The sequence below is a fragment of the Triturus cristatus genome, chromosome 5_2 (genome assembly GCF_964204655.1).
Source record: "Triturus cristatus chromosome 5_2, aTriCri1.1, whole genome shotgun sequence".
In the NCBI taxonomy this organism is placed as follows: Eukaryota; Metazoa; Chordata; class Amphibia; order Caudata; family Salamandridae; genus Triturus; species Triturus cristatus.
The window spans coordinates 249,804,168-249,876,256 of record NC_140588.1 but is presented as its reverse complement, the minus strand read 5'-3'; positions in this window follow the sequence as shown (position 1 = coordinate 249,876,256).

The window sequence follows — 72,089 nt, the reverse complement described above, 5'->3', positions numbered from 1 at the left end:
AGGTGGGCCCCCATAGAGCATCGATACCACTCAGAGGATTCTGGAAGGAGGAGCCTGACAGTCCAGAACGTGCACTTTTGTTGAAATTGTGTAAATTCGTTCAATAGTTTTTGAGAAATATAAAATTTTACAGATATCGATATTTGAGAATTCTGACATCTGATTGGCTGAGGGGATACGAGCACAAGCTTGCTGCTCATTGACTGTGAATGGTTGAAACTAGGAAGTGGTGGCAGGCATTTTGTAACTTAGTCTGTCAGCTCATATCTCTCAGTGTAGAAGCCATTGGGTCTGTAGTTTTACCTCTGCGAGGCAACACTGGCATCTGTGTCTGTGTGAGATACCCCTTTCACGCTACCTCTACCTACATCACCAGGTCGCGGCTATGCCTTTTGAAGCCAGTCCATCGGCTCGGAGCTCTGTGAGTCAGTCTGTTGGCATGACCCCCTACACTACCCAAACACCACTGCACTATCCTAAAACACTACTTCAAGCACGACCTCCTACACTACCCAAACACCGCTGCACTGCCGTAAACTCTAAAACACTACCCCAGGACGATCTCCTACACTACACAAACACCACTGCACTGCCCTAAACTGTAAAACGCTATCCCCAGCACGACCCCGTACACTACCCAAACACCACTGCACCATCCTAATCCCTAAAACAGTAACCACAGGACGATCCCCTACACTACAGAAACACCACTGCACTGCTGTAAACCCTAAATCTACCCACAGCTCGCCCCCTACACTACCCGAACACCACTGCACTACCCTAAACCATAAAACACTAGCAGTCCGTCGGCTCACAGCTCTGCATTTGGGAGCCGATGGCCCGTAGCTCTCTGTGTGCGAGCCGAGTCCACAGGCCGCAGGTGTCCCTCTTCGAGGCTACTTGACAGCCCGCAGGTCTCCCTGTTGTAGCCGGATCGCAGCAGTCACTCTGCGAAGCAATATTGGGAATATAAGGCGGCTCTAAAAAGAGCCTTTGTGTTTATTAGTTGGAGCTACATATAAGTGTGGATGCACAGCTTCAGGTTAGTCAGAAAAACTCGATTTCCATGATCTGTGAAGTCTACTTCATCACTTCTGTAGATATCAGCGATATGAAAACGCAGATCGATCCCATTCTATGGTCTCTGAGGTATGCAGAGACAGCTTTGTTGACATCTTCCTAGATTTTTCAATCTGAGGGCAAAATTGGTTTGACCAATTCCACTTCTGTCTTTGGCATATATTGGAATATACAAAAGACAGTTTGAGGCAAAAGCAACATCAATTGTCTAAAGGTGTCCTTCATTAGCATTTCCAAACCTACCCCAGTCAATGTGTCTAGGTCGTTACCACCACAGTGCACAATCATGAGGTCATGGTGTTGGAGATGCAAACAGGTTTTAACCAAAGGGAGCAATTGCTGCCACTTTAATCCTCTTTGTCCAAACCATGTAATGTCCACATTTTGTAAACCTAGGTCTAAGTCAATACGTGTCTGTTCTACATTAGGCCTGGGCTAAATTTCCGTCCCGCTCGCGGAAATTGCGATAATTTGACATTTTTGCGTTCCGCGGAGAGCGTGAAAATGTCAAAATTTCCGCATTCCGCAGCTTAGCGATAATTTGGTTCTTGCTCATGCTGTAAAATAATACATTCTCGCGCGTGTGTGATCGCCTTACCTGAATCCTCGCGTTCGCCGACAAGTTTTCCCGATCCGGTCGCGTTCTCCACAAGATGTTGGATTGTTGGTAGCCATTTGCGCTGTCTCGCGACAGTTCGCGCCCGCAGTAACGTCATGCGTCGCGCGATCACGTCTTTCTTCTCGCGATCATGCACCGCGAGAAGAGTGAAAACAAGATGGTCGCGCCCGCAAGCAACCGCATGGGTAAGTTGGCGAGCCGCGACCATGCAGAAAATACTGCGAACAGGCGGGAAATAAACTTCCGCATCTTCGCGATATTTCCGCGTGTTTGCGGAAATTTGTAACATTTTCGCGATAATTTGCGAAAGTCACTTTCGCAAATTCCGCCTACCCCTATTCTACATACCTCTTGCACCAGAAAACATAGCTATGTCCTAAGATCCACATTAGCATTTTGAAGGTATAGCTGGAAGATATGGATAGATATCTGTAGCTCATGCAGTCCGTTCGTAGAATAAGAGATATGTTTAAAGATGCGGAACTAGTTTTTAGTCTCATACAAAAGGATAACTGATTGGGTGATGAAAAGCATTGTTTACTAAAAAGTAGGGTGCATATTAGTTTGTCAAAAAGCATCTTTGTCATTGGTTAATAAAAAGCAGTTCCAACGTGGAGCACATATGCTAGGATAAAATTTGCTCAGTTCAACGACACCTGCTACTTGCATTTGGAAGGCACTGTTCGAACTTAAAACAATGGTGAACTTTTAACCTGCAGGTGTGTTCGAGAAAATGTTGCAAAAAAATATCGGTAAGTTTGAAAAAATGATGAACTTTTAACCTGCAGGTGTTGTAGAATGTTCTATAAAGTGTGTTGATAGAATACGTTCAACGTCTCATCTGTATGTGTTCTTTAATTCTTTTTAAAACTGTTTATATGGAAAGTTGAAAAATAACCATGGAACTAATCTGATTTGTTCTTTACATGTATTTATGTGTGGAGCAACAGGAAAATGGTGCCATTACTGGTTCCATTCTTGATGAGAGCGGTGCATTACATGTACTGTTTGACAAAGAAAGAATTACATGCGTTTGTGACATTTGGAATCTGCATACCAACTACGAACGTAAGTTAAACTATGCTTAGTGTGGAAATAATGGGAAAGGGGAAAGAGTAGAAAATTCATGTGTTATTAACTTAACAGAGTTGGAACAAAAACCAGAAATGTTATGTGGAAAATTTGTGGTCTCATTTTCTATACTGAGAGCTAGATTTCAATATCAGTGAAGACTGGTGTGTTACTGGGAGGCTTTGGATTTTGGTGTTGATATCAAATGGAATTTGTTGGGGAACGTTTCTTCAGAAGACTTTTTTTGTAAATATGTGAGATATAAAAAAGTAAATGAAAATGTTCTGTGTATATTTTCTGTACGATTTTGTTCAGAGTGCTAAAGTAAATGTGATTATTAGTGAAGGTCAGAGTGTGTTTGTTTGCTTATTATACGCAGGCCTTTAGGTGGTCCGGGTCTTGTCGCTACTGCGCTCCGCCACCGATTCAAGACAGTTGCCAAATTTCTCTTTCCACTTAAAGCTGTTAATATACGTTTGCGAATTACACCTTTATTTTTTCTGTCCAGCTCCCACCACCATTTTGTGCCCCCAGCGGTACTGTTTATAAAAATAATCTAATACAGTTCTTCGTATTATTCTAAGTTTATTGCCATATTGGTAGGGTTTGTACTATATAGAGAATGTTGCAATCAGTTTTAATGGTATAAAACTGCACTGTGTTATGTTGGAAACATTACATATGTATAGGTTGTGATGTTATATTTTATACTGTGAGGTACATTTGAATATAAGTGAAGACAGGTGTTATACTGCGAACCTGTTCAGAATGTGCACAGATTACATGGAGAGTAAATGGACAAAGTAAACATGCACGTTGTTTTCTGTATGTATGCATGGTTAGAATCATTTGATGATACTTTGAGATATAATCTAAACAGTGTTTGTGGTTTATAATTGGGTACACTGCACCGTGTTAGTAGTTAGTGACTAGATGCTGCTAAAGGGATTATTTAATGCTTGTTCTTACGAAATCAAGGTGGAGAGGGGTGTTTCTTTCAAGAGATATTTTATAAATGTGTGAGAGATAAGAAAGAAAAAAAATGATCTTAGTAATTTTTCTGTACGATTTTTTCACACTAGTAAACTAACTGTGATTATAAGTGATTAAAATTGTTAGGTTGTGTCTCTATGCTGAATATTTGCAGGCCTTTAAGTGGACGGGGTCTTACCGGTGCTGAACACTGCTACCCCTTTCAGACACCCGCCATTTTTTTTCATCCCACTTAAAGCCATGAATATACGTATATTAAAGGAATGGTACAATAAAAGTTTAGGAATTACACTTCCGTTTACTCTCCTTATCTTCCTCGCCCATTTTGTGCACCCAACAGTATTGTTTGTAAAAATTAAGTGATAGAGCTTTATCTAGTATGAAAATTGTAGTTATACTTTTATTGGCAGGTTCGTGGGATGTGTAGCGTAGAGAATGTCGTAATCAGTTTCAATGGTACAAAAGTGACGTGACATATGTTTGAAAGATTACATGGTTTTAGGAATAAGCTCTCACTCTGCGTGTCCTCGGGCCCGCAGCTTTACCTCTGGAAGCAAATACTGGGAATATACCGCATCTCTCTCTCTAAGATACACCCTCTATGCTCCCTCTCCCCACATCACTGTCCCGCACCTATCTCTTTACAACTGGACGGTCCACAACTCTCCCTATACTAGAAGGCCTGCAGCTGTTCGTCTGTGAGGCGGCCTGCAGCTCTCCCTCTTCGAGCCGACAGGCCGTAGCTCTCCCTCTATGAGCCAGCCAGGTGGCTCATAGCTCTTTCTCCACGACCTAGTCCAACGGCTAGCAAGTCTCCCTCTGTGAATCACTGGTCGGCTCCCTTCTCTTCGTCTGCGTGCCATGGGGCCCGCAGTTGTACCTTTACAAGCCATCACTGGAAATATACTGCAGCTGTCTCTCTACGAGATATCCCCTTCAGATCCCTCTCTCCACATTACTGTCCCGCATATATGCATTTGCAAGCCGACGACCCGCATCTCTCCCTATAGCAGTAGGCCCGAAGCTGTTCCTGTGCGAGCAGGCCCAGAGCTCATTGTTTTTCGAACCGACGGGCCGCAGCTGTTCATCTGCGAGCCGGGCTAGTCGGCTCAGAGCTCTTCCTCTACGAGCCTGCCCGCCGGCCCGCAGCACCCCCTCTGCAAACCATTGTTTGGCTTGCAGCTCTTTCTCTGCAAGCCAACCTGCAGTTGTACGTCTGCAAGCCAACACTGGAAATATAGCGCAGCTCTCTCTGTTTGCGAGATACCCCCTTCACTATCCCTTTCTCCACATCACTGTCCCGCAGCTATCCGTTTGGAAACCGACGGACCACACCTCTCCCTATACCTGTTCTCCCGCAGCTGTTCCTCTGCGAGCCAGCCCGCAGCTCTCACTTTGTGATCCGATGGGCCGCAGCTCTGCCTGTACGAGTCAGTCAGTGTGCTTTATAGCTCTTTCTCTATGTGCCAGCTCGCCGGCCCATAGCTCTATCTCTGCCAACTATTTGTGGGCTCGCAGCTCTTCCTCTACAAGCTAGCCCGCCGGCTTGCAGCTCTCTCTCTGCAAACCATTGTTCAGCTGGCAGCTCTTTCTCTGTGAGCCAACCTGCAGTTGTATGTCTGCAAGCCAACACTGGAAATGTAATGCAGCTCTCTGTCTGCGAGATACTCCGTTCACGATGCCTTTCTCCACATCACCATCCCACAGCAATCAGTTTAGAAGCTGACGGCCCGCACCTCTCCCTATACCAGTTGTCCCGCAGCTGTTCCTCTCCGAGCCAGCTTGCAGCTCTCCCTTTTTGACCCGACGGGCTGCAGCTCTCCCTGTACGAGTCAGTCAGTGTGCTTGGAGCTCTTTCTCTACGTGCCAGCCCCCTGGCCCACAGCTCTCTCTCTGCAAACCATTGTTCAGCTCGCAGCTCTTTCTCGGCGAGCCAACCTGCAGTTGTATGTCTGCAAGCCAACACTGGAAATATAGCACAGCCCTCTCTGTCTGCGAGATATCCCCTTCACAATCCCTTTCTCCACATCACTGTCCCTCAGCTATCCGTTTGGAAACTGACCGCCCGCACCTCTGCCTATACTTGTTCTCCCGCAGCTGTTCCACTGCGAGCCGGCCCGCAGTTCTCACTTTATGATCCGATGGGCCGCAGCTCTCCCTGTACAAGTCAGTCAGTGTGCTTGGAGCTCTTTCTCTACGAGCCAGCCCACCGGCCCGCAGCTCTCTCTCTGCCAACTATTGGTGGGCTCGCAGCTCTTCCTCTATGAGCTAGCCCGCTGGCTCGCAGCTCTCTCGCTGCAAAGCATTGTTCGGCTTGCAGCTCTTTCTCTGCGAGCCAACCCGCAGTTGTATCTCAGCAAGCTAACACTGGAAATATACCACAGCTCTCTCTGTCTGCGAGATACCTCTTCACGATCCCTATCTCCACATCACGGTCTCGCAGCTATCGGTTTGGAAGCCGACGGCCGGCACCTTTCCCTATACCAGTTTTCCCGCAGCTGTTCCTCTGCGAGCTGGCCCGCAGCTCTCCTTCTGTGACCCGACGGGCCGCAGCTCTCCCTCTACGATGCAGTCAGTCAGCTTGGAGCTCTTCCTCTACGAGCCAGCCCGCCGGCCCGCAGCTCTCTCTCTGCGAACTATTAGTGGGCTCGCACCTCTTCCCCTACGAGCTAGCCCACCGGTTCGCAGCTCTCCATCTGTGAACCACTAGTCGGCTCGCAGCTCTTCATCTGTGAGCTGTTGGGTGCGCAGTTGTACCTCTGCAAGCCAACACTGGAAATATACCGTAGTTCTGTCTGCATGATATCTCCTTCCTGCTCCCTCTTCCAACATTAGCGCTCATAGCTATCTCTTTGCAAGGTGACAGCCCGTACTTTTCAGCCCGCAGTTGTAGCTCTACAAACCAAGACTAGAAATATACCACAGGTTGTGTCTACGAGATGCCACCTTCACGCTTCCTCTCCCCATATCACCTTCCGACACGCATGATGTGCAAGCCAACGGCCTGCACCTTTTCTTATAGCAGTCGGCCCGCAGCTGTTCCTCTCTTTCTGTGAGCCAACGGGCTGCAGCTGTCCCTCTACGAGCCATCCCGCCAGTTCGTAGCTGACCCTCTGCAAACCATTGTTGGGCTCGCAGCTCTTCATCTGCGAGCTGTCGGGTGCGCAGTTGTACCTCTGCAAGCCAACACTGGAAATATACCAAAGTTCTGTGTGCGCGATATCTCCTTCATGCTCCCTCTTCCAACATTAGCGGTCGTAGTTATCTCTTTGCAAGGCGATAGCCCATACTTTTCACTATAGTATTTGGCTCGCAGCTGTTCCTCTGTTAGCCGGCAAGCTGCTCTCTCTCTGCGTGCCATGTAGTTTAGCAATCCTGCTGTCAGTGTCATGCAGTTCTTCAATCATCTATCCAGCACTATCTACTTACCCTATCACTCTGCCAATACGTAAGCGCTTATAAATTTACCATGCACTCTGTTTGCAGCTCTGTAATCATTCTAGTTAGTAGTTATGTACTTATGGAATGGCCTAGCCATTAAGAAAAGTATAGCTATAATATTCTGTGCAGTATCTATCCACACCTCTAACCAGCTACATACTATTGGTACACTCCTATTAATTAACCAGATAGTACCCATGCAGTCTAGGAATCATGCTGTCAGTCCCATGCACTTTTCTAATCACCCTTCCAGCACTATATACTTATCTTATTACTCCGGTAATATCTAAGCACTTATAAATTCACCATCCACTCTGTTTGCAGCAGTGTAATCATTCTAGTTAGTAGCTATGTACTTATGGAATTGGGTAGCGAATTAGACAAGTACAGCTACAATATTCTGTGCACTATCTATGCACACCTTTAACTAGCTACATACTATTGGTACACTGCTATAAATACACAGTTAATACCTGTGCAGGGTAGGAATTATGCTGTCAGTCCCATGCACTTTTCTAATCACCCATCCAGAATTATCTAGTTATCCTATCACTGCACCAAAACCTAAGTACTTATAATTTCAACATGCGGTCTGTTTACAGCACTGTAATCATTCCAGTTAGTAGTCAAGTACTTATGGAATGGCCTAGCCCTTAACACTACTATAGATACAATATTCTGTGCACTATGCATGCAGATGTCTAACCAGGTACATACTATTGATATAGTCTTGTAAATACCCAGTTTGTACCTATGCAGTGTAGGAATCCTCTTGTCAGTCCCATGCACTTCTCCAATCAACCATCCAGCACAATCTATGTATCCTATCACTTCGCGAATACCTAAGCAGTTCACTGTAAAGGTCAGCTTTATTCGGTGTAATACATGTCACCATAAAAGCAAAACAATTATTATAAAAAACATGCATACCACATCATTTACACAATTTAAAAAATACATTTGTAATGTCTATATAGCTCATAAAGTGCATATTTACAAGTACAGTGACCAGAGCGTACTATCCTGCAGATATAATTTTTGACAAATAAAACTATGTAACAGCTCCCAGAAGTGCTGGTATCATGTCTTTAAAAGATAATATAGTTAAAATACCGCACATATGCCAATATAACAAAGTAATCCACATACAGATCAATGCGTTAAAATGTGAGACATTTCAATACAGTGCCTTCAGCCATTATTTAATCCTGGGTGCCCTCTAGTATTTCTTATTTTCAGTGCAACTTTCAGAAAACTTGTTATACATGCCAGGGTCAAAGGGTCTTCAGCTCTTTGTAAGTATAATAGAGCGGCCCTGGCTTGTCTAAACTTGCCATTTTTTAAAATTCTTACTAAATAATGACGCCTGGGAAAGGAATAAAACGGGCATAACAATACAAAATGAAGGGAATCCTGCGGAGATTTACTATCGCAGCCGCAGGGTCCTTTCTGCTCAACCGTGGCGGTATAACCCACTGGATCCGCCAACAAGTGATGTATAAGGTTGAGCCTAAAACGAGTAAATAAAAACCTAATTTCTGCATTATGTATCAGACTGAGGTATGGTTCCATGCCGCCTGCTGTTTTGGTGGTGCTGTGCGCACAAGCTAAAATCTTCCTACCCTCAGAATCAAATCTACAATCTGCAGCTTTCCTCAGGAGCAACCTCTTAATTCTAACCTTAGCTTGGGGTATAATTGTGGTTGGGTTAGTAAAAAGGTCTAGACATTCTATTCCTTCTAATGTCAATTTTACATATTTAAACCACGGGGTGGGGGGGAGGAGCCAAGATGGCGACCGGGACGGCAGCGTAGGCTCCCGGCTCCGTGAACCTCCACATCCCGCACAGATATCCTGCATGAGATCCTCAGCCTGCGCTACATGCCCGTGTTGGTGATCAAGAGTGGCAACCGATCGTGTGATCCTGAAGTTTCTGGCGGCGGTACCGCCTGAGAAATGTTCATTTGAAGTCTGCGGCCTGTGCAGCCCTGGAACCGGGACCTCGGGTGGACAACATGGCCGGGCGGCAGTTCAACAACAGCGGCCATTGATGACCGGGTGGAGTCGGAATACCGAAGCGGCGCGAATATTGGCCTGAATCTCGCTGTGGTCGCTCCTACCACCGAGCGTAGCGTAACGGGTGCATACCCGGGGTGACAATTCCAGGGTTTTTCGGCGATTGCCTGGGCCCCCGCCAGTGAACTGGTCGGACGCGGCCTGTGGCTCGTCCCGATTTGCGCGGGCTGCTCCCGATTTTCACGGGCACTGGCCCAGGGGGAGAACGACTGTTACCTGTGACCGCACACTTGATACATACTTTGCCTGCCTCCGGAACCCTGTTTGCAGTGACATGGAACTTGCTGCGCTTGTGCCTGAGTCCCGGTCCCCATCTGGGGTGGCCCTGCCCTGCGGCCATCTTGATAGGATGGACTCTATCATCCTGTACACTGGATCGCAGCAAGATTGGGAGTGTGTGGCGCAGAGGAGCGTAGCGGAGCGAGCGCAGGGGGCTGTGCTGGGGTACGGTGACCTTCTCGACGCTCTCGGAGCCCTTCATTCCACCCTGGTTCACGGCGCCCGGGTATTGGGGAGGAAGCTTGATGGTATTGTGTCAGCGTCGGAACAGTTGCGGTCTGCCTGTCCCCAGGTACACAAGGGTCTGTTTCACCTGACACAGGAGGAAAGTAACGTGACCGCCTCTGTGAATAAGGGACAGCTGGAACCTTCGGACACTGTGGCAGCGTGTGGTCGGTTGGCTGTGGGGTCGGTCTGGTTTTGGACTTGAGCAGAAGGTGGTGACTTTGTCCCAGGCGCGGCCTCCGGCGACCCAGGCAATCTTCACGCAACGGTCGCCTGCTCTGGCTGATTCCTCCTTCCTGGACCTTGTGTGCGGCGCAAGCCCTGGGGCAGTACTGGGAAAGGTGATCTTCCATGACGATGACTGTGTTGGTGTTCAGAGACGTCCTCCCTACATGTGTGTGTCCCTTCCTGGTCTTCTTTGGACGCTCCTCTTCCTTGTAACTTTGGACATGATAATGGGTCGATGGGTATGCATTGGTGGATTTGCAAAGAGTGGCCAAGGATAAGGCTGATCCTTCAGAGGTTGTCATTTAATAGGCAGGCGGGCTGGGGGGTTGTGTGCTCTCACGGCATAACTAATAGTGTAGTCGGTGAATAATGCTCCCCATTTCTCTTAGACATGATCGATTTTTTTGTTGTTTACTGTTTGCTTTGGGGAGGAATATATTGTGCGGGAGGGAGAAGCCGGGGGCATGGTTGAAGGCCCTCCTCCAGTCTATTACTACTCCCTCCCCTTCTCTGTCAGGGGGGGTTTCCTCTCTTTCCCCTTTTTCTCTGTTTCTTCTATATTTCGGGTCTGGTTCTGGGGCGACAGGCACACTGCGGGGGGGGGCCGTAGTCATCTGCAGAGGTGCAGGGTGGGGGGTTGGGGGAGGGGCTTCTTTAGTCCTTTACTTTGTTTCTATGGCCTCCTTTTTCTTCTCTTACTCTTCTTTGTCTTTCTTTTCTGGGGTCAGTACGGTAGGTTTCCTTCGTTGCCAATCACTATTTTTCATTTGTGCCTCAATTTCCGTGGTGTTTTCTGGGTCCTAGGGCAGGGGACTGCAGGCGCAAACGGCTCGTGATATTCCTCCACATCCTGAATCTCCTGTTTCAGCGCCATTGACCTGATAGATTGCTGTTTATTGTTGACGTTCACTATTCTACCTGCCATTTTTTGCTGCTGAGAACTGGATTGGCACCTGATCCTTCTATCCCTTATTGTAAAATGAAAACCTTTTATATCCTGGTTTCCCTCTTGGGCTGTTCCGGGGACAAGAGTGTACTAACATGGAGAATCTGCTTCCCGAGGTGCTGCATGTGATTAAAATCTGCTTGCTGTTACTCTGACTGCTTAGCGGCCGGCCCCGAGGGTTGTAGGCCCATACTTGTCTTTGGTTGCAATGTCATTAAAGGTTTTTAAAAAAAAAATTTTAAAAAAAAATAAACCACGGGGTGCACATCCCTTTATCCCTACTGATGCAATCTCTAATAATTTGTCTACCCAGTTCTGCATCAGGATTGGACCAGATCCTCAGCCAAGCCATAACAGGCCTGGCCTTGATCAGGTCCTCGATATATGGCCTCCCTAATTCAGCGTGGGTGATGTAGGCTGGGGAGCTCTGGGGCGTTTTGAGTATTCTCCGCAGAAACTTATTTTCCTCAACTTGTATTTGCCGTGCCCCTGCGAAGCCCCAAACTTCTGCACCGTACATGACTTTGGAGCAGCAAATGGCGCCATAGAGGTGCATAACCTGCTCCGGCGACCACCGACCCAGCCTACGGCCGTAATTCATTATTGCTCCTGTTGATGAAATCAATTTTAAACACCGTTCTTCAATTAAAAATTTAAAATTTAAAAGCCCATCAAATAAAAGACCCAGGTACGAAAAGGTTTTTACTTGTTCAAGAATGTGTGTGCCTATACGATATGTGAATTTTTTACACGGTTTCGTACCGGCTATTAAAACATAGGACTTAGTTAGGTTGGCTGCCAGGTCTAGTGTGTTCATGAAATCAACAAACCCATCAATTAAACTTTGCAGACCTCTTGGGGTGCGTGCCAGAAGGACCGCATCGTCTGCGTATAGCAGCACTGGAATTGGACGAGACCCTACCCTTGGGGTATCGGCGTTCAATTTGCACAATGCCTGTTCCAGTTCGTTTATATACAGAGAGAATAAGAACGGAGCCAAGATGCAGCCCTGTCTTACTCCACTCGTGCAATTAAACGGTGCAGTTGTGTTTCCCGCCAGATTGAATCGTACTTTGGCGGAGGTGTTCCAATGGAGTGCTCTCATAATGTTTACGAGACCTGGCTCTACTCCTAGTCTAGTCAAAAGACTCCATAGTTTTTCTCTGTTCACGCGGTCAAATGCGGCCGAGAGATCCATAAATCCCAGATATATTGATTGATCACTGGCTAAAGTATATTTTGACACCAGTAAATAGAGATTCAGGCATTGATCCGTAGTAGATCTGCCAGTCCTGAAACCGTATTGAAAATCCGAAATAATATGGTGCTCCTCAGCCCAATCCAGTAGGCGGTTTAGTACCATTCTGCCAAAGATTTTTGCAGTTACGTCGATTAAAGAGATTGGGCGATAGCACTGCGGGTCGTCCTTTTTGCCTTTTTTAAAAATGGGTACTATAGTGGCTGTTGACCAAGAACGTGGCATACCAGTGGCAACAGCTGCATTGATCACACGTGTCAATATTGGTACCCAAAATTCTATGTTGGATAAAAAGAGGTCTGGTGGTATCCCGTCAGGGCCTGGTGCCTTATTGTGTGACAGTCCCAGAATGCCCGCTTTAGTTTCACCAGAAGTGAATTCAATCACTGTCCTCCACGGGCAAGTTTTCTCTTCAGCCTCCGGGTGTTCATCTAAAAAGTTATATAATTTTTTTAAATGATTGAACCAGCACTCTGGGAGAATAGTTGTGCCAATTGCTGGTGCTGCAGAATCCTGAAAGCATGGGTTATTTATGGTTCTCCAGAAAGTGCTTAAATCCCTCCTCTCAGCGGCTTCCCTTAAGGTTTCCCAGGTTTGGGACTGTAAGGCCAGTTTCCTACATTTAATGGCCTTTTTATAGACAGTCCTACAATGTGCTATTTGTGGTTTGTCTCTGGGTCTCAGTTTCAAACTTTCCTTGAGGTCTTTCTGTGCTCGTGAGCACTCTGTATTAAACCATCTTGGCACATTGTTTTGTTTCAGGGGCCGAGAGGTTTTTAATAGACTCTCTATGCGGGTGGCCATTGATTCGAAGGCTTTAGTCACGGCCAAACCTTCAGCCAGGGGATCAGAGCAAATTTCAAACTCTTTACCCCCTTCCTTAATTAAGGTCTTGTAAAAGGCTTCTCCATCAATACGGGACCACTTTAAGCGCCTCCCCTGATCTGTAACCTTCTCAAGACTGCCTTCCAGCGTACTTCTTATTTCTTTATTGGAAGACCAATTTTTAATCCATAGTACAAGTGGATTATGGTCACTAAATATACTCCAGTCGACTGTGGCCTCTTTTATCCATTCCCAAAATAAGTTAGAAATTAGTATAAAATCTATTGTGGAGCTACACCCCCTCCCTTTAAAGGTTGTTGGAGGACCGGAGCCTTCATCTACACTCACTAGATCGAGTGTGTGTTTTAGTGAGTGGTTTTTCATCACTTTCTCTAGCTCCCTCCCCTCTTTCGTGTGTTCAAAGTGCAGACCTTTTATCAAGGTACATCCAGACCAACCCCCCATGCAGTATTTTAGGTTTTGACACAAATGGCACTTTAGGTCACCCGCCAAGATTATATAGGGGGCCACTGTGGACTTACTCTGCTCTATAGCAGCAGTCAAATGAGTCTGCAAATCATGTAGTATAGAACCTTCCTTGCTCGATGCTCTGGCGTTATAAAAACTAACAAGGATGAAGCTCATTTTATTTCTTTGGAACCTTAAACCAAGGAAGTAGTTAGATTTCCAGTTCAAGCTGGACCACACTCCTTCCAATTGCAAGTCCACATAGATAATTAGTCCACCAGTGGGCCTACCTGGTGCTAGTTTTTGTGCGGGAACAGCAAAGCAACCATATCCTTCTAGCTGGAAAGGATTATGGTCCACCACCCACGTTTCCTGGAGACAAATGACATGAAAGCGAGTTACATATTCCCTCCATTCATTGTTGTCAAATTTGGAGGACAGACCAGCTATATTCCAGGATACTAGACCAATGTCACCCAACCTTGACTTTTCCATGGGAGTAGAATTACTGGGAGGTGGAATATGTAGTCAGTCAACCCCCTCCAGTCCAGAAAGTGAAGCAAAACGGTTGGAAGTGGGGATTTTGAAAGTGGGGCCTGCCATCAGCTGGGCACTCTGATTTGTTGAGCTCCCATAATTTCCTATCAGAGATATTGGATAAAAGTAACTTAAGTCATGGGTGGATATACCACCCTCATAACCCTCTGATAGCCAGTCTCTGATAAAGTTTACCGCTCTATGGTCTCTAAAATTGATGATTATAACATCCCCTTGTACATTTTTAGGTCTTTGTCCCACCCAGCTCAGCCTTCTCACATGGAGAATCTCTCCGTCTAAGTTGGGGGGTAATGGCCTATTCACTCTTAACCAATGCATTACTTTGTTCTTAAGAGTTTGGTACCCTTCAAATTTCTCGCATTCTAGCTCTGGGACCCCGGTAAGTACAATGACATATGGAGCTGCCTCTGGGGGGAGATCAATGTGTGCAGAAGAGCCCCTAGGATTTTTGTCTGCGTGGGCTCTCTCATCACGTTTACTGGATTCATAGTTCTGCTTGTTTGGGACTCCACTACCCCTTCGCTTCTTTATATCTGTATACTCATTCTGTGAGGCTGTGCTGTTCTTGTTAGTGGAAGAAAGCGTCTTGGCGCCTGTTACGGGGATTGTAATATTCATTGTTGATTCGGGTGTTAGGCCTGGAGGGTTCAAAGAGCACGTTTTCAATGATAATTCCCTCAACAGATTTGTGTTAGTTATGCCAGTATCTTGCAAAGACCCCAGCTGCTCTGTTATTCTCTTTACCCTTTCCGCCAGGGGAGATAATAGGGACTTAACTAGTTGTTCTATGTCCCTCATTAGATCTTTATATGGATACACTGACGTATTACCTGAACCAATATTACGTTCTGGTGGATCAATTATGTTCACGGGACTTGTGGCACTATTTGAGGGTTTGGTGTGGCCTCCTTTTTGCTTATTTGTGCCACGTTTCTTTTTTTGTTTTGGAAGCCCAGGTCCTGGATCTTTTGTTTTAGTAGTACTGTTCTTTTTAGTGAGATGTTTGTTTGCTGGTGTCGCTAACTGCTCCTCAAGGGAAAGTTCAATTTGTGAGCCTATGCTGTTATCAAGAGTGACTGGTTCCCTTGATCTTGGCTGTGATTCTGTTATGTCTTGTAGTTGCGGGGGGATGCCTATGCCAGTATTTAGTTCTAGGTCGTCAGTATGTGTAATATGATGTGAGGGGGTAGTTGCTAGCTGGATAGCCCCCAGCGAGGAGCGTTTCCTCAGTAACTCAGATGATAATCGGCGTTCGGTGTGCACAATTTCACGTTCTAGCAATGAGGCAGCCCTTGTAATGAACTGATCTAGGGTGCCTCTAACGGATCCCCCCACCGACGATTTTCTTCTCGTACTAGGCCTGGTATTCATGATAAGCAATATAGTAGTGAGCCTTTTTTAGCAGGCAACTCCAGTGCGGGCTGACAGATAGTACACGTTAGTTGGCCCACCAATAAGTTCAGTGTCCCACAGAGAGATAAACCTACTTCTCCTCCTTTTGCTCTCACGACACAAATGCCTTAGATTCCTCTTATTGCACAGGAACCGCAATTCGCAGGGCGTTGAGTCTCAACCTGCGTGGTGATTTCGAGGCAAAGTTAGATCCACAAACAGACAGTCTCAGATAAAGTTTACATCCACACAGTGCGACGCCAGTACTTACTAATTGGAGTCCTGCCACAGGTCTTAGAGGATGTGCCCAGCCCAGCCTTATCCGGCCTTTGACGGGCAAGGACGGGCCCGCCCTTGGCCCGGGCTTCGCCCGGGCGCTGCCCGCGCACGTCCCGCACTGCATGAGCGCCTGCTGGGATTTAAAGCAAACTGGCGCTGAATAGCGTCGTCATCAGCGTGCGCTGCAGTGGGGGGTGCTGGGAAATGGAGTTCGATCAGGCCGTTCCCCTCACGGCGGTGTTACTCCTTGGATGCACAGCCCCGCAGCACCTCTGCGAGCCGTTCCCCTCACGGCGGGTAGGTAGGTTATGGTTCTCTGCTTTCCACAATAAGCGTCCCTAAGCAGTTATAAATTCACTATGCACTCTTTTTGCAGCACTGTAATCATTCCAGTTACTAGGCATGTACTTATGGGGTGGCCTAGCCAGTAATACAAGTAGATTCTGTGCTCTATCCATGCAGAGCTTTAACCAGCTACATACTATTAGTACACTTCTGTAAATATCCAGTTAGTACCTATGCAGTGTAGGAATCCTCCTGTCAGTCTTATACACTTCTCCAATCACCCATGCAGCACTATCCTATCACTACGCCAATATCTAAGCACTTATAAATGCACTCAGGCACTCTCCTTGTAGTATTGTAGTCTTTTACTCACTAGCCATGTATTCATGGAATGATAGAGGTTCTTACCATGCAGTTCCATAATTGGATATGTACTATTAATGCTGTGCTCTAGTATCTTTCACACTACTCATACACTACCACAATTATGCAGGTAGCACTGTTCCATTGCTGAAATCATTGATCTAGTTTCTTTATATGTATTTTTATAGTTATATATGTGAATATTTATATATAATTATTTTAATTATATTAAATTGTTTTCAAGACTTTTCTTATTTTATAGACATTTTGCATAATTTTTAAGAAAGAGTAAAAATGACAAAAAAGAGCAAAGAAAAAGAGAACACAGAAAAGAGATTTATTTAAAACAAAAAGGAAAAGGGGAATTAGATCAACTACAACATGGATCTTTAAAGAAAAAGGGGCAGATTTATGAGCCCCTTGCGCCACTTTTGCGTCACTTTTAACATGGGAAAAGTGACGCAAAAGTGGCGCAAGGGGCTCATAAATCTGCCCCAAAGTGTTCTGATAAGAGAAGTAAAGATTTTTTTTTTAATATGTAAAAACAGTATCTAATTTTAAAAATAAAAAACAGACAGATACAACAAGGACAGTGAAACAAAAGGAATAGAAAAATGTACAAAAAAGTGGAAAATTGGATTATCGGGGAAAGAATTATGTTGGACGCAGGAAAAAACAATTTTCAGAAATTCGAAAAATAATTTATAAAAGTAGAGTACTCCAAAATGTATTAAAAATTTTTTAAATATATAAAAGGAGATCAGCATTTTACAGATAAAAAAAGGAGATTCTAAGTGAAATTGAAAAAGCCTTTGAATTGAAAAGAAAATTATTTATCTTAATTATAAAAAGATTGAAGACTTTAAATACAATAATGCAGCGTATGAAGGACAAATGTAAAAGGGAAAGAATTGTAAATAGAACTAATTTTTTTAAAATATTTTCGGGGAATGGAAGCTTACTTCTAGTACGGAACCTTTTTTTAATGAAGAAAGTTATTTTCAAGAAAATAGATTACTGCATGCAATTGATACCTGTGGTCATTCTTTTGAGGTAAAAAATGGCTTTCCAATTGAAAAGATAGTTCCTAGAAATGTTGAACAGGTAATAGCTGAGGAAGTTCAAGGGAGATTTACCCAGGCTCCAGTGTTTACATGGGATTGTAGTAGTATTTGTAGTATACTTCAACAATCTATTGATATTTTACTTGATTTCTTAAGAGAATATGGAAGAAAAACTGTGAAATAGAAGATTACGATATTACAAGGACTAGATCCTTGCAAAGTGAGAAAATATACAGGGTTGCAAGGTCATTCTCTGGATTCTCTTTCTAGGAAAGTGTGTCAAAGTCGTTTTCATCATTTAAGAATGTTAGCAGTACATCATTCCGAAATGCGAAAGTTAGTTAGAAGATTATACTACGTGAAAAGTCCTGCATTATGTTTAAATGAAATTAATACAGCTCTTTTGCATGGTTTAGTGTTGGATGTAAAATGGATGTAAAAAAAGTTTGTGATGATATAGAGTTACGTTTCATTGCTGGTCAAGAGGAGTGTAGAGAAAGTGAGAGTTAGATAAGTGTAGGTGTTGAAGAAGAGATGGAAGATAGTACTGATGTGAAGTTTGAAAAAGAAATAACAAAGTTTAAAGAAGTGTCTGGTGAAAATCCCAACTATGTTTGTATTTGTTGTCGATGTACTCTTTATAAAATTCAAACTAGGAATGTAGGCGTGTTTTTAAAAACGAAAACAATGGTAAATGGAAAGAATTTAATGCTTATCTGTTTGTGGAAGGTCGTTCTGAGTTAGGTACTGTACAATGTATTTGTAAATATTGTTACATTAAATTAGAAGAAAACAAAATGCCCAGCTAGAGCTCTCCATAATGACTTAGAATTAGTAGCTATACTACCTGAACTTAAAGATTTAAATACATATGAGGCCATCCTTATTCAATCTGTACACCCTTTTCAGGCTATAATTCGTATGGAGCCTAAAACAGGTAAGCTGCCTCCAACAGATCTACAAAGAGGTTTAAAAGGAAGAGTTGTGTATTTACCTTTAGATTTTAAGAAAAATGTTGAAACTGTTGGTGTAAGAAGAGATGATACTGAACCTGTAGTCATTCTTGTTGATGGTGTACCCACAAAGAGTCAGAAAATATGGCAAGAGTTAGTAGATGTGAGGAAAGTCCAAAAGGCTACATTATATCTGGTGCAAAAGAATATTATTATAAAAGTGCAAATGTAGAGGAAGAAGAAATGACTTTAGAAGATGAAACAGATATTTCAAGTGGACAGATAGATAAAGTGGAGAATTCAAGAAAAGAAGAAATTTATGAACATTATCCCCTTCGGTGCTCATGACGAGCTGGGCTCGTCATGGCACACAGTCGCCGTGTGCTCATGACGATCCCAGCTCATCATGACACCCACCCACGGGGGAAGTGCTGGCGCTCCCCCCCCCCCCCCCGTGGGCAGCCGATCTGGTTTTTTTTCCTGGGGCAGGCAGGGGAAAACCTTCCCCTGCCTCCCCCCACCCCCCTCTGCGTCATCAATGACATCAGCGCGCGAGGCGCGCCGACATCATTGAGGTTTCCCTTGGATCACCGACGCAAAGGAAGCCATTTGCTTCCTGCACGTCGGTGAACTAAGAGATGAGTTTTGGGGCTGGGGAGGGGGGGATTTTCTTAGAAGAGACATTTTTTAAATAATAAAATCGGCCCTTTGGCCATTTAACATTAATGTAGTGGGGAGTGGCCCCTTGGGCAAGGGTCACTCCCCTTTGGGGGCCATTTTTTAAAAAAAGTTTGTTTGTTTTGTTTGGGGGAGCAGCCCCTTAGGCAAGGGTCGCTCCCCTTTTTGGGGGCAATGTATTCATAAAACAAAAATGCCCACTGGACCACCAGGGAGTGTTTAGTGGGGAGTGGCCCCTTGGGCAAGGGTCACTCCCCTTTGGGGGCTTATGATTTTGGCAGTCTGCTCGAATGGGGGGGGCAGATTTCGCCATTTTGAGGTCGAGCATTCGAGACCTCTTGTATATAACTGTCTAGTTTTCAGAAATGTGTGGGTTTGGTAGGTTTCCCTAGATGGCCGCCGAGCACCGGGCCAAAAACCCAGGTGACCACCCTTGCAAAACCATGTGGTTTTGAGATAGGCAATTTTGATGTCGCCTCACTAGGTTTTGGCCCTTGCCTGTCACAGGAACTTGGGCCTCCCACACAAGTGAGGCACCATTTTTACCGGGAGACCTGGGGGAACGCTGGGTGGTGGGAAATTTGTGTGAGCCCAGTGATGCCACAACTTTCCCACACAAAACTGTGTGAAAAAAGTGATTTTTTCAGCAAAAATTGAGGTTTGCAGGGGATACTGGGTAAGGAAACGTTGGGGGATCCACGCAAGCCATACCTCCCTGGAAGCCCCCGTGTGTCTAGCTTTCAGAAATGTGTGGGTTTGGTAGGTTTCCCTAGATGGCCGCCGAGCACCGGGCCAAAAATCCAGGTGACCCCCCTTGCAAAACCAGGTGGTTTTGAGATAGGCAATTTTGATGTCGCCTCACTACGTTTTGGGCCCTTGCCTGTCGCGGGTACTTGGGCCGCACAAGTGAGGCCCCATTTTTCTAGTAAGACTTTGGGGAACGCGGGGTGGGTAGAAATTTGTGGATCCACACAGATTCTGGAACTTTCCACCACAGAAATGTGGGGAAAATGTGTTTTTTTGGACAATTTTTTAGGTTTGCAAGGGATTCTGGGTAACAGAACCTGGTGGGAGTCAGTCAAGTCACCTGATCTTGTATTCCACTGGGTGTCTATTTTTCAAAAATGTATAGGTTTGCTAGGTTTCCCTAGGTGCCGGCAGAGCTAGGGATCACAAACTACAGCTAGGCACTTTGCCAAAAAAGGGTCATTTTTCACTGCAAAATTGAGGTGTGACCACGTTGCGTTTTGTGCCGTTTCCTTTCGCGGGCACTAGGCCGACCCGCACAAGTGAGGTATCATTTTTCTCGTAAGACTTTGGGGAACGCGGGGAGGGTGGAAATTTGTGGATCGACGCAGATTCCAGAACTTTCCACCACATAGATGTGGGGAAAATTTGGTTTTTTGGACAATTTGTTAGGTTTGCAAGGGATTCTGGGTAACAGACTCTGGTGGGAGGCAGTCAAGTCACCCCATCCTGGATTCCCCTGTGTGTCTAGTTTTCAAAAATGTATAGGTTAACTAGGTTTCCCCAGGTGCCCGCAGAGCTAGGGTTAAAAAACTACAGCTAGGCACTTTGCCAAAAAAGGGTCATTTTTCACTGCGAAATTGAGGTGTGACCACATTGCGTTTTGCGCCGTTTCCTGTCGCAGGCACCAGGCCAACCCTCACAAGTGAGGTATCATTTTTCTCGGAAGACTTTGGGGAACGTGGGGTGGGTGGAAATTTGTGGATCCACGCAGATTCCAGAACTTTCCACCACAGAAATGTGGGGAAAAGTTTTTTTTTTGACAATTTTTTAGGTTTGCAAGGGATTCGGGGTAACAGACCCTGGTGGGAGGCAGTCAAGTCACCCCATCCTGGATTTCCCTGGGTGTCTGGTTTTTAAAAATTTATAGGTTTGCTAGGTTTCCCAAGGTGCCCGCAGAGCTAGGGTTCAAAAACTACAGCTAGGCACTTCGCCAAAAAAGGGTCATTTTTCACTGCGAAATTAAGGTGTGACCACGTTGCGTTTTGCGCCGTTTCCTGTCGCGGGCACTAGGCCGACCCGCACAAGTGAGGTATCATTTTTCTCGTAAGACTTTGGGGAACGCGGAGTGGTTGGAAACTTGTGGATCCACGCAGATTCCAGAACTTTCCACCACAGAAATGTGGGGAAAATGTGTTTTTTAGGACAATTTTTTAGGTTTGCAAGAGATTCTGGGTAACAGGCCCTGGTGGGAGGCAGTCAAGACACCCCATCCTGGATTCCCCTGGGTGTCTAGTTTTCAAAAAATGTATAGGTTTGGTTGGTTTTCCTAGTTGCCAGCAGAGCTAGGGTTCAAAAACTACTGCTAAGCACTTTGCCAAAAAAGGGTCATTTTTCTCTGCGAAATTGAGGTGTGTCCACGTTGCGTTTTGCGCCATTTCCTGTCGCGGGCACTAGGCCGACCCACACAAGTGAGGTACCATTTTTCTCGGAAGACTTTGGGGAACGTGGGGTGGGTGGAAATTTGTGGATCCACGCAGATTCCAGAACTTTCCACCACAGAAATGTGGGGAAAATGTAGTTTTTTTGACAATTTTTTAGGTTTGCAAGGGATTCGGGGTAACAGACCCTGGTGGGAGGCAGTCAAGTCACCCCATCCTGGATTCCCCTGGGTGTCTAGTTTTCAAAAATGTATAGGTTTGCTATGTTTCCCTAGGTGCCGGCAGAGCTAGTGTTCAAAAACTACAGCTAGACACTTCGCAAGAAAAGGGTACATTTTCATTGTGAAAATGTGGTGTGTTCACGTTGGGTTTTGAGCCATTTCCTGTCGTGGGCACTATGCCTACCCACACAAGTGAGGTACCATTTTTATCGGAAGACTAAGGATAATTCAGATTTGTAAAGCAACTGTTATTAACTATTGATTTTGATGCATTTCTGCCTTCCAAATGAAAGACATTGTGTAAAAAAAAGTCATTTTGAAAAATGACCGATAATTCTCATGCTAGTATGAGTGTTCCCAATTTCAAAAATGTGCAAATATATACTGTTTCTAAACTCTATAATTTGTTCCCATTTCAGAAATACATAGGTGTCTTTCATACCGATTTTTCCATGTATACATTTTCCCACAATAATTGCTATATACCCGGAACATAAAAAAAAACCATTGCAAATTGCTGCTCAGTTTTTGACTCTGGGTTTGTCGGGTTCTTGGTGAACCTACAAGTCCTATATATACCCACAACCAGGAAGGTCCAATGGATGTAACGGTATATTGCTTTCAAAGAGCTGTCATATTTAGAAGAAGTTACAGGTAAAAACGCCGTTTTTTTCAACTAATTTTCAATTTTTCCTATATTTAACTGTTAGTTTCTATGAAGAAACCTTGATGGATCTACACAAATGACCCCTTGCTGAATCCAGAATGTTATCTACTTTTCTAAAATGTATAGCTTTCCAGGATCCATTATTGCTTTCACACCCATTTCTACCATTAACTGGAAGGAGGTTGAAAGCACAAAAAATAGCAAAAAAAGGCTATGTCCCAGAAAAATGCCAAAACTGTGTAAAAAATGTTGGTTTTCTGACAAAAGTCTGTCATTCCCTAAAAATTGTGATTTCAACCCCACAAACCCTTTTATGATACCATTTACAGAGAAAAACCCAGATGCTTTCATTTTCAGCCTGTTTTTCCCATTCCCCCCCCCCAAAAACAATTTGCTGTATTTTGGCTAATTTCTGGGACCCCTCCAGGGGAATCCACAAACCCTGGGTACCTTTAGAATCCCCATAATGTTGGAAGAAAAGGACGCAAATTTGGCGTGGATACCTTATGTGGTCAAAAAGTTACAGGGGCCTAAGCACACACTATCTCAAATAGCCCAAAAAAGGCTTAGCACAGGGGGGGAAAGGCCTAGCAGCGAAGGGGTTATACTATACACCCTCTACATTCAAAAGAACTGATAGGAGATACTATTGAATTGTTCCAGATGAAAAAAGCAAAAGGAACTCCCATGAGTGTGTGGGAAAAAAGTTTGGAAGCTCATTGTTTTCCACAGCTGTTCCTTACTGGAAAAGTTGGACGGTATGATGAACGACCAGTTCAGATTCCAGCTTCAGTGTATTCCATATTTGTTTAATCTTTTATTTGAGAGTGATCGGTCTGCACTTTCATATGCAGTCAACCATATATTAAAAACTGGAACGCATCTTTCACATGTTTCTGCAAAGGATGTTATGGACAAAGTTGAAGAAAGAGACGAACATTTACAATGACAGTTAATTAATTTGATGGCATGTCAACGTGGCACTAATGAATATTGGTATCGACGTCATGGGAAATTAAAATGTATGTTAAGAAACTTAGGAACTCCTACCTGGTTTGTTATACTTAGCTGTGCTGAGTACGCATGGGATGATTTACTGGATTTTCTACCAGAAGCAAATTCAAATATAGAAAATATTGAATTGAAGACACCTGGAGAACTGTGTTCCCTAGATCCTGCAAATGTCTGCAGATATTTTAATCATAGATTTGAAGCTATGATGTCTTTCATCTGTAATAAAAAAATCCACCAATTGGCGAAGTTATTGATGTTTTTGGGAGGAAAGAATACCAAGCTAGAGGTGCTCCTCATATACATATGCTTTTATGGATCAGGGATGCACCCAAATTTGGAACTGATTCAGATGATACTGTTTTATCTTTTATTGAAGAGTATGTTACCTGTGCAATTCCGAAAACAGGAGGACAAAATATCTTAAGGCAGCAAGTTTTACAGTTTCAGAGTCATCGATGTGGAAAGTATTGTCGACGGAAATATAAGTCAAAGGATAAATTTTACACAAAATGTCGATTTGGCTTTCCGCGTCCAGTAATTTCCAAAGAAAGAGTGAACAGTTTTATGTCAGCAGTAAGGCATACTATCACTCGAAAATCACCCAAAAATACTTATAATATAAAAAGAACAGAAGAATCGAAGTACATTAATGATTACAATCCGGTGATTTTGAAGATGTGGAATGCAAATATGGACATACTATATGTTGCAGGGGGAACATCTCGCACCTCTTTGCCGTCACTGCCAGGAGTCACCTTACCTACCGCACCGCTCCAGGTGCCCCAGCCTCGCCAACCGCGCCGCCGCCACGGGAAATACATATCCCAAGCTCCTTTGCGGTGGCGCGCACAGCTTACGCCACGGAAGCGCCCGGAGGCGCACATAAGAAACCCTGAGGCCCGCTTCGCGGGACGCGTGCGGGACGCGCCGGGCTAAGCCCGGGCAAAGGGCGGGCCCTCTACGGCCCTCATCGGCAGGAAGAGGCAGGGGCAGGGCCATACACGCTGCAGGAGTCATTTTGGACATCATTGTGCAAGTAAGTTGAGCCTATAGAAGTCCTCACGTTTATGTTTTTTCGCGAATTGCGGTTACATGATAAGTCATGCCTAAAAAAGTTGTTGCAGTCCAACACAACAAGATGAACAATTATTTGGTTCAGACTGTACAGAAGAATAATACGCAAAGGAGGGAGTCATTGGGGCTAAGCCAATCACCGGATTTGCTCTGTTTGTCCCCACCTACTTTTGCTACTACTTCGTCTGATGAAATTAATACACAAGATGTTTTTAGCGCAACCACGTCTGCTGACATTGTTTCCCAAGTCATACCTGATATCTCGGACAATGTAACCCCAGCTTTAGAAGACTTGTTTATTGAGGGTAATGTAAATGATTTGAATGACATTGATTCTGACCAAGACGTACAGTCTCAGACGTCCCAGGTGCCTATTCTTGACCTAACTCCTACAGGCCATGAAGTTAGACCCAAGCGTCAATGCACTAAGATCCCTCTAAAGCGGGGTGGTCTACGTTCTGGGGCTAAATGGAAGAGGGCTAATACCTCAAAATGTATACAAATGAATCATGCTGAGGATCCTTCTATTTGTTCTATTGAAGAAGCCCTTTTTGATAAAATCACGGATTTTATTGAGACTAAAATTAACTCCATTGTTAAACCCCTCATATCCAAGATTGATAAATTACAAGCAGAGGTTAAGAAGCTGGGTGGTTATCAAAACACAGTTGCAAGTGGCATTGAAAATTTAACCACGCTAGTTACTCTTTTGAACAATAATCCTGGGGAAGCCGTTGACGGAACTACTTTGGGTGTTGGAGAGGGAACAGAGCCTTCTGGGGAGAATCCATCGACATTGATTTCCAACGCCGCTGTTGGGAGCTCTACGTTCCAGTGCCCCCCAGCAAATCCTTCCCCCGCGGCGAATGTTCCCCACATGCAAACATTACAACCCCATACTTCTACGTCGGATCCCCTGCAATTTATTGTTGAAGCCACACCCGTGGTGTTAGTCCTTGCAAATGTCCCTCCATTAGAAAGAGGCACGGTGGAAAGTTCTAACTCACTGTGTAGCAAAGCCCTACATTGGCTAACCAGTAATATGCGGCTAGCTCCAGGAGGACAGCAACATCTCGCAAGTGTAATTAAATCAGCAACTAGGGTTTCTTGGCTGGGAAATCGGCCAAAAAAATTCAAAGGTGACTGTGTGGCTGTGAGCTTTTCAAATCAACATGTTCTTCCTAATATTCTTGCAAATATCCTTCCCCCCCAATGAAGACAAGGCACTGTGGTTCCCCTCACTTTGAAATTCTTCTATGGGGAGCAGCAGAACGTATCAATCCCAAGGACTCCTGCTCTAGGATGGAACACAAATTGGGATTTTCACTCTAGATGGGGACAAGATATAAGGAATAATGCACCAGTCCACCGACAACAACCCTTCGTGTTTAACCCTGTTACACAACCCTTAGAACTGTTTAACCGTTTTGCGCCACTATCTTTTATGGATCAAAATGATTGACTTTTGCCAAGTCAAACTAATGATGTTGAGGGACCACATCCCGCTTCTGTTTTATCACCTCAGTCCTCTGCGGGCAACAGGGCCTGTAGAATTATGAGCTGGAACATTGCTGGGCTCAGAACCAAATTTAAAGACAAAATATGGTTGGACAAAATCAGGAGTTATGACATTCTTGCTTTTCAGGAAACTTGGGAAACGTTAGAGTGTTTGGCCCTAGATGGCTACTCTCATTTTTCAGTACCTGCAGTCCCCAGTAAAGCAGGAAGAGCAAGGGGTGGGTTAGCTGTGTATATTTCTCTTGACGTTAAAGGTAAACCTAGATACATCCAGTCTAAATCCAAAAATTGTTTAATGGTTGAATTGACTTCATCAAACTGTAACCCTATTTTACTTGTAAATTTTTATAATTCTTCGACCAGTCAATTTCCTAACGAGCATTTGTTATCCTTAGAGGATCTCTTATCTACTCATATTGAGAACAGTTATTTCGAGTATGAGGTAATCCTTATGGGAGATTTTAACATTCATCCCTGCCTGGCAGGTTGTCAGAGGGAAACTGAGATACTTCCTTTTTATTCCTCATCTCCGCATTTTGAACACACTCCAAGCGGAGAGATTTTGGAATCATTTTTGGCCACCCTCAACCTTTATGAATTTTGTACCTGCTCAAATGATTTGAGGCTACCAACATATGTGGGTCATGATTCTGGTACAATTATTGATTACATTTTTGTTTCTTTAAGTATTCTACCTAAAACATTTGCTTATATGGTAGAAACTTCTGTTTTTAGCGATCACAATCCTGTGATTTTAGAGGTTTTAGCATATGGAGTCCTGGAAAATAGGAAGATTGACACACTGTGTGCGACAGGTCTTGCGCTAAAAGATCAAAATCGTAGGCTGAAATGGGACCAAGTTATCCCAACATCCTTTTTACAGGAAACATTGGCCAAAGTTGTTGATGAAATTGCCATTTGTCTAGATAACAAAAACCCGAGTGCCAAAATGGTTGATGCCTTTAGTGTCATATGTCATCAAGTTAACTTAGATTTGACTGTAAAGGCAAAGTTAAACAAACCAACGGGCCCTAGATGGTTTGATATAAACTGTTCTAGGGCCCATTCAGCCCTTCTTAAGGCCTTAAAGTGTAAACCTAGAGACAGAGTACTGATAGCATCATTGAGGAAACAATATAATTTAGCTATTAGGAAGAGGAAATCTGAGATTAAAAATGAGGCTTGGAATGATTTGTTACTGCCCGAGACACAGAAAGATAGTGCTAAATTTTGGGCAGTCATAAATCACCCATATTTTGTGGGACTAGATAATCAGAGAGCTGATTGTATTATCCCAGATGAACAGTGGGTGTCACATTTTAGTAACATTTATAGTCAAACTCACACCACAATAGATTGTGAAACACCAGTACTAAAATCATTGACTCATATTCCTCCCTTTACTCAGGAAGAGGTGATACTTGCAATTAAAGATACACTCTGCAAAAAGGCACCGGGGCCAGATGGGGTCCCTGCGGACTTCTTTAAGAGCGCTCCTGAACTTAGCTCAAAAATGTTAACTAATATTTTTAATGCTACAAGGGAATTTATTTTCCCCCCCAGCTGGGCAATTTCGACCATTGTGCCAATCTTCAAGAAAGGACAGAGGACAGACCCGGCCTGTTACAGGCCTATCTCTCTTATTGATTCGAGTGTTAAAACCCTGGGGAGAGTCCTGTTAGGTAGATTGTCCACGATTTTAGAAAGTAAGGGTATTTTATCTAATGCACAATATGGCTTTAGAGCCAATAGAGGAACTTTAGATCAGTGCCTAAACATAGAGCTAATTATAAACAAATATGTAGTCGCTAGGGGTGGTTCACTGTACATGGCCTTTATGGACCTCTCCTCAGCTTTTGACCTGGTTAACAGGTCGAGGCTGTGGGGGATCCTTTTGGGCATGGGCCTTGACCCCCCTTTAGTTGATTACTTAGCTGAGCTACATAAGGATCTCATGACTTCAGTTAGAGTCACTAGGGAAGGAAGATGCACCTGCCTCTTTAAGTCTGAGAGGGGGGTTAGGCAAGGGTGCATACTTGCCCCCCTCCTCTTCACCTTATATATTAATGACCTTGAGGCAGTAATGCGAACATCACATAGTGATATTCCGCGTGCAGGGGAGACAAAGATACCTGTCCTCCTGTACGCGGACGATGCTGTTCTTCTTGCACGTTCTGGAGTTGCATTGAATAAACTCCTTTTATCTTTTGGAGCTTTTATGTCATCTTTGGACATGAAAATTAATACAGAAAAATCACATGTAATGATCGCTGGACACGCAGGCAGAAAAAAAAAGATGCTAACATTTTATTGCGTGGGGAAGGAGGTTAAGAGAGTCCCTTCTTTCCCATACTTAGGTGTGACGTTTGACGAAAAGGGCACTTGGGGTCCCCAGCTTCTGGTTAAAAGTAGCGCTGTTGCTAGAGCGACCGCAGGATTGTTGGGTTTTGCCAAAAAACTGGGCGCCCGTCCTATGGAAAGCATAATTAAAGTTTATAAAGCAAAATGCTTGTCAGTCGCCCAGTATGGCTCTATCATTTGGGGATATATTAATTCCACTAAAATACAGAATGTAGAAAATAAATTTTTAAGATCTCTCCTTTCTGTTCCCCAATCAACCCCGACATTTGCATTACATACAGAGGTAGGCTTGGGCTACATATCTGATACTTTAAAATTAGCCCCAGTGATTGGCTGGCTAAAAACCTGGCTTAACCAGGAGCTCACATTAAATCACATCATTTTAAAAGATTGTTTAGCCCTGGACAGAGCACTTAAAATCCCATGGGTAAGATACGTGAGAACTCAGCTGTCCTTAGCAGGCCGTCCGGAGCTCTTCTCATCTCCAGATGAAATAACTCACGAAGATTTAAAATTAGTTAAAAATACTCTGATAAATCTATATGCCCTGGAAAGGGAAGTACAAGAGCTAAAAAAACCATGGTAAGGAAACATTATTTGCTTACCTCTGTTCCTGGAATGGAACCATACCTTCTTTGGGTAACAAACCCTTACCATCGTTTTCTCTTAACGAGATTTCGTTTTGACTTAATTTATTTTATATTGGGTAATTTTGGAACCTGGGCCAGACCTGATGACGCTGAACCATGCGATTGCGATTGTTTTTCAATTCAGGATACGATGCATTTTATTATGTTTTGCGGTCATTATACTGAGATTAAAAAAAGATACTTGCTCCCTACTTTACGTACTCAGGGCTTTATTCAGGTAAAACCAGCCCTGTTGTTTTTGCAACTTCTTCCTAATATAAAAGTAGCCTTCTCTGTCGCTAGTTTTCTAGTGGCAGGAGCACGTTTAAATAAGTTTCAAATAAGGCACAGGCACTTTATCTCTGAAAAATGAATTTCCTCTTTTTTTAACAAACCCTTCTTTTTATCCCTTTTAAAATATTTATGTATGTTTTATTGTATAAATTTAATGTTTCTTTTTGTGATAATTGTATGCAAATTTAATGATCTGATGAAATGTTGTCATGTATTTTTGCTCGATCTTTTATGATTTTTAATAATCGAATAAAGATAATTGACTGACTGACTGACTGACTGATATGTTGCAGATAACTCAATTGCTGTTGCTCGCTATGTCACGTCATATATTACCAATTCTGAGAAGACAGAATTGAAAGAAATGCGGGAGGAAATTTCACAGGAGAAGACACTTAGCAAAAAATTGTACAGCTTCAGCTTGAAGATGCTTTCCCATCGGAAAATTAGATCCTACGAATGTTCGGATCAATTGACATCTGCAAGTTTATATTCAAAGTCAAGAGGAATCATCTGGATAAGTCTAGGCCTTGCTGCAGCACAAAATTGAGTTTTGAAATCTGTACAAGAAATTGAATACTTGGCACTAAATGAACCAGAAAGCACAAATATTCTGAAATCAAATATGTTGGATACATACCATCAAAATAGAAGTCCATACCTGGAAAACATATGTCTATATGAAATACTGCAACATTATAGTTTTTAAAAAATGTTACAGAAAAAATAAATGAAGGAAAATATGCTGTAATTGGATCTGATGGATGTTTGGTAAAGCATGCCAAGGAAATTTGATTAATCTCAGGAAATTAAGTTGTGATACTCCAGATAAGAGAGAGTTTTTCTATTTAGCTCTTCTGCAACTCTTCAAACCTTGGCGGACTGAAATGGAATTACTTGGAGATTTTGACTGCTATGAACATTCTTTCAATGCATGTAAAGATAGCATTGAATGTACAATTTTTCCAAATTATCTTCAAATGTTGAATGAAGTGATAAATCAAGAAAAAACTATTGCAGCTGAAATTGCAGGAAGAACTTTTAAAACAGTGGCTATTGTTTTCCACGATGGAACTACTTCAATATCTGGACACTGTACTGTATATTTAAAATGCAATAAAGGATGGACACTATCTAATGATGCACATTTAGAGTATACATTTCGGTTGCCTAAGGAATTACCATATTCATATTTAATATTTTAGATGCCAAAATTCTGAGAAGATGTCAACATGAAGTAATCAGTATATTTTGGATATAATCACAACAAATAATTTCACAAACATCATGCGGCCTATTGGAAAGGTGTTAACATGAATTCAGAAGTTTATTTTGCATATCCTCAATGCAAATGTTTTCAGAAACATCATTTGGCCTTTTGGAAAGATGTTTAAATAATTGATTCTGTTTTTACATATTGCATTTTGAAAAATGTGTTCGAAAGAATGTGCTCATATATGTAATCTTTGTGTTATATACAATGTTAATAAGGATGATCATTTGTGAAAATGGAAATAGAAAATTGAATTTTTAGTAAATATTTTGAAGATAGATGTGTTTTTTTTACAATCTTATTGATTGTATTTTTTTGCCCGCTGTCACCTGATGATGAAAATTTAAATCACTGTGTATGGTGAAATTCAATAGATTCTGAAGACAGCAAAAAAAGGCAAATTGAATATGTGATGTAATTGTATACTTATGTTGTGTTGTAAAAAGTATAAAATTATATGTAATAACAGAATTATTTTCTTCTCTTTACAGACCTTATTTCTAAAGTTTAAAATATTTTAAATTTGCATAAAAAAAAGAAGTAAATATATATTACTATTAATTTGATATCGACTTGGAAACAGGTAAGATTAATTCACCCAGGTACTACCCTTGCAGTCTATAAAAGACACTGTCACTCTCCATGCCCATCTCCAGTCACCTAGCCAGTACTATATACTAATGCAATCTGTCCACTAATACCCAAGCACTTATAAATACACTATGCACTCTCTTTACAGCACTATAATCATCTAGTTACTAGTCATGTACTTATGGAATGACCTAATTACAAATATAAGTACAGCTACAATATTCTGTACACTATCCATATAGACCTCTAACCACCTATATACTATTAATACACTCCTCTTAATATGCAGTTATTACCCATGCAGTGTAGGGATCCTCCTGTGAGTCCAGGCAATACATAAGCACTTATAAATTCACCATGCACTCTGTTTGCAGTACTGTAGTTATTCCAGTTACTAGTCATGTACTTATGGAATGGAGTAGCTACTTACACAAGTATCTGGCATTATTATTAATAGTAGCTTTTTGGTAAGTTATATTTAGAAATTTGCATTTAAAAAACCTTTGTAATTCACTGAAAAAAATATAGGTTTCAGGGATGTTATAGTTACAAATTAGCATTTAAAAAACCTTTTAAATTCACTGAAAAAACCATCGGTTTCAGGGACGTTATAGTTAGAAATTAGCATTAAAAAAACCTTTGAAATTCACTGAAAAAACCATAGGTTTCAGGGACGTTATAGTTAGTTGGACATTTCACTCATACAAAACCATAGAAATTCCGCTGTTATAGTTAGTTGAGGTAACTATAACTCGTGCCCCCGCAATGTACTGCTGATGACTTCACATATTACATCATTCATGACATGGTCAGTGACATCACTGATGACATCTCAAATGACATCACTGATGACATCACTGATGACAGCATCCACGTGACAATCTGATGCACCTCCTTAAACCCTAATATAACCTTTGATACACTCCCTGTAAAATACAGAGTACCATTTTCAAAACCATCGAGACACCAATACCAGTTACTAGAAACACACTCACTAATTCCTAGGTCTACAGACACATGCACTCATTCACCCATACAACCATTCATACATGTAGTCACTGATCAATACAACACAATCATATGCACTCATACACCTATACAGACACTCACACACCCCCACTCATCTTAGTCAGTCATGCACTCATCGTAGTCACTCATGCAAAGAATCAATCATTAGTTCCATTAACTCACCTACACAGTTCTACACACACCACTTCATTTATTCATACAGATACTAACGCGTACTTACTCTCTTATACAATCACTAATACAAGTATACACTTATCCATACAGTCACTCCCAAAATCACTGACTCTCACATATAGTCATGTATATACTCCAACTCTCACATACACTGCCTTTTACTTTTGTACTTACTTGAACATCTACCATTGAGATATCCATTCACTCACCAACACATCCATACACTCACTCACGTATACAACTGTTTCCACATGCACTCTTAAAGTCATACACCCAGTCAATCAACCACTCACACGTCTATGCACAGAGTCACACACCCCCCACCCAACCACACGCACACTCAGTCTCCCATACAATTACGCAGGCAACTAATCAATAACCCATATAGACACCCGTGGACCTACTGACCAACTGATGCAGCAGGTTATACAACAACAGACAGACTGATACAGACATTCACACAGTTTAGTCACTAACCCATGTATTTAGTAAGACACATGTAATCACTCACTTGAACAGTGAGTCACACACCTACTAAATCCTCCATCCAGACACTTATACATCCACTCATTCTTCAATACACTTGATATATATATAATACCATTTTAAATTTTAAAGAAAAACACATTCACTGGATGATGCCATCAGTGATGTCATCAGTGATGTCACTGACCATGTCATGAATGATGTAATATATGATGTCATCAGCAGTGCATTGCGGGGGCGTGAGGTATAGTTAGCTCAACTAACTATAACAGCGGAATTTCTATGGTTTTGTTCGAGTGAAATGTCCAACTAACTATAACGCCCCTGAAACCTATGGTTTTTTCAGTGAATATATATATATATATATATATATATATTATATATATATATATATTATATATATATATATGTGTATATCTATATATATATATATACACATATATATATCATATTATATACATGCATATATGTAATATTTTACAATAATCACCAAAAATGTAATAAATAAAACTGCCCATACTTGTATATAAATACGAATATATTTACCCAATAATGCATGGCAAAGACATTTGCAGTAAAGGCATACACATGGTAAACTCATATTTGGTAAGTGTAATGTGTGGTATAAACCACATTGTAATGGTTGTTTCTCTGCATAGGACCATAAAACAGGCCTACAAACCTCAAATAAAATGTCCCACTGACTAACCTATGTGACCAGCCCACCTTGAAGTGCCTTATTGCCTAATGGGCAAATCCAACTCTAATAAGTGATACATGTCAAGAAGGTACATTAATCTTTACCCCTTCCATTGCTAAAAGACCTGAAGATACTTTATTTCGGCAATAGGCCATAAATGTTGTATAATCAAAACAATTTAAAACATAATATATTACCCTCATAGATTTAAAGTACAGCAACAGTGGGGGTCTTCCACACATAACCTATAGCCTGGTTACAAAGGAAAGAGAAGCACAAACGCAAATAGTAGACAAAAGCCTAAAATGGTCCGCCATGCCTGATGGTGGGGCTTTTGCATATAGTAATAGTAGTAATAATAGTACTTTGTGTGGCTCACAGATCATAAAAACAGTTAAAACAGGAGAAGAGAGATAAACCAGTGCAATTTGTCAATGGACCCATTAGTGTACAGGATAAAAACTTAGAAATATATTTTAAAATATAGCAAAATAACCCTCCAATGTGCCGACAAATATTTATGGCAGCTCTTACTTCTCAACTCAAATATGCATACATGTCCCACGTAGTTCCACAGGTTGACCAAGCAGACTAAAGTGCAAATGCTCTAGTGCTATAGCGGGAGGCTGAGTCATTTCGTGGTCACACCCACCGTCAATAAAAATCTGATCATGTCTGAAGTAAGGATTTGAAGAGCAGATAAATAATGCTTGAGCCCCAAACTCCAACAATCGGGTTTCAGCCACGGTACTCTAGCAAAAGAATACAGTGAACAACAAAACAAAATTTGTTCTATGGTTTCTGAGCAATCCAAATATATGGAACACAATTGCTTATCTCGCACATCAGGGGTCACCTTGTTCCATTTATATGTACAACTATTCAGTGCTAAGGTGCCAACCCTAAATTTGCTAAAAAGAGTTTCAGCACACTGCATTGTGAGCTCACCAAAGCAGTGGCGTAGCTAGATGTTGTCCTGCTCATGGCGGTCACTGTGTTTGCGGCCTGGTGACCGCAAGTGAGAACAGGGAGGGTGCTGGCGAGTCCCACACAGGAGTGCCCCTCCCACCCCTTGCTAAGCCACTGCATCAAGGTACAATTCAAGCTGTGGAGAGGTATTATAGTCAAAGACCTGCCAGTAGGCTGTCTCCATCAGCTTTCTACATGCTTTCTGATTTTATGCACCCCCAGAATACTTTCTTCAAAATAACTTTAATTGAAGAATTCATTGTAGAGGTACTGGTCGACAACGTTTCCAGATCCAGAAAAAAGTTCAATTTTTTGATGTGAGATAACAAGGAAACAGTCTTGTCCTGTCCAGTTCGACAAGTTTGCAAAGTCCTTGCCTATTTGATATAAGCTCTTGACAAGACTAAATCCTAACCCAGTAGACCAGAGGTCTCAAAGTGCCAAGGTCACAATCTGATTTAAAGCTGGGTCGGAGTACAAGGAGACAAGTGGTGCAGAATGAGGAAGGGAAAGTAAGGATCTTATAAAATGATTCTCTTTGGTTGTAAGTGTTTCCAAGTAACATGTTTACCAAATCGTGGCCCCATAAAGTGCAGCAGGCTGTACCTTATAGAGCTCAACTGCTGGGAATACTGCCCTCTGGGTGGAATCCCCATGCATCATTCCATTTGTGGCTGATTTGTGTAATATAATGGCTCTGCACTTTTCAAAGCGGGCAAACCACGACATAGAGCTGCTGATTCTAATACCCAGGAAATCAAACTGCTTGACTTCTCCAGCACTGTGGTCCCCAATGTCAAGTTTCTGCAGAAGGATCTATGTGGCCTTACAGCCATGAATTTAGTTTTCTTGGGGCCGATTCACAGAACTAACTTAAGACAAAATCCTAAACTTACTACTTTTGGTATTCACAGAAGGCATTTAGTAGTAGTAAAGTTAGGATTTTGTCTTAAGTTTGACTTAAGACTTGAGAATGCAGCCGATGTCTCTGTATTGTTTTGTTTTTCAAAATTAAATAAAGCTTTAAAAAAAAAAAGTTTGACTTAAGACAAACTTAAGGCAAACTTAAGACAGACTTAAGACAAACTTAAGAAAAACTTAAGACAGACTTAAGACAGACTTAAGACAACATCCAACTTTACTACTACTAAATGCCTTCTGTGAATACCAAAAGTAGTAAGTTTAGGGTTCTGTCTTAAGTTAGTTCTGTGAATCGGCCCCCTTGACATTGATCTCTAGCACCCTGTGATTACAAAAATCATGACATTTGTTCAGTAGATTCAGGATTCTAACAGGGATTCTTGAAATGAGCAGTGTGTTGTTGGTAAACAATAGGCCGGGGATGGAAACACCACCAAGTTTAGGTCTGTCCTTGAAAAAGTCATGGAGGTAATTAAACGCATCATTGATATACAGGGGGAACAGAACTGGTGTGAGCACACACCCTTATTGCATCCCTGTGTTGCCTTAATCCTCTCAGTTAGTTCCCCATCTTTGTCCCATTGCACTTGGGTATAGTTATTCTCCTGCAGTCTCAACAAGATTGCTACCTAGACGGGCGGAGCCCTCATTGACCTGAGGGAGCCTGAGAGACAAGCTTTGGAAATAAGATCGAAAGCTACTGTCAGATCAATGAAGGCCATAGGGCCCGATTACGATGCAGTTAGGAAATCCTAATGACCAAATCGGTTTGGAAATGGTTTCTGACCCACTTGGATTGGGAGAGTCCGACCGGCCGAGTACGATGCATTCGGATGCTTCCAGTTACGATTTAATTGGACTCCTATTGACTTCAATTTGAGCCTATGTTCCTAACCGCATTGTAATAGGGCCCTCGGTCGGGAAGACACATTCCGATCCGATTCGGAAGGAGAAAATGCCATTAGGAGGCCTTCCTAACCGCATCGAGATCGGGCCCTAGGTGGGAATGCTTTCCTAACTGCATCATAATCAGGCCCGAAGAGTTGGTCCTTCAGGATCTTGATATACTTCAAGAGTATCAGCATGAATCTAAATATTTGATCCGCTCTTCCCACCTTGGATCTAAATCCAGTGAGGAATCAGGAAAGGACATCAAAGTTGGTGGCCAACACCTGGAGTTTGGCCAAAACCTGATGACAGAACACCTTCTGTAGAATATCAACAAGGCGTATTTTCCTGATATTACTTGGATTGAATATGGCACCCTTTTTGTGGATTGTTATAATCACAGCCTCTCTCCATGAATCAGGGAAGGGAGAACCTGACATCATGGAATTAGTGTGGATATTGACATACGGGGCTCAGATCTAGAACCCGGAACGGTACAATTTACCAGGAATAAGATCTAATCTGGGTGCTTTTCTGGGTTTCAGGCACAGGATCCTTCTTTGTTGTCATCTAAAGAAAAGGTGACAGACCAAGCTCCACAGAATCTACATTAGCCTGAGAGTGCAGACCATTGATGGAAGGTGACCGAACTTGGAGGGGAGTAGAGAACAGATTGCCAAAATCTTGAAAAACGTCCGCTGTTAAATGTGGTGGCCAGTTGAAGTACAGGCTTCCGAGCTGCCATGGGCAATTATATGCCAAAAAGAAGAGACATCCTTTATTTTTTAAGCTTCTAACGAATCATGCCCATTTTTCTCATTCCAGCTCTTTTTGCTGGCCTCTAGCATCTTTTCATAATAACGCCTTGCCTCATGAATCTGCACAGGGCATTAAGACCTAATAGCTGTTAGCAAGCGTGCTTTGGCCTGTCTACAGCCTTTTGTAAACCAATGGGCAGACTCAGAGACAATTCTTTTTTGTTGCCAGTTACCACCCCAACCTTAAAGATGCAGCTTAAAGAGCCAAAGAAATGTCCATGAATAATAGAAATAGGAATGACATCTAAATCAGAATCCTCATATGGAGAAAGGACTATATTAAAAAAGTTGTATTGTGAAGCAAGCCCCATATGGCAGGAATTCATTTTTGGCCACTTAAGAGCCCTCCAGGAGTTACTAACTTTTACATCTCAGGTATACTAGTCTGGTCCGAAAGTTTGAACAGCCCTTCTTTGAGAATTTGTGCAGTGAATTATATTCACTCTCTATCCTATTTGTAACACAGAAATCTGCCAGCCAGGTCCATATGTAAGGGGAAAGAAATATATGTAATCGATCCTACTCTTTGATGATCCCCTGGAGAGTATAAAAGCCCTGGTCTAGTCAGAATCTGTCCTGCCGTTGATTACCCGAACCCTATGGGCAATGGTACACAGGACTATGGGGCTGATAATGATGGTGGACGGACTTCAGTCCGTCCGCCAACGTCTTTGGGAGTGGGACCGCCCACCTAGAAGGTGTCTGTCCCACAAGGTGTATTACGATGCGGCTGCCACCATGGTAGTCGCACACGCCATACATTAGATTGCGGCAGATGGTGCTGGCTGCAGCACCTACCGCAAAGTAAAAGGTGTATCTTTTACATCTCCCTACAATACGTGGCGGGCACCATGCGGTGCCTGCCACATGGTACAGGGAAATGTAGAGGGCACCATAGTTGCCCCCCAAACCCAAAACTAAAGTGCCCGGGTGAAAGGGGGCCCGCTACGGGCCCCCAAAGTCCATCCCCACCATCCTTTCCATGGCAGGTAAACCGCCAAGGAAAGGCAGGTGGGGATGGACATTCATAATCCCAACGGCAGTGCCTGGTAGGCACCGCTGCCATTTATGGGAATAAGAGGGCCCCCGCAGCACTGGCAGGCTCAAGGAGCCCGTCGGATGCATGGCGGATGGAGTTTCCGGCCATTATAATATGGTGGGTGGAAAATGGCCTCACAATGATGGTGAGCCTGACACCAACAGCCTGTCATGCATCCTCATTTCTAATAAAGATGGGCGAAGTTCTTCATCTTTTTAGAAAAAACTTAAAAAGGTAAAATTCTTTCCTAGCACAGCCAGACACTCCAGGGGAAATTTTACATCACCCAAAAAATCAAAGGTTATGTGATCTTCCATCATAGAAGTAATACATATGTAACTGCTCAACACTGTTGAAAGGAACAAACCTTCCTCTCATTTTAGTGAATCCATTTCATCTACAGATATCAAAGACAAACGCATTTCTATAATTCCTCTCTCATAAAACCTCATTAACACCTCTCAGTTGCTAAGTACAGTCTCCCACTGTCTAACAGTAAGTCATTTCTCCCTGAACCCATAAACTCCAGTAGCAACTGCAGGAAGTCGGTAGAATGTTAGCTCTGTTTCTAACTTACAGTTAGAACTAGGATCCCTGGTTGGCTGAGGTAGGTACCTTAGGCCAAGTAGGGACCCTCGCTTCTACATCAGTTAAAGGAAGGACACCTTCTCAGATAGCCCCTGCTCACCCCCTTGGCAGCTTGGCACGAGCAGCCAGGCTTATCTTCAACGCAAATGTGTAAAGTATTTGCAACCATGCTCTCAGTGACCCAATGGTGACACCACAAAAGTACTCCACATGAGTTTCATATAAAAACAAGTCTAAGTTTATAAAAAAAAGATGTACGATGAGACCACACAATAAGGATCCAACATATGCTTATTTGTAATATGCCTACTGGACGGTATTAGGCCAGCAAGCCCTTGTAGGTTCTGGCGATGTTAAGGAGCAATTTTAGAAGATCCAATGCAGTCCTAATGCAATGTTATGCAGTTTGTAATGCAAGAATCAGGTACATTGCAATGTAAAAAGTATGCAGTTTGTTAAGCAAAAATCAAGCAATTCGTAATGCCAAAATAATGCAATGCGTGATGCAACAATCAGGTAGTTCATTATGCAAACAAATGCAATGCATAATGCAACAATCAGGCAGTTTGTAATGCAAACTAATGCAATGCGTAATTAAACCATGAGGCAGTTTGTTATGCAGAAATCATGCAATGCGTAATGCAACAATCAGGTAGTTCATTCTGCAAACTAATGCAAGGTGTAATGCAAAAATCAGGCAGTTCCTTAGGCAGAAATAATGCAATGCGTAATGCAACAATCAGGTACTTCGTTCTGCAAGCGAATTCAATGCGTAATGCAACAATTAGGTAGTTCATAATGCAGAATTAATGCAGTGCGTAATACTCTCCCGCACCGATCATGATGCTTTAGGTGGTCTCTCCGCCCCTCGTACTGACTCGCGGTCAGTTTCCGTCAACATATGCCCCCAACACAGGTCTGGTGTAAACCACAGTGCAGCTCCACAGTCTGGCCCCGGTACTGCCACTCCTTGGCACGTAGGGACTGCGATACGAGCTGGGACAGAGGCTCAAGCTGCAAGAAGGGGAGAGGCCGAGAGCGTGTCCCCGAACCCGCAGCCCGCCCCAGGCGGTGACACATGTTACTTGGGGGATGCGACCTCGCTCTCACCTCCGCCTCACGTGACTTGGACACTGATGCGACTTGGTTGTTTTTTGGACCGATGGTAATAACGAAGATCTCAGGCTGCAACAGGGCACACGCACACAGCGTCGCTGAGACTCCCTTGAGCTTCGGGTGTGCACGGTCACAAGGCAATCCTCACCAACGTCTCAGGCTGCAAGAAGCACATGCAGACAGCATCGCGGAGACTCACTTAAGTTCCAGGTACACATGATCACAGGGAAATCCTCACGAAGGTCTCAGGCTGCACAAAGCACACGCACACAACGTCGCTGAGACTCACTTGGACTCCTGGCACCCACGATCACAGGGCAATTCTTATGAGGGCCTAAGGCTGCAAAAAGCACACGCACACAGCGTCGCTGAGACACACTTGAACTTCTGGTGTCCATGATCACAGGGCAATTCTTACGAGTGTCTCAGGCTGCAAAAAGCACACGCACACAGCGTCGCTGAGACACACTTGGACTTCTGGTGTGCACGGTCACAGGGCAATCCTCACGAAGGTCTCAGGCTGCACGAAGCACACAGAGCCGCTGAGATTCACTTGGACTCTGGGTGCACATGATCACAGGACAATCCGCACGAAGGGCTCAGGCTGCAAAAAGCACACGCACACAGCGTCGCTGAGACTCGCTTGGACTCCTGGTGCCCACTATCACAGGCACTTCTTACGAAGGTCTCATGCTACACAAAGCACATGCACACAGCGCCGCTGAGAAACTTCTAGAAACTTTCGTGTTCCTGAGTTTCCACAACAGGGAGCCAGCTCTCCTCGGGCCCTTGGGGTTGTTACTTCAGGACACAGCACAGCAAAGTCCTTTCAAGCAGGGGGACACAGCACACAGCAAAATCCCTTTAGCCTCTCCTTGGTTAAAGCAGCACACTGCAGGCCAGCCCCAGAACACACAGCAAGGGTCAGTCCTTTCCTTCAGTCTATTCAGCTGTTTCTTCCTTGGCAGAGGGTCCTCTTGACCACAAAGTAGCTGCAATCCTTTACAGTATTGAACAGTTCCTTTCCCGTTCAGTCTTGATCATTTTCATTCCATGCAAAAGTCCTGTGGTTTCAGCTCTCATAGTTATACCCCTAAATGTCTTTGAAGTCTTTGTGTTCAGGGGGACATTGGCCCCTGTCTAAATCAGTTCTGGGTATCTCCCTACCAGTGACACCTTATTCCTTTGATAGTGGGGGTCTGGATCCTCAATCACTCAGCAGGGGATGGAGCCTTTGGTTTATTGCTACAGCCCAGGCCTCTTCCCCTCCAGGAGCTACTCCTCCCCCCTACACTCCAGATGCAGATCAGCCTGTTTCTGTCTCACTTCCTCCCCTGGGTCAAGACATTTCCCAGATCCTATCACTTTCAGATCCAGACTGACAATCCATAACCAGGCAGAGACACTCAGAAATGTTAGAGCACAAAAAAAAAACAGCCACTTCTAAAAGAGTGGTTTCTAAACGCACCATGCAAAAACCACCTTCACAAAAAGATGTGTTATTGAATTGTGAGTTCAGGCAAACTAAACTTCACCTCTCCATCTTAAGCCTTTGGGAAGATAGGCTATAAACATATTACACAGCCTTTCCCACTCTGTCCTATGGGCAAGATGGCCTTTCAACAGTGAAAAACGAAATGGAGAGTATTTCACTGCTAGAACATGGTACACACCTTAGTACATGTCTTTCACATACACTGCACCCTGCCCAGGGGGTACCTTGGGCCTACCATAGGGGTGTCTGGTGTGCATAGAAAGAGATGGGTAAGGCCTGGCAAGTGGATGTACTTGTCAGGACAACATGGCAGTTTAACAAACTGCGCGCAGGCACTGCAGTGGCAGGCCTAAGTTCTCTCCTTAAGGCTACTTGAGTGGGTGGCACAATTAGTACTGCAGTTCCACTAGTAGCAATTGCATTACCAACCCTGGCACACATAGTGCACCTTACTAGGGACTTTACTAGTAAGGCAAACATTCCAATCATGGACAACCAATTACCATTACACTTTACACAGGGAGCACTTGCGCTTTGACACTGATCAGCAGTGGCAAAGTGCCCAAAGCATCTAAGTTGGCAACACCATGTCAGAAAAAGGTCTAGGGGGAAAGCAATAAGTTTAAGGAACTTTAGCCATAAAGGGCCAAGTCCAACACTTACCCATTCTTGTAAAAGTCCTGGAGAGGTCCATCGAACCTCAGCTAAAACTACTTCTAAAGAAAAACTACTTTTGTGATGGGCTTTATTTGGGATTCATATTAGGCTGAAAAGTGCAGGCCGCAGTTATAAAAATAGTAAATGTGGACATTCCCACCCTGAGAATCACAACTCTTGCCACCTCATCCTACTGGAACTTCCAGGAGCTACTTACACTGTAAATCTCCCCATTCTCCTAACAATCCTCACAGAAAGAATGGTTTTGAAAAATTATGTCCTCTGCTACTTCTTGTCATACTTTAGAATGGATCTAGCCTCTACTCACCATTGTTTGACAGCAATCACAATCCAACACAGCACTTACATGTCTGATGTCCAGTAGGATTGTTGTACAACCTCATTTTGAGGATCTCCTTTGTTACATAACCTTGGAACTGGTTTCTCAGATCTGGAATACAGTTAGGTGCAGATGTACTCAAAATTCATGCAGCACAGTGCAGCAAGGGAAGTTGCTGTGCTGCTTTGCTTGGATGGAAGAAAGCGGTAAAGTACTATATCTACTAATATATGGCGCTCTTCAGCTCTTTCTACGTGCTAGAAAATAAGCAGGAATTTGTCATAAGACATTGCTTGACATTTCATCTCTGTCTCTGATTGCACAGCAAAAAAGATTAGATAAAAACAAAATGTAAAGGCCTCTTTTTTGTTCATTCATCTTCTTGAACTCCAACATGGCTAGTTTGGGGGCATGCAGCTCTTCCACATCTCTACTTCTAGCTCTGTTGGTCAAAGGGGTTCCTCATCTGTATAGGCCAACACTCAGGTGTAAATGAGGGAATGTCCCTTTGACATTGTGCCAGCAGTATACATGTAAAGTCAGTGTGATCTGTATTACATTAAGGCCCACTCAAAACTCTATGTCCCCTTCTGTAATACCAAAGAGGCGATGGACATTTGGAGCAGGCACATACGCCTGTTTGTCCATGGGGCACTTAGCGTAATATGGCCCAGGTTTCCAATCACAAACATAATATCTCTATATCTGTCCCTGAGTATCTCGGTAAAAAGTATCAATGCCATGAAGCCACATAAATGCTCTAGGTACCACACGCATTATACAACCTATTGCATACTCGAATAGAATCATTGGGGCAGATCTATATTGGAGATGCGGCACTTTTACGCCGTTGTTGCGTCACTTTTGTGACGCAGCAGCAGTGTAAACGCTGCGCCACGTTGCGCCATACTTACATCGTGACGCATCTATGGAGATGCGTCACGATGTAAAGCCCTGCGCCACGTAAAACCTGCGTCAGGTTTCATGTGGGCGTGTCGACAGAGGGGGGGGCGTTCCGTCGCAGGAACGCCCCTGAAAAGTGACTCAGTCAAATCTATAAGATTTGACTGAGTCACTTTCCCAACGCTGATGCGCCAAAACCCTGCGCCTGCTTGAAGCAGGCGTAAGGCTTGACGCACCATGTTAGGGATAGGGTAGGTTGGAACAGTGCTGGAGTTGCGTCGCGCTTGCGACGCAACTGAAGCACTGCGCCAACCTTACGCCATCGGATGCGTCACGCATCTGTTTCTCCTTGCGCCATGATGCGCCGCATTGTAAATGCGGCGCATCATGTGTGGCGCAAGGGTAAACTTGCGTGACGCATCTTTCCTGGCGCATCCTTGCTGATTTGCAGGGATGCGCCGGGAAACATAAATCTGCCCCATTGGCTGTAGTGGACGAGTCAGGATTTTCCAATTTCAGTTCAAAGTGATTAGAGCAAGCACAGGTGCGAACACACTGACTTGAGTACATTTAATAAACAGAGTATTGTTCATTTTTTTTTTTTAAATGCCAAAAATCCTCAATTTGGCAATTCAAAGGCATATACAAACAACAAAATTGTCCTGAAGGGAAAATGTAAGTTCAAACATTTTCTGAAAAGTTTAAGATATGTCACATTTCCATGGGGTAAACCGAGAAAAATATAGATGTTTCCCAGAGATATCAGTTTGATGGAATTCTAACCACTTCCCCATGTTCACTTTGAGGGAAAGTATGAAAACATTTCTTCGTACATGGCTAGAAAGCTTGACTTTAATTTAAGGCCAGTTTTGTTTAAAAAACAGTTTTGTTGTGAATTTCTTGAACTACATAGTATAAGACGTATAACAAGTCAGATATTCCTTATATCATTAATAAGTTTATGTGTTGCAAATTTACATGCAGGTGAAATAATGCATTGCAAAAAACTTTAAATCAGCAAACTACCACATACCTGGAAAGAAATACTCACTAGGTTCTTTAAAATGAGGAACTCAGTTTGATGTTGTTACAATGTACAATCCTCATGTAAAGTGTATAGCTCTTTAATTGCCATGTAAAACGTGTATTTGACAGTTCTACTCATTAGCTCTGTTCCCATGCCTAAACACCTGCTGAGATGAGCTACCAGGCAGTAGTGACATAAAATGCTGAGTTGGGTTTCCTTCATAGTACCTGCTTTCATTGACAGCTGAAGTTATCAGTCTGGACCCTGGTTTCCCATCGATGGCAATCTAGATTTGGGTAGGCCAAAATAACGAGCCCTTCAGCTGTTGATGACAGACTTTCTAATGAGCCATCGAAAAAAGTAATAAAAATCTGACTGAATGCATGGAGTTCGACGGGAAAATAAATTCTGCTTCATGCAGAGCTGCATAAAACTTTTCAAAATGAAACTTTTTCTAAAACTATAATATTCAGAAAATAAATAGCCACGATCTGTTGTGTATTTATTCTCCGCACAATAACACAAGGTGTAAGGTAACATTACAATGCTCTCCAGCTCTCATTACAAGATAGCAAAAAGTTAGATCACAAGATCTTTGACCCTGTGGACATCACATTCCATGACAAGACAAAGACGTTGACCCTGATAAAGTCACAGAAAGTCACTGCACTCTACAATATGTGTACAACAATTAAGTAGCTCACAAACTTTGATAGGAGGGTGCATGTAACTGTAATTGAAAACTTTGGTCACATAGCCATGAATTACTGATCCACTAAGGTGGGAATTTCAGTGAACTAAAGCCAGCATCCTCATGCTGGTTGGGTCACAGTTTCATGTGGAGGGGTCAGTGGGTGCTTATGCATCAGAAACCTCGTGTTGGACCTTGCCCTCTCTGCAGGGTCACCCCCAAAAGTTTTGCCTTCACCATCCACTTTTTTGCTGCATTCGTTTTTGTTGGTCTTAGGACTCTATGCTTCTGCTAATTAGTGCTAAAGTGCTTGTGCTCTCTCCCTTAAACATGGTAAAGGTGGCTTAGACCCAACTAGTACACTTAGTTTACCTAATATACTTGTAAGTCCCTGGTAAAGTGGTACTACATGTACTTGGGGCATGTAAATTAATGCTACTAGCGGGTCTGCAGCGCTGGTTGTGCCACCCACTTGCGTAGCTCAATACACATATATCAGGCCTATCATTGCGGCGTGTTTGCAGTTTTTAAACTGCCTTTTTGCCCCAGCATGATACCATTTTTGCCAGGCCTAAACCTTCTGCTGGTAAGTGGTTTATCAGCAGTAATAAGTAGTGACTTACCACTAGCAATAAGGTCACAAACACAATAAAAGATTCAGTAATGGGATTCCCTTGGTCAACCCTTGGTAGCTGGCAACAAAATCCATCTCCCCTTAATAAAAATAGATTATATTTATATCAATAAGTAGACATCAAAATGACAAAAATTCAATATAGGGAACAGGAGATAGGAATTTTTCAAGAATGAACATTTTCTTGAGCTTAAAAACCTATAGCACCACTTTGGGACATCTGGTGACCATTGACTAGGACAAGGTCAAACTTTCAGGACAACAGCGATGGAGCCCTGGTCGGATAAACTAGGTGTAAACGAGGTGTTTGACCACTTCCGAGGCGTCAAGGTTTCTACACGTATTATGGTGTGGAACTAATAATTCCTCTGCTCTGGCCCACTGTATTTGAGTGTGACTGGATGTTTCAGTGCATGTGGACATAATCTGGAACCCTGACACATACCCCTACGATCTGGTATTGTGTACTCACCAAAAACTGAACACAGGGTGATCTATTCGTCCAATTCACGGCAATACTCGTAGATTGAATTTTCTTCATATTTACAGACATCTTGGTATTATATATCGAGGAGCGCCTCACCTATGCCCTGAAGAAGTCCAATCTCTTTGAACAAAACGCGTTGGCTGATCGACTTGAAAACGTTTTTTATGTGTAAGGAAAATAAAAAAGGATAATGTAAAGAACATCTCTGGACATAGTTATCATATTTGTGTGATATTACTTGTAAGGTGGTGCACCACTTTGTTTTGTGATTGATTGACATCGTAAAGTCCAGTTGTTTGGACTGCACCCCAGCAGTGGGTGCTTATAGTCAGTCAATAATACTTTTATTTGATTTCATTAAAATCATAAAAGGGTGGGACAAACCACCAAAGTCGATTGAGCATCAAGTAATCATTTAGTAAAAACAGGGATTAAAGACACAACAAAGTTCATATCCTCAAGAAAAAAATGTATAAACATGTAAACAGTTCGATAGAGAAATGTGCAAGTGATTCAGTTTAAAAATATTATGGTTTGGTCTGTTTTTTGTCCAGTTCTTTTGCTGCAACGTTACAGATTTTTCTGGCTCTACAGGACAGTTGGATTGATGAGCCTCTGAGGCATTTCATAATTGTCGCTCTACAAGTCCTTATTTGTTCTCTCCGTAATAATTCTCGAAGGTCAGTTTTTTCGAATTTCTGATACTGATGGACAGATGCATAAAAGATGTAATAGAGACTCATCACCTTGTCCGCAGAGATGGCATTCCTTTGTCGACCACGCCTGTTTCCACTTTGAGGTAAGATCTTTCGTGGGGAATGACCCCAGCCTTAATGGGAAAAGTGTTCGAAAAGGTACGGTTGAGGTTTCAGCGTTTTATAGGATTGTATCACTGCCCATGCATGTTGTTTTCTTGCGAAGGCTGTTTTGTCCGTAAACAGTGAGATCCGTTTGGTTGCGTTATTCACTGCGTTTTTAAATCAGGTGTAGGAAGTGATTGTAAGCCAGGCCTCCTCTAACTGTAGTGCCAAAAGCGATTTGTTAAGGGCTGTAAAAATGGATTTGTTTAGCCTGGCATGGTTTTCAATCTCCTGCCAACAATGATGGGCTAAGGTGTTATCTTCGGCTGCCCTCTTCTTCCAGTAAGATTTAGCCAGTGTCCCTTGTCTTGCTGGTGTCTATTTTTTTAAGCCGTATTCTAAATGTATTTGTGCCTGTGAGATATGTAGAGGGAGTAGAAACACGTTTTTAAAGAGGCGAGATTGAGCTATGTTCAGGCCTATTGCGTTCTTTGTGTTCAACATTTCCGACCCATTTGTGATTAACAACCTTTAAGCTTATTTTGTAAGGTTTTAAATGCAAAGAGCAATTGTTTGGCTTTAGTTTTTCCTTTTTCGTGTTGTTGCTTAAAGTTGAGTTTGTATTTTAAGTGGAACCCCAGGTATTTCAACAAATCTAGCCTGGACAGTGGTTTCTCATTTAGCTTCCAGACGAATTTGCTTTTTTTCTTTGTTTTATGGCATTTAGATAAGCACATGACCTTCATTTTTTAATGGTTGATTATTACTTGAGGAGAGGTGGTGTATGCTCTTAATTGGGCAATCAATCGTTGCAGGCCTATAGGTGTTTGAGCTAGAAGGAAGATATTGCCGCATATTGGAGGCTTGTTGTGGGTGATTTGCCCAGTTTTGTGGGGTCAGCTTGGATTGAGCAGAGGTTCTTCGCTAATTCGGCTGTATAGATGTTAAATAAACAGGGGACCAGCACGCACCCCTGTTTTAGTCCATTGGTTGTTGGAATTTTGTTTGTTATACTACGACCGTCTCCTTTCCTTATTTGAACCCATGTTTGTGAATATAGATTGATAATTGCTTCCAGGAGTTTAGTTGTGACACTTCAGCTTTTCATTTTAGCCCATAGCTTAGCTCTCGGTACTTTATCGAATGCTGCTTTGAGGTCTGCAAAGCACACGATTTTGCGTAGGCTTGGTTAGCTAAAAGAATGGCTGCTGAGATGTTCGTGAGGGTGCCCATCTCAGCCAGGAATCCAGTTTGAGTATGTGATATCAGATTTGTTTGGCTGACCCAGTTCTCCAAGTCTTCCAACAGATTTGAAGCATACATTTTCGGCTCGACATCAATGCGTGCTATCAATCTGTAGTTGGACGGGTCAGAGCGTCCGCCCGATTTGTATATTGGGTGTAGTATGCTACCTCTCCATGATTCGGGAATCATGCTGGTCTCTAAGATGTGTGTAAAAAGAGGGGTTAGACGGCCAGACCAAAATGGTGGAGCTTGTCTAAATAAAGCATTTAGCAGGCCGTTGGGCCTTGGTGCTCCATCAGATTTTAATTTTTCAATAGTTTTCAATACTTGCTCTTGTGAAAACTGTGGGGGGAGTTCCTGCGATTCTGACCTGGTTGTGTCCTGGACTGTTGATTCGCCGTTGTCCTCCTTCCCTTTTGATGTTCTGGGATTTAAGATGTCTTGCTCACCTGGGAGGGGGATTGCATTGTATGTAGCCTCAATATGGGCTCTCCATGTGTCCTCCATTATATCCGAGTTGTGATGTTGGTTCTTGCTGTTTGATGGTTTCCCAGAAGAGTTTAGAATCTCTTTGCTTGCTGGCATGGAGGAGTTTCACCCAAAATCGTTCTATGCACTCTTTCTTGGTTGCCTTAATGTCCCTTTTTACGTCTTTTTTTATTCTTGTTATTGACATGAGGGTTTCCTGAGAAGGTTCTGATCCCCGAGTTCGCCGTACTCTTAATTGTTTGTTCAGTTGCTTTTTTTTTTATCCTAAAGTTGTTTGTATACCAAACTGCCCCTGTCCGTCTTCTTCTTTTTGTTACTATTGCCCTGTCTGGAGAATTTTTTGTTTAGGTCACAGATAAATAACTCCCAGGCCTTTATTCGCAGTGGTTTGTCTTCCCGCAAGTAGACTAGTGTATGTCCACATGATGTCACCTACGCTGTCCTTTTTCAAAGTGAGGCATTTTAAGTTGTAACATTGAGTTGATAGAGACATCGCGTTGTCTTGGCTGGATCTTTCAGTAGTTGTGAGCAGTGTAAAAGTTTGAGGATGATAGTCGCTTTCTGCCCTTTGTTTTATTTGAAAATGCAGAATAAAAGGTAGAAGGTTGTGGTCCGTGAATGTGTAATCAATATTAGAGCCTGTTTTATGTGTTACTCTTGTGAATGCTGCTTGGGTATCTGCCTGCCCTCGTCCGTTGAGCACACACATTGAGAGGTCGTCCAACTGAGCTGCACATCTCTGGCCATGTGTGTGTCATCGTTTTGTGACCAATGTGCAGCCGGGTGTACGTTTTTTCTGGCATGTAATAGATTCATGTTGAAGTCTCCGGCAGTATTGTATTGGCCTGTGGATAAGCAAGTTTTAATGTTTCTAGTGTTGCTATTAGTTTCTCGATTCTTGACACCATTTGTGTCAACCCAGGATGGATATAAATGTTCAAAATTAACAGACTTTTGGGAGATTTAGGGCCAGATGTAGATAATCCATAAATACCGAATTCTTAATACCATATTTTACTGATTCGGTATTAAGAAATCGGTATTTCTTATGTAGCTAATGAATCGGTAAAAAATACCGATTCCTTAATATTCCTTATTACCGAATCGGTAATACCGATTCGGTAATAAGGAATACCTACCCATTCATTCCTATGGGCTTGGAGGCCCTTAGGAATGAATGTAAAGCCATTCTGTATTAGCGATTCGGTATTACCGAATCGGTAATACCTGAAGGTATTTCAAGGGTGCCAGGGTGTCCAAAGGACACCCTGTTGCACCCCAGAAATGTGCCTGTGTGCACATGTGGTGCACATACATGCGTTAAGGGCATGGATGTGTGCCCAATGCCACTTAAAAAAAAATTCAAAAGTGAATTTCTAAAGGAATTCGTTAATTACCACCTTGAAGTTGGTGGTAATTAATGAATTATTAAAACAGATAAGCACTCTTTTATATGCTTTCTACATTGCATTTACCGATTCAGTAAATACCGATTCGGTAAATACAGATTCGGTATTTACCAAATGATCACCTACGTTAGGAATGACTAAATACCGGTCGGTAACCCTGAAATTTACAAAATTTCAGGGTTACCGACCGGTATTTAGCCACCTACATCGGGCCCAAAGTGTCTAGCTTTATGCATTGCATCCAAGAGGAGTCGAGATCTATGACAGAAACTTGCCATAAGATGTCTGTCGAGATAAAAATGGAACTTTGTATCTCTCTTGGCCGGGTTCAAATATTCCTTGTAGCCTAGTATTGACGATGGATTTGTCTGCCATGTTTCTTGGAGGAGAAGTATGTCGTACTGTAGAATAAATTCCATGAATTTGGCTTCTACTAGTTTTGGGCTTAGGCCGTTCACGTTCCAGGAACAGAGCTTACATACCTCGATCGGTTTTATGAGCTTGCTTAGTAGTGTTCATGCCATTCAGTGATTAGCTGGAAAAGTGGTCATCTGTCGGGTACCCGAGGGCATGGTTGTTTCATGAGGAGTGAAGGTGATCGTGAATTTACTTCCGGTTTGGCCTTTGACGTTTGTTCTGCTATGTTTGTCCGGGCCTTTAGCCCCTTTTAAAATGCCCTCTGACTGGTTGGATTGTTGTAGCGGGCTTGGGTAACAATGGTAATCGGCCTTTTTTAGCTCAATGCGCCATTTGGAAAATGTCTCCTTTTGCCGCCAGATCTGCTCAATAAAGTAGTTATCGAACAATGTAGCTGTTGTGATTTCTTGTCCGATAAGGTTGGAATTAGGTTTGAATTCAATGCTTTCCAGATTGCTGGTGTTAATGTGACTCAGGGAGGGAAGATCTTTAATAATTTTAATAGTGCGCTTCTGTTGAGAATATCATGTGTTCCCCTCGAGGCATAATGGGGAATCAAGTCTATCCTATGGCTCCTGTTTGAGGAGTCGAATCGTGGTTTCTTGTCTGGGCTCCTTTCTATAGCTATGTTTACCGTAGTAAGCTCCAAATGGTTTGAAAGCGGGCTCAGGTGGTCACGTGTGTTGGTTTGAGCATAGATTTCGGGGTTCATTGCAGGGTTGGCCTCATTTCCTCCCGAGCGGTGTCTATTTGTTGTTTCAGTATTGCGCCTCTCTTCTCTGTCGTGTAGCTTGGACATGATGGCCTCCTGAGGGCAAGTTGTAGTTGTTTTGCCCCTTGGTGTTGGTGTAGTTTTCGTGATTTTGGTAGCCTGGGTTGTTGAATTGTTTTTCCCTCGTTCGTTGGAGGGATTGAATATGCTGTATATTTTTGTTGATGGAGGCTCTTCCCTAGTATGTTGATTTTGGCTACTTGAGGGGATGGACGGGTTAGTTGGTGGAGTCGTATGCTCCTCAGTGCTTGCTGCTTTTGTGATAAATTCTTTAGCGTTGCCTCTGCTTTTGTTCCTGTCTTGCTCAATTGGTGCAGTATATGTGTTTGATCCATGTTCAATTAGTTGGCTTTTCCTGGCTTTTCTCAAGCATTTCCTCGCTTGGTTAATGTAGTTGCTGTTTGTTTTTGGCTTGCTGGTAGTTGCAAACATTGGTCAATGGAAGATGTGTCCAGTGCACCTGTGTTGCCAGGATCACTTGGGGATTTGAGCGTGAGTAGACTTGCCTGTATTGAAGCTTTAGCAACCCCTTTTTCTCTTGAGTTTTGCCCTCTGGGAGTCATATGGTATGCCTGATCCCCTCTCCCTAATACATCTTGTTCTTGCTCAAATGACTTTGCGGTCTTAGATTGGGCTTCCCCGGTTGCCGCCAATAGTTCTGACATTAGGGATGTTAACAATGCTCATTTATCGATTATTTGAGAGCAGTGGCACATTTGTTAGGTTGTTTCCCGATCTCGCTGGACCTTCGTGATCATCTCGTTAAAATTATGCAACTTTTGTTCAACCCCCCGGACACATGGGTTGCTAGGATGTTTAGAAGGTCTACTTGGGTGTCTAACTTGTCAGCGTGATAGATCATTGCTTTTCCAATGGTATCCATGGAATTTAGTAAATGGAGCCGAACGGAAAATGTTGGTGAACTGATTTATTCTTCTGAGTGTAAATATGAACAAGCTGGTTGTTCCCATTGGGGTAGAAAGTCCGGGGAGCCCTGAAACCTGCTTGGTTGTTCTTTTTTTTGTGTGAAAATGGCGTAGTGGGAGTTGTTTCAGCTTTTTTTGGTTTAGTTTGCATGTGGTCGCATAGATTGTAATGCTGTAATGCTGTAATTCCTGACTGGGTTAATGTGCCGTTTCCACTGAGATGAGTGGTAGGTCGAGGTTATCTTGCTCATGAGCATTTAATTTGGCAAAACCCGGATGATCTGAGGCTGCCAAAAACATGTGTGTATCGCTGAAGGCGCTAAAGATGTTTGTGTTTTTCTCTGGTATAAGATTCTCCTCTTTTTTTCAGGTGGTGAATGTCATTGCTGTTTCTGTTGCTGTGTATCCAGAGGCGGCAAACAACTATGTATTAATGCCTTAATGACTTGGAGGTTGTATCTTTGGCAGTTTTCCGGGGAGTGAGGGACTTTGGTTGGAAGTGGCTGTGGGCCTAGGACTTCTCTGTTTAAGGTTTGCTGAGCATTCAATCCCATGTCCTGGTGTCTTTTCTTTTTGTCCTCACAGCGGTTATAATAACTGTCATGAGGGGCGTTCTTATTAGACTCGTTTTGAAAATCTGTAATATTATTATTTGGATTGGTGTCTTTTGGGACCTTGGGATCGTTACCATCCTGGTTTTTCTCGGTGGAGATTTTACTGCATACTTTTATGAAGTCTGTAATGAACGCCCGCTTGCTGCTGTTTGGGCATGAGTGGTGCCTGCCAATGCTGATGCTGATAATTCAACTTTCTTGTTTCCCTTGCGATCGGCGTGTGAGGCGGACTTTGCGACCTTTTTTGAGGCAGTTGGTTTAGTCGGTATTGTAGTTACAGTTACGGTTGCCGTGGTTGCTGTGGTTGGAAACTCAAGCTTAAATGGCTATTCTTTGTTTGGTGTCCCTGGTGTCCCTGGCTCTGAGAAATTCGGTGGTACCGACTTTGTTCCGGGAGATTTGCTCATATGGTCCATATTCAAGGGATCCTCTTTCTCCTTTTTAGGCTTGCCTTGAGTTTATTTGTCTTATTTTGTATTTTTTGTCTTTTTCACCTCCTCTTGTTCTCCCTGACCTCATGCCAAGTTTAATGTTGCCAATCTGATGAGCTAGGGTTGCTAAAAGGTGGCCAATTAAGGGTCTCAAACAGGAAAAAGACACACTTAAGGGAGCCTGTGGAGCTGCGGGGCCATGGCGGTGGGTTAGAGCGAAGACGCAGGGCCCAATCAAGCCAATCAGTTAGTCAGCCCGACTCCCCATGAAAGAAAGTGGTGAAGGTAGCGACTGCTATTGCTTTGCTGCTGCGGCACCAAGACTCAGTCACAATCAAACCCCAGTACCAGGGGTTGCGTGGGAGGTTGAGGGGGTTGGGGACCTTCTGCCCCCACCTGCTGTACCACCTGCTGTGCTGTGCTGTGCTGTGCCGTTTGTGGGTTTGGCCTGCCGTCCCCCCGCAGCACCCCCCTCTCCTTACTGCCTTCTACCTTCTGCCTTCCTGGTGGCTAGTCAGGTGGAGATTAGGTGGCGGGCAAAGCAGAGAGGAGCAGAAGGTGGCTGATCAGTTGGCTGGTTAGCTGGGTTGGCTAGGTGGCAGCTTGTTAGCGGCAGGCGAGCAGGTGTGGAAGTTTTGTGCAGAAGGTTTTGTGGAAGCAAATGCTAATGGAAATGCAGGGCTCGGCATACCAGGATGCTGTAGGTCGACCTGCTGGACAGCAGTGCCGCAATGCCTGTTGTGTTATAACCTGAGATCAGGTCTCCTACCTCCATCCGCTATGCCGCACAAGCTGAGCCCAAGCTGATCTGAGCTGAACGCCACAACCGAACCCGCGAGCCCTGCCCGGTCCGGTCCCAGGTCCACCGGTCACCAGGCCGCTTCCGCGGAGGGACGCAGGGGAAGCTGCATGTACAATTGGCAATCAGCAGTGGCAGGACCGCGGCTCCCGCTCCAGCTCCGCTGCTCGCTGCTCACTGCGGACGTTCAGTAGAAAGTAAAAGGGAAGAGATACTGCAAAGCCAGCACTCTTCTGCACTCGTCTGCACACTCATCTGCACACGGTCAGCTGGACGCTGGACATGGTCGAGGGCAAGATGCGGCTAGGCCACCCCCTTGTGGAAGCTGTAACCAGCAGCTGCAGAGAGACGAAAGCCAAAGCTGTGAGCCTGGAGCTGAATGCTGGGTGCCAGGTGCCGGGAAATGAGAGTTTAACCGTGGCGTCCTGCACGCCCGCTGCTGTCCCGCTGCACACGCTATTTATAGTTTGTGCGCACAATTCTGGGATATTTCCCATCCCTTATATAAATCTGGTGATAGCAGGTTAGTGGCTAGTTCTCATAGGGTTTCACTGGCGACGATTGTACAACTTAAATAAAATATCTCAATGTTAGCCAATGGAGCCATTCACTACAATAGGGAAAATAGAATTGTCAGTTTTTCCCTCACCAGGGCTTATAAAACATATTTTAAAATGTCCCCGCTTATACTTACAAGGCAACCTTCTCCTAGGGCACCTAGGGGTGCTCTTAGGGGTCAATTATATATTACAAATAAGGTAGATGACTACTTTGGAAGTACCTTTAATTCCAAAAGTCGAATTTGCATATAAATACAATTTAAAAGCAGCCTGCAAGGCAGAACTGGCTTTTAAAATGACAGCAGGCAACTCAGCAGTGCACACTTTAGTGCAGGAAATCTACTGGGCGGCTAACCCTCCCTGCCCTATTATATACAAGGGACTAATAAGTAGTTTGAATCCCCCTTGCCTTATTATATACTAGGGACCTACAGGGGTCTCTCACTGCCAACTATAATGATACCTAATCATATACATTTGATCAGAGACCCTGCCCTGGGTTTGGTTAGCAGAGCCCAGGGCACAATCAGAGTAAGAAAACCACCTAGTAGTGATAATGAGAGCATAAAGTGGAGGGTACACTGCAAACGGGTCCTGATTTGTAACAACTTCCTTTTGAATACAATATAATTCACCCCTAAGACACTGAAGAGCTCAGAGGGCAGGGTGCTGTGTATTTAAACAACTGAACTTGCACTTTTAAGTTTTACATGTCCTGGTAGTGAAAAACCACTACAATTGTTTTTCACTACTGCAAGGCCTACCTCTCCCATAGGATATCATTGGGTTATTGTATTGCGTTTAATAAAGTGATAACATGAATTGGGAGCAGATAGACTATCAAGTTTGGTGTCCAAAGAATTGTAAAAGCCCTCCCTATGGTAAAGCCAGATTAATTGTTAAAATACTGAAAAAGCTACTTTTAGAAAGTTGCCATTTTCTTCTCCTAACCATTTAATGCCTGTATCCCGATCCTGGGCCACATGACCAGGGGCAGCTGGCAGTTGTTCTCTGTCTAATGCTCAAAGACAGTGAGACAAAGGGAATCTAGGTATTGGCAGGATTGGCTAATCTGAGGTAATGAGGAGAATGAGCTGTCACCTACCACACTGCCTGAGCACTTTTACACTGGTCTTTTGTGACCCCATACAAGTTGGGGCCATAGCCCAAGCGTAGCTGCCAGCAGGCGAGCCCGATGTCCTGCTGGTGCTGAGCACGTTGTCCCTCCCCCTTCCTCTTTCCTTCGGCTTCGGGATGTTTCGACCGCAGGAGCCAGGCTGCAGTGAGGCGTGCATTTCGCCATTGGCGTGTGGAGAGGTTTTGAGGCAGCAGGGATAGCGTAGGACCCCTGCTACCCCTGGCGGTGCTTTGCCTGCAGATACGACGTCTTGGTGCTTCAGACGGGAGTCGTTGGTCCAACGAGGGGCCACAGAGCCGGCAGAAGCTGTTAGTGGTCTTTTGAGGCGGGTATCGATGCAGCTGGACGTCAGTGGATGGCACTGGTGAGGAGCGGTTGAAGTTTTGGAAGATTTACGAGGACTGTGAGCCTGGACTGCGAGTATGGAGTAGGGGTGCAGTGGATTACCAGGCACTGCATTACTGCCACTGAGCTGGGTCTGCAGAGGCACGGAAGGAGTTACCTCTAGTAATCCATGAACAATCTGTGAGCTGCTTTCTTTCACAAATCTTTTATAAACTCTCAAGAGTACCAGCACTTGTGTACAGTTGTCTATTTACAGTATGTGCTGGTTGGAACTTTCTGGCAGGTTGATGGTTGCTGCATAGCTCTCCTTAAGCTGTCTCTTGTGTGGCTCTTGGGCAGCCTGGCCATAAATAAGTGACTCTGTACCTCAGTGGGGGTTATTGAGGTGGCCGGAGGCCCACTGGCCGACAACAAGGTGTCCTACGTGTCCTACGTGGGATAGTGAAGATATAGCTTACGAAAAACAAAGATAATTAAGGGCTTGGACTGTGAGCTATGCGTCAGATGGTTTTGAGAGGGGCAACAGCACGAGCAGGAGCTTCAGCCGCAGCCCCCGCTTCTCCATCGTCAGCCCAGAAAAATAGACTCCAAGTAGCGCAGTCCCGTATCTTGGCAGCTAGGAGAGGAAGAATTGTTCAGAAAGTTAGGGGAGACATAAACACCACAAGCTCACAAGTGGCTCTTCTGTCTCAGAAGTTCTCTTTTACGCTATCCGACTCCCCTGGAACATCTTCGGCCTCACTGGAGCTCTCGCCAGAATTGAGATCTGAGGGCAAAGACAGAGTCATAGGGGCAGTGGTAGCGGAGTCGAGTGTGCCAGGATCTGTTACGACAGATAATAGGAACCAAGAATGGTTTATCCTCCTAATCCTCCTAAGAAATACCCTGTATTCGCTATAAATGTTAAATTTAATCAGATGGCTAATATGGCTAATATGGCTAACACGGTGCCCAGAGCGGACAAGACACTTCCTGAAGAAGCTGCCCCTGTTATTCAGGAAAAAGGTGCTGCCACCACCATGGGTACTATGGCCCCTTTAGGAAAGGAAGGAGAGACCTTCCTCGAAAAAGGTTCAGAGGATCAAGCTCAATCGATGCAGATGTTAGGGTCTGTGCAAGGGGTAACGCTTGAGATGGTGAGGCGCAATTCCAGGACACGTGAGGGCCTGGGGTCGCTATCCCATTTACTGCAACACGGTTTATCGATGGAACCGGGACCATAAGTGAGGGCCATGACCTCTCAGCAGGGATTGGACAATAGCGTTGCGAGTGTTGGAGGGGCTACCATTGGTACTGCTTCTGCTATGGCCCAGTCTTCAGTTGCCTCGAGGGACCAGATGCAATAGCTCTTTGAGACCATTCTGGGGGAAATCCGCGACTGCAAGACCTTGCAAGCTCAGGAGCTCTCTTTATTGCACCAACGTTTAGATAAAATTGAAACCTTGGTACAGTAAATACCTGAGAGATTTAAAGAGCTGGAGCAACAGGTATCTGATACTGAGGATCGATCTGAATTATGTGACTCTAATATTGTCCCTCTCCAGAAGAAGTTTCAGGCCTCCCAGAATAAGATGGATGAGATGGAGAACTATACGAGATGCTCGAATTTGCATTTCACCGGGATTCTAGAAGACAGTGAACACATGGACGGCCAATCTAATCCAGTGGCTTGAATAAATAATCAGAGACCATTTGCTCGAGAAGACACCTGAAGACCTTACAGTAGTGTGAGCCCATAGAGATTCCTTTCAGAAAATTCCAGGGGTAAGTATCCCAGGACAAGGATTGTGAATTGTTGGGATTATCGTATTAGAGAGGCAGTACTAACTAAGGCAATCCAGAAGAGAGAGATTGTTCTACCTAGCGGGGCCGAGTACGAGTATTCTACGATATGTCTGCCTGCAGCAGCATGGAGGTGGAAGGACTTTGTTGGAATGCTGAGCCAATTCAACAGTGGGGGAGCCCAGACCTCTATTGCGCAGCAGTTCAAATTGAGAGTTCTATGGAAAGGAAGCTTCCATCTATGTCCTACTCTCGAAGAAGCCCATGATCTATTACAGAAGATTGTTCAAGTTAATGAAAAATAAGAGACTCAAGTAGACTCAATTATACTCAAGTAGTGTTTTCCTGTATATAACAATTGGCTTACTGAGAGAATTGTACGATATTTCTTTCCCCTCCTGCTTTGCATTTTGGCACTTTAGGTGTTTTAAATTATTTTAATATGAAGGTCACTTTGTTTGTTGGAACCTATTGCCATTTTGTACTGTACTCTCCTTTGAGGGGGGGAGATGAGTTGAAATGCACTTTACATGGCACCTTATATGGTGTAACCCTTTTTCACAATGTGTGTTGAGGTAGAAAATTGATTTTTTTGCACTAATGATCATTGCATTTGCTGCAGTAATCTTAGAGCTGATGATTTTGTATGGCACTTTGCACATTGCACTTTACCTTTTCTGGCACTGCGTTTTTTGCACTAATGAATCTTGCATATTGTACTGTATATGTCGCACTTCCTGTATTTTTTTTTATTAGGCTAAATTGTGCACCTTTGCACAAATTATATTTTGATTTGTATTATTTGCCTTAAGAATTTCCGCTTAATGAAATATTGAAGTGCTTCTGTACTTCAGTACTTTTGTATTGCTTTCCTTCTAAGCTGATATCAGTTACTATGAAAGTAAGCTACGGGTTTCCTGAGGCAATCTATATAGTTTAAATATCCTGGAGTTAATATAATTGATGTTTCTTTTTTTATATAAGGTGAAGGGGGAGGACGTGCTCCCGGGTGCCAAGTCATGGCACCTTGTTGTTGGAGGGAGGCTGCGGTGGTGAGGGAAGGGCAACCTCACTCCACAGACAGTTTGGGGTGGGTAGGGGGAGGGGGAAGAAGGGTATAGGATTAAAATAAATGAGCGTATAGATAGCAGGCAGGCTTGGAATTTTGGCCCGTTTGGCAACATGGTTAAAGTTGAAGGCCAAGTTGAAATTGGCAGTGTCTCTGTCACCAAGAGGCTTTACTTGACTTTATTAAGAGAGCTGGAACAAATGGAAGATAGTTGGAAGAGAGAATATAATAAACTTTTGTGTAAAGTGTTATGTTTGGTCTAAGGGATAACACACTTGTTGAAGGTAATTTCATGTAATGTGAATGGCTTCTTGAACGTACAAAAAAGAGGAGCAATGTTAAAATGGCTAGAATCTTTCTCCCCTCAGGTGATTTTCTTGCAGGAGACGCATCTTAAATCTAACTCCTCCAAGTTTACTCTCCCCAAGAAATATGCCCAAGTATACTTTGCATTGGCCCAGGTGGCAGTGCGAGGAGTGGGTATTCTTCAGAGTATATCTTCAGAGTTGGATTGGGAGGTGGGTAAGGTGATTCGGGATGAGGGAGCTAGGTGGTTGTGGATAGAAGTCTTAGTTAGTGGAATAGCTGTCATCCTGCTTAATTATTATGGTCCAATTGGCGACGACTGTGCGGCCCTGGAACAGGTATATGACCTGCTGGTGAATGCCCATGGGTTTATAATTATGGGGGGAGATTTTAACTTATTACAAGATCTACGCTTTGAGTCCTCCAACAAGGGAAAAAAGCAATTAAAACCTAATACAGACAGCCTCTTAAAAATTATTAAAGAGGATTTCGCCTTATTGGACCCATGGAGGGTAGACCATCCAGGTGCCACTGAGTTTATGTGTTACTCAGCGAGATTTCAAACAGCATCCCGTTTGGATTTCTTCTTGATAAGTAATCTGTTCACAAGGGGGGATCCTTGATTCTCTCTAACCCATTTTCGGATCACTCTTTGGCATCCTTAATATTACACTTGCCCGCCCCAAGGAGAAAAAGTAATAGGTGGCATTTTGATAAAGCACTGTTATCAGATCAAAAATGGATTGATGAAACCCGTGATTTTATAGGGTGGTTCTTCAAGGAAAACGTGAATACGGCGCAACGTTTTATGGTGTGGGAGGCTTTTAAGACCACGTTTAGGGGGCGTGTGGCGGCATAATCTTCATAAGTTAAGGAAATTTAAGATTGCTGGATTCCAGGAGGCGGTGGAGCGGGCTAGGAAAGAACTTTGGGAGAGGTTAACTGGGGAACTGGAGGAAGAGGTACTTCAGCAGGAACTATTAAGGGCAAAGGAGGAGCTGAAAAGTTTTTTTCTGCTCGAGGAAATTGCTGGAAGTAAAGCTGCTCGTCAAAAGGCGTACGAGGAAAGCCGTAACAACAAAAACACGTGGGAGAAGGTCCAAGGGAAAGATTTTAAAGACCAGCAGGTTGTGAATCCCCTTAACCAAATACTATAACACTAGACAACCTGGGTCTGGTACTGGGTCAACAAGGATAAACAAAAGGCAAAAACCACTCATTCTGACATCTCTAGTTAGAGAAGATCCCTTTAGGGAACAGAACCCATTAATCACCGAGGAATCAGTGTGTTGTCATCATCTGGGTCTGTCTCTCCTGACACACCACACCAGAGCTCGATAGAACAGCCTGGTCGCGGGTCAGGGGAGGTGGCATACAAGGGTTGTAATCAGATCTCCACCAGAAATGACAAGAAAATAGTAATTTCTCCTTCGAGTGAAAGGGGTTCAAAAAAAGTGCAGCACTAAATCAAAAAAATGTGAATAAAAATGGCTAGAGAAACTCAAAAGTACTTTAATCGGTAGAGCACCTCTGCCAAAATTAAAAAGCAAAATGGCAATTTAGCATAAATACATCGTCATTATGCTCATTGTCCATAGTATTTGGTCGACATGACATGTTTCTGCCCACTAGGATCTACAAAGTATCGAGGGCATTCATCAGGACCTTAATTTCGCTGCTACTATGAATAAGTGAAAGTGTAAAAATATATTATATTATATTACAAACATTCCTACCACCGGTTGAACTCCATGGATGTAAAAACCGGACACCTAGGAAAGTAAAAAAACATAAAGGAGGAAATGCGAAGAGCTATCCGTGTTGACAAGTCCAGCAAACAGCAGTACAAATATACCGCCACACAAAACACAAATTTGTGTTAGTAACATCTAAAAGTGTATTAGATTGCACTTACCCTACAAATGTGGGTGATACCCTCACCTCAACCTGGCTCTACTCAGGGAAGGGGGCCCCGCTCTGATAAAGGGGAGAGGAAAAAAGAAACAGGGCTGTTGTAAAACATGCCTAAATCTTGATGTTCCCCATACCAAACGACTAAGAAGTATAAAGTTTATCCATGTCTCTAAAAATAGGTGGAGGCACAAAGTATGGCATTAATGTCCCAATCAGGGTAAATAGCCCCTGTCCTCTAAACAGATAGAAAGAAAGATGTAGTTAAAGGGCCATTGAAAAAGATCCAGGGGGTTAAAAACCCCTAGTGTTAAGGACTCTTAAGTTGTTCATGAAGAATTCTAGGGCATTTTCAGAGCAAGAGCCAAGCTTACCTCTCCGTCGGTACCCCAGGGCGGTCTATGAGTAAAGACCAGAGGTACCGACGCGAGCAGAGGGGGAGTGTTTTATAGTCTACTGAATTGTAAACAGGTGAGTCTGTTTCAGCAAGATGGCTTTAGTAAAGCCTGCAAAATTTGCAATAGCGCGAGGACCCCAAAGCCGATAAAAGGTACTGCGCATGCGCTCGAAACGAGATGAAAAATGTAAACAGATAAATCTGGTACAGCCAATCAGTTTCGGCAAAGCGCGATGACAACTGCGATCAGACTACACTAGGGCGGCTTCGGTAAAGCCTGCAATGTTTGCAACAGCACAAGGACCCAAATGACAGTGGTGCGTACTACGCATGCGCGGTGATCGCGACAGAGTGCGCATGTGCCGTACCAGAGACATCGGTCCACCATTCCTCCGTTATCGAGCACTGCGCATATACTGAAAGTGCGATTGAGTGCGCAGGTGCCGTAATCGAGGCGCTATAGTAATACATCTCGAATACAATGGATTCCCACCCTTGATCAATGTAAGGGAATTACGGCAGGCTCCAACCCCAGAAGCGGCCAGTGTACATAACCGCTATAGTCACTATATAAACTGAATACCTGAAGGGAGTTCCCAAAACAAAACGTAAAATCCCCTACGAGGACATCATCATAATCAGACAACCTCTATAAGCGCGTGCCCCAAGCCTCTCATTTGAGCGTGTTAGAATTGATGGGCATGCGCTCATATCTATTTCGACACAGAGAGGGATATGTGGTGTGTGGGGTTTTGTCAGACCCACGAAAACAGAAAAAGGGGAACTATTATGACTGAGTTTAGCGCGATAACCTTATGATAGGTTCAGTATGTAACTAAAAAGGGTTCAATACAGAATTCACAAACATAGTGTATTGTACAAGTGTTAAAGACCCTCCAGTTGAACGTATCGCACATCATGTACACCATTTTCACAGATAAGGCAAAGAATGGGAGGTGTTGACCGGGGGGTACTAAGTGAGAGACGTACTCTTTGATATCCAACAAGTTTAAAGCAAAAGCCAGGGAATATCGTCATTAAGTCCTGTGGTGTCTGAGTGTAGACGGTACACCCATCTCTGTTCTCTACAGAGGAGAAACCGTTGGATATCCATGATATGTTGGGGAATATGGGGTTGCTCAAGTATCACCCAACGAAGATCTGTTTCTCTATGGCCCGCCGAAATGAAGTGATTGGTGAGTTTGGTGGCACTCTTTTTGCACCGAATGGTGCTCTTATGTTCTGCTATTCTGAGTTTAATTTTTCTTGATGTCATCCCCACATAGTTCATTTCGCAGGGACACTTGATAAGGTAAATGACCCTCTCGCTATTGCAATTAGTGTGTTTATCAAGCCGCCAGGGTCTACTTGTGCCAATGTCAACCTCAGTGGTATGTGATGTCTGGGGACACACCGAACAGTTCCCACATGGAAAATGACCTTTGACAGGGGGTAGGCCCCACAAGGACAGCTCCGCAGATCTCTGGGACGCTCGAGGGCGTGTATGTATCAGCTGGTCTTTGATGTTCTGGCTCCTTTTATAGGCAAATAGAGGAGGAGGTAAGGTCTTTCCTTCAATTTTGACCACTCTCCAGTTCTTGAGAATGCTCTTCTTAAGTGCGTTAGAATGGCTGGAGAAAGTGTTGACACATGTTATCCGGTTCTCCTCCGTGCTTGAATCACGAATCCGTTTTTCCAGGAGAGCCTCCCTGTGGTTGTTTAGGGCTCTCTTCATCGATGTCTTCACTGTACTCTTGGGATATTGCCTATCCAATAGTTGAGCAGAAAGTTGATTGGCATGTTCGTAATATTTGGAAGTTGTTGAACAATTGCGTCGAATGCGGAGAAATTGCCCAAAGGGCAAATTTTCTCGCAGAGCCCGTGGATGGAAACTCTGGAAATGTAACAAGGAGTTCCGAGCCATCGGTTTCTTATATAGTTCAGTCGTGAGTATGCCATCTTGAGAGCTGATCATAAGATCCAGGAATGGTAGGTTCTTTTTTGAAGTTACACAGGTAAACTTCAGAAAGTCATTTTGAAGGTTTAGCCATGAGTGGAAATTCTCAATTGTGTCAATAGGGCCTCTCCAAATGACCAGAATGTCGTCTATGTACCGTTTCCAGGACAAAATGTGGCCTAGAAACGGATTGTTGATAGACAAAACCTCGGCCTGCTCAAAATGGTGAACATAGAGGTTGGCCAAGGAAGGGGCAAAAATGCTCCCCATCGATGTTCCGGAGATCTGAAGGAAAAGCTGGTCCTCAAATTGAAAGAAGTTTTCTTTCATAGCCAGGGTCGCGCAGAACATGATGAACTCAACTGGTGTTGTGCTCTGCAGATCTTGTGTTTCAAGAAGTGTTTTGATGACAGATAAAGTCTCATCCTGTGGAATGCAGGTGTACAATGACTCCACATCGAAACTCACGAGGAAGTCTCGTGTGGAGTCAAAAGGCATTCCATCAAGGATGCGCAGAAGATCCTTGGTATCCTCCACATATGTCGGCATCATTTTCACAAGAGGTTTTAGGAAAAAATCTACGAAGGTAGACAAGGGTTCAAGGAGTGACCCTATCCCCGAGATAATGGGTCTACCTGGGGGGGGTAACACTCCTTTATGTATTTTTGGTAATACATAGAAATAAGGGACTACTGGAAAGTTGGTTATCAGAAACAATGCCTCGTGGTTGGTGATCCAACCTCGCTCCAGAGCGTCATCTACTTTCTCCTTAATGATAGCAAGAAGCCTCTTGGTGGGATCCAATTTGAGAGGCTTGTAAAAGGTGCCGTTGGTAAGTTGTCTTTTACACTCACTTCGGTATGCTGTTGTGTCCATGATCACTGTGGCGCCCCCCTTATCTGCGGGTTTGATGGTAATTGACTTGTCTGATGACAAAGTCTGTAGGGCAAAAGTTTCATTCTTAGACAGGTTCATGAATTGTTTCCTATCAAGTTGGAATAATGCTTCAGCATCCCTCAGGACAGCCCTCTCGAACGTAAGTACTTCAGGAGGAATTAGATGTGTCGGTGGGTTAAAGGTGGACTTCGGACGTAAACCAGTATTGGTGGTGTTCTCTTCATCGACCTCTTGTGGTTTGTTGCCAAAGAAAGCACGTAGCCTCACTTTTCTGAAGAAGACAGCTAGTTCCTGCCGAGTTTGAAAAGAATCTCCTTTATATGTGGGAACGTAACCAAGACCTTTTTCTAGGACGGTAGTCTCATCCACAGTAAGCTGGCGGTCACTGAGATTAACAATCAGGCTGTCGTGTTGCTCGGGCCTGGTGCTGTTGGATCTCTCAGATTGCTCCGAGTCCGGGAGGATGGTGGGCTCCAATGGACAGTTGTTTGAGCGGGTCTTCTCTTGCCTCTGGAACGGCGTTGGCCTTGTCCTAAAAAAGGCTGTTCTTGGAAGTTTTCAGGATATAATGGACCCGGGTACATTGGCTGTTGGAAATAAGGTTGTTGAAAATTGAACGGGCCCGGCGGCCACCATTGTGGTTGGGGGGGACCTCCAAAGAAATTGCCTCTCCTGGGTCCTCTTTTCCTCCAGTTGCGGCCTCTTGAAGGTTGGTGCATGCCTGGATCTGAGTCGGAGGAGTTTCCATCACTCCCAGAAGTAGAGTAATTCGAACCAGTCCTGCCACTCTGTTGGTTATACGCGGGAGGAACATAAGAATCACTCGTGTAGGGATACACTTTGGTCATGGAGAATTTGGCCAAATCCTTCTTGAATTTGATAATTTTATTGGCCAGGATGTTGTCTCTAAACTCTTTGCAGGTTTTGTCAGTTTCTTTTGACTGTTTGTTATAGGTCGCCGTGACTAGTACTGATTTAATCTGAGATTCTAGGTGTTGTATCTCAACCAGGATGTTATCCGCAATCCTCTTGGCTGTTGTAATTATGAGGATTAGCCAATCCCGTGTGCACCTCCATGCCACCAAAGACCAATCCTTGAGGAATGTCTTGTCCTCTAGGAACAGTCTCGGTGCATTGTTGACTATGAGGCCAGTAGGGGCACAGTCAGCCCGTAAGTACTCAGTCATAATAGCCCCATGTACCTGTGTCCGGGCATGTGAGCGCTTGAGAAAGAGGACTTTGCTCCAGTCATCATTATTGATAGTAGTGGTATTAGTAGGTAAATCAATAATAGATGGTGTTTGGAGGATATCTAATGCTACTGCATCATCAAAAGCGAGACCCTGTCTCTCTGACATAGTTAGAAAAGATGTGGAGTTTGCTAAGAGTAAAATACTAATAAGAAAAGAGAAGGTTTTAGAGAGCCATCAATACCATCCACCTGGAGAAGACAGGACAAATATTATACAAGGGAAGTCATGGAGCGTATTGAATCCTCTTAAAAGAGAGGACTCTATAAAAAAGGACCTACGGCCAAAAAGCCGCTCAATACAGTAACAACAAAAACACGTGGGAGAAGGTCCAAGGGAAAGATTTTAAAGACCAGCAGGTTGTGAATCCCCTTAACCAAATACTATAACACTAGACAACCTGGGTCTGGTACTGGGTCAACAAGGATAAACAAAAGGCAAAAACCACTCATTCTGACATCTCTAGTTAGAGAAGATCCCTTTAGGGAACAGAACCCATCAATCACCGAGGAATCAGTGTGTTGTCATCATCTGGGTCTGTCTCTCCTGACACACCACACCAGAGCTAGATAGAACAGCCTGGTCGCGGGTCAGGGGAGGTGGCATACAAGGGTTGTAATCAGATCTCCACCAGAAATGACAAGAAAATAGTAATTTCTCCTTCGAGTGAAAGGGGTTCAAAAAAAGTGCAGCACTAAATCAAAAAAATGTGAATAAAAATGGCTAGAGAAACTCAAAAGTACTTTAATCGGTAGAGCACCTCTGACAAAATTAAAAAGCAAAATGGCAATTTAGCATAAATACATCGTCATTATGCTCATTGTCCATAGTATTTGGTCGACATGACATGTTTCTGCCCACTAGGATCTACAAAGTATCGAGGGCATTCATCAGGACCTTAATTTCGCTGCTACTATGAGAGGCTTGGGGCACGCGCTTATAGAGGTTGTCTGATTATGATGATGTCCTCGTAGGGGATTTTACGTTTTGTTTTGGGAACTCCCTTCAGGTATTCAGTTTATATAGTGACTATAGCGGTTATGTACACTGGCCGCTTCTGGGGTTGGAGCCTGCCGTAATTCCCTTACATTGATCAAGGGTGGGAATCCATTGTATTCGAGATGTATTACTATAGCGCCTCGATTACGGCACCTGCGCACTCAATCGCACTTTCAGTATATGCGCAGTGCTCGATAACGGAGGAATGGTGGACCGATGTCTCTGGTACGGCACATGCGCACTCTGTCGCGATCACCGCGCATGCGTAGTACGCACCACTGTCATTTGGGTCCTTGTGCTGTTGCAAACATTGCAGGCTTTACCGAAGCCGCCCTAGTGTAGTCTGATCGCAGTTGTCATCGCGCTTTGCCGAAACTGATTGGCTGTACCAGATTTATCTGTTTACATTTTTCATCTCGTTTCGAGCGCATGCGCAGTACCTTTTATCGGCTTTGGGGTCCTCGCGCTATTGCAAATTTTGCAGGCTTTACTAAAGCCATCTTGCTGAAACAGACTCACCTGTTTACAATTCAGTAGACTATAAAACACTCCCCCTCTGCTCGCGTCGGTACCTCTGGTCTTTACTCATAGACCGCCCTGGGGTACCGACGGAGAGGTAAGCTTGGCTCTTGCTCTGAAAATGCCCTAGAATTCTTCATGAACAACTTAAGAGTCCTTAACACTAGGGGTTTTTAACCCCCTGGATCTTTTTCAATGGCCCTTTAACTACATCTTTCTTTCTATCTGTTTAGAGGACAGGGGCTATTTACCCTGATTGGGACATTAATGCCATACTTTGTGCCTCCACCTATTTTTAGAGACATGGATAAACTTTATACTTCTTAGTCGTTTGGTATGGGGAACATCAAGATTTAGGCATGTTTTACAACAGCCCTGTTTCTTTTTTCCTCTCCCCTTTATCAGAGCGGGGCCCCCTTCCCTGAGTAGAGCCAGGTTGAGGTGAGGGTATCACCCACATTTGTAGGGTAAGTGCAATCTAATACACTTTTAGATGTTACTAACACAAATTTGTGTTTTGTGTGGCGGTATATTTGTACTGCTGTTTGCTGGACTTGTCAACACGGATAGCTCTTCGCATTTCCTCATTTATGTTTTTTTACTTTCCTAGGTGTCCGGTTTTTACATCCATGGAGTTCAACCGGTGGTAGGAATGTTTGTAATATAATATAATATATTTTTACACTTTCACTTATTCATAGTAGCAGCGAAATTAAGGTCCTGATGAATGCCCTCGATACTTTGTAGATCCTAGTGGGCAGAAACATGTCATGTCGACCAAATACTATGGACAATGAGCATAATGACGATGTATTTATGCTAAATTGCCATTTTGCTTTTTAATTTTGGCAGAGGTGCTCTACCGATTAAAGTACTTTTTAGTTTCTCTAGCCATTTTTATTCACATTTTTTTGATTTAGTGCTGCACTTTTTTTGAACCCCTTTCACTCGAAGGAGAAATTACTATTTTCTTGTCATTTCTGGTGGAGATCTGATTACAACCCTTGTATGCCACCTCCCCTGACCCGCGACCAGGCTGTTCTATCTAGCTCTGGTGTGGTGTGTCAGGAGAGACAGACCCAGATGATGACAACACACTGATTCCTCGGTGATTGATGGGTTCTGTTCCCTAAAGGGATCTTCTCTAACTAGAGATGTCAGAATGAGTGGTTTTTGCCTTTTGTTTATCCTTGTTGACCCAGTACCAGACCCAGGTTGTCTAGTGTTATAGTATTTGGTTAAGGGGATTCACAACCTGCTGGTCTTTAAAATCTTTCCCTTGGACCTTCTCCCACGTGTTTTTGTTGTTACTGTATTGAGCGGCTTTTTGGCCGTAGGTCCTTTTTTATAGAGTCCTCTCTTTTAAGAGGATTCAATACGCTCCATGACTTCCCTTGTATAATATTTGTCCTGTCTTCTCCAGGTGGATGGTATTGATGGCTCTCTAAAACCTTCTCTTTTCTTATTAGTATTTTACTCTTAGCAAACTCCACATCTTTTCTAACTATGTCAGAGAGACAGGGTCTCGCTTTTGATGATGCAGTAGCATTAGATATCCTCCAAACACCATCTATTATTGATTTACCTACTAATACCACTACTATCAATAATGATGACTGGAGCAAAGTCCTCTTTCTCAAGCGCTCACATGCCCGGACACAGGTACATGGGGCTATTATGACTGAGTACTTACGGGCTGACTGTGCCCCTACTGGCCTCATAGTCAACAATGCACCGAGACTGTTCCTAGAGGACAAGACATTCCTCAAGGATTGGTCTTTGGTGGCATGGAGGTGCACACGGGATTGGCTAATCCTCATAATTACAACAGCCAAGAGGATTGCGGATAACATCCTGGTTGAGATACAACACCTAGAATCTCAGATTAAATCAGTACTAGTCACGGCGACCTATAACAAACAGTCAAAAGAAACTGACAAAACCTGCAAAGAGTTTAGAGACAACATCCTGGCCAATAAAATTATCAAATTCAAGAAGGATTTGGCCAAATTCTCCATGACCAAAGTGTATCCCTACACGAGTGATTCTTATGTTCCTCCCGCGTATAACCAACAGAGTGGCAGGACTGGTTCGAATTACTCTACTTCTGGGAGTGATGGAAACTCCTCCGACTCAGATCCAGGCATGCACCAACCTTCAAGAGGCCGCAACTGGAGGAAAAGAGGACCCAGGAGAGGCAATTTCTTTGGAGGTCCCCCCCAACCACAATGGTGGCCGCCGGGCCCGTTCAATTTTCAACAACCTTATTTCCAACAGCCAATGTACCCGGGTCCATTATATCCTGAAAACTTCCAAGAACAGCCTTTTTTAGGACAAGGCCAACGCCGTTCCAGAGGCAAGAGAAGACCCGCTCAAACAACTGTCCATTGGAGCCCACCATCCTCCCGGACTCGGAGCAATCTGAGAGATCCAACAGCACCAGGCCCGAGCAACACGACAGCCTGATTGTTAATCTCAGTGACCGCCAGCTTACTGTGGATGAGACTACCGTCCTAGAAAAAGGTCTTGGTTACGTTCCCACATATAAAGGAGATTCTTTTCAAACTCGGCAGGAACTAGCTGTCTTCTTCAGAAAAGTGAGGCTACGTGCTTTCTTTGGCAACAAACCACAAGAGGTCGATGAAGAGAACACCACCAATACTGGTTTACGTCCGAAGTCCACCTTTAACCCACCGACACATCTAATTCCTCCTGAAGTACTTACGTTCGAGAGGGCTGTCCTGAGGGATGCTGAAGCATTATTCCAACTTGATAGGAAACAATTCATGAACCTGTCTAAGAATGAAACTTTTGCCCTACAGACTTTGTCATCAGACAAGTCAATTACCATCAAACCCGCAGATAAGGGGGGCGCCACAGTGATCATGGACACAACAGCATACCGAAGTGAGTGTAAAAGACAACTTACCAACGGCACCTTTTACAAGCCTCTCAAATTGGATCCCACCAAGAGGCTTCTTGCTATCATTAAGGAGAAAGTAGATGACGCTCTGGAGCGAGGTTGGATCACCAACCACGAGGCATTGTTTCTGATAACCAACTTTCCAGTAGTCCCTTATTTCTATGTATTACCAAAAATACATAAAGGAGTGTTACCCCCCCCAGGTAGACCCATTATCTCGGGGATAGGGTCACTCCTTGAACCCTTGTCTACCTTCGTAGATTTTTTCCTAAAACCTCTTGTGAAAATGATGCCGACATATGTGGAGGATACCAAGGATCTTCTGCGCATCCTTGATGGAATGCCTTTTGACTCCACACGAGACTTCCTCGTGAGTTTCGATGTGGAGTCATTGTACACCTGCATTCCACAGGATGAGACTTTATCTGTCATCAAAACACTTCTTGAAACACAAGATCTGCAGAGCACAACACCAGTTGAGTTCATCATGTTCTGCGCGACCCTGGCTATGAAAGAAAACTTCTTTCAATTTGAGGACCAGCTTTTCCTTCAGATCTCCGGAACATCGATGGGGAGCATTTTTGCCCCTTCCTTGGCCAACCTCTATGTTCACCATTTTGAGCAGGCCGAGGTTTTGTCTATCAACAATCCGTTTCTAGGCCACATTTTGTCCTGGAAATGGTACATAGACGACATTCTGGTCATTTGGAGAGGCCCTATTGACACAATTGAGAATTTCCACTCATGGCTAAACCTTCAAAATGACTTTCTGAAGTTTACCTGTGTAACTTCAAAAAAGAACCTACCATTCCTGGATCTTATGATCAGCTCTCAAGATGGCATACTCACGACTGAACTATATAAGAAACCGATGGCTCGGAACTCCTTGTTACATTTCCAGAGTTTCCATCCACGGGCTCTGCGAGAAAATTTGCCCTTTGGGCAATTTCTCCGCATTCGACGCAATTGTTCAACAACTTCCAAATATTACGAACATGCCAATCAACTTTCTGCTCAACTATTGGATAGGCAATATCCCAAGAGTACAGTGAAGACATCGATGAAGAGAGCCCTAAACAACCACAGGGAGGCTCTCCTGGAAAAACGGATTCGTGATTCAAGCACGGAGGAGAACCGGATAACATGTGTCAACACTTTCTCCAGCCATTCTAACGCACTTAAGAAGAGCATTCTCAAGAACTGGAGAGTGGTCAAAATTGAAGGAAAGACCTTACCTCCTCCTCTATTTGCCTATAAAAGGAGCCAGAACATCAAAGACCAGCTGATACATACACGCCCTCGAGCGTCCCAGAGATCTGCGGAGCTGTCCTTGTGGGGCCTACCCCCTGTCAAAGGTCATTTTCCATGTGGGAACTGTTCGGTGTGTCCCCAGACATCACATACCACTGAGGTTGACATTGGCACAAGTAGACCCTGGCGGCTTGATAAACACACTAATTGCAATAGCGAGAGGGTCATTTACCTTATCAAGTGTCCCTGCGAAATGAACTATGTGGGGATGACATCAAGAAAAATTAAACTCAGAATAGCAGAACATAAGAGCACCATTCGGTGCAAAAAGAGTGCCACCAAACTCACCAATCACTTCATTTCGGCGGGCCATAGAGAAACAGATCTTCGTTGGGTGATACTTGAGCAACCCCATATTCCCCAACATATCATGGATATCCAACGGTTTCTCCTCTGTAGAGAACAGAGATGGGTGTACCGTCTACACTCAGACACCACAGGACTTAATGACGATATTCCCTGGCTTTTGCTTTAAACTTGTTGGATATCAAAGAGTACGTCTCTCACTTAGTACCCCCCGGTCAACACCTCCCATTCTTTGCCTTATCTGTGAAAATGGTGTACATGATGTGCGATACGTTCAACTGGAGGGTCTTTAACACTTGTACAATACACTATGTTTGTGAATTCTGTATTGAACCCTTTTTAGTTACATACTGAACCTATCATAAGGTTATCGCGCTAAACTCAGTCATAATAGTTCCCCTTTTTCTGTTTTCGTGGGTCTGAC